This window comes from Setaria italica, chromosome VIII, assembly GCF_000263155.2.
Source record: "Setaria italica strain Yugu1 chromosome VIII, Setaria_italica_v2.0, whole genome shotgun sequence".
NCBI lineage: Eukaryota > Viridiplantae > Streptophyta > Magnoliopsida > Poales > Poaceae > Setaria > Setaria italica.
In genome coordinates, this window is record NC_028457.1 from 27,675,532 (window position 1) to 27,746,665 (window position 71,134).

General features: G+C 44.5%; 5 protein-coding genes across 7 annotated transcripts; 4 read left to right on the forward strand and 1 right to left on the reverse strand.

Moving 5' to 3' along the window:
- Positions 1 to 8,373: 8,373 nt before the first annotated feature.
- On the forward strand, positions 8,374 to 16,517 carry LOC101767016 (probable Xaa-Pro aminopeptidase P). The gene is made up of 16 exons (XM_004979350.4): positions 8,374 to 8,587; positions 8,749 to 8,812; positions 10,384 to 10,523; positions 11,075 to 11,359; positions 11,446 to 11,568; positions 11,692 to 11,937; positions 12,835 to 12,921; positions 13,138 to 13,205; positions 13,424 to 13,487; positions 13,981 to 14,115; positions 14,202 to 14,282; positions 14,761 to 14,815; positions 15,363 to 15,467; positions 15,568 to 15,639; positions 15,783 to 15,907; positions 16,017 to 16,517. Exons 1-16 carry the CDS (start codon positions 8,483 to 8,485, stop codon positions 16,182 to 16,184), a joined length of 1,923 nt encoding a protein of 640 aa, XP_004979407.1. The 5' UTR covers positions 8,374 to 8,482; the 3' UTR covers positions 16,185 to 16,517.
- Positions 16,518 to 18,437: 1,920 nt separating this feature from the next.
- LOC101767684 (UPF0481 protein At3g47200) lies at positions 18,438 to 22,886 on the forward strand. The gene is made up of 2 exons (XM_014805696.2): positions 18,438 to 19,127; positions 21,931 to 22,886. Exons 1-2 carry the CDS (start codon positions 18,513 to 18,515, stop codon positions 22,648 to 22,650), a joined length of 1,335 nt encoding a protein of 444 aa, XP_014661182.1. The 5' UTR covers positions 18,438 to 18,512; the 3' UTR covers positions 22,651 to 22,886.
- A 3,325-nt stretch (positions 22,887 to 26,211) lies between these two features.
- Positions 26,212 to 27,600, forward strand: LOC101768087 (acetylserotonin O-methyltransferase 3). The gene is made up of 2 exons (XM_004979352.2): positions 26,212 to 27,056; positions 27,182 to 27,600. Exons 1-2 carry the CDS (start codon positions 26,256 to 26,258, stop codon positions 27,479 to 27,481), a joined length of 1,101 nt encoding a protein of 366 aa, XP_004979409.1. The 5' UTR covers positions 26,212 to 26,255; the 3' UTR covers positions 27,482 to 27,600.
- Positions 27,601 to 29,103: 1,503 nt separating this feature from the next.
- On the reverse strand, positions 29,104 to 31,346 carry LOC101762549 (UPF0481 protein At3g47200). Its single transcript, XM_004980520.3, has 2 exons — positions 30,662 to 31,346; positions 29,104 to 30,031 (listed from the first exon to the last, which is right to left on the reverse strand). The coding sequence occupies exons 1-2, from the start codon at positions 31,271 to 31,273 to the stop codon at positions 29,270 to 29,272; spliced, it is 1,374 nt and encodes a 457-aa protein (XP_004980577.2). The 5' UTR covers positions 31,274 to 31,346; the 3' UTR covers positions 29,104 to 29,269.
- A 13,236-nt stretch (positions 31,347 to 44,582) lies between these two features.
- Positions 44,583 to 45,627, forward strand: LOC101768492. 3 transcript variants are annotated; one of them, XM_004979353.4, is made up of 2 exons: positions 44,583 to 45,298; positions 45,390 to 45,627. In XM_004979353.4, exon 1 carries the CDS (start codon positions 44,653 to 44,655, stop codon positions 45,256 to 45,258), a length of 606 nt encoding a protein of 201 aa, XP_004979410.1. In that variant the 5' UTR covers positions 44,583 to 44,652; the 3' UTR covers positions 45,259 to 45,298; positions 45,390 to 45,627. The 3 variants fall into 3 exon arrangements, with proteins under 3 accessions (XP_004979410.1, XP_004979411.1, XP_004979412.1); XM_004979354.4 differs by having other exon boundaries at positions 44,583 to 45,260; XM_004979355.4 differs by having other exon boundaries at positions 44,583 to 45,205.
- Positions 45,628 to 71,134: the final 25,507 nt, after the last annotated feature.

Genomic DNA, 71,134 nt, shown 5'->3' on the forward strand with positions numbered 1-71,134 from the left:
CAAGTCGCTCAACATTTGCTCCTGTTCAACAACTTATTATTTTAGTTCTGGAGCTTCTTGCAGCCCTCCCAAAGAAACTTCAGATCTTGAGCTTGTAGCTAAGGCTGGCTACACGACCACATAATAAAGGAAGGGACTTGACTGCAAAAATTTTGAGGACCAGAATTTGGTAGTGCAACCCCAAGGATTGTTTTCAATATTTCAGCCTACAAATGAAAGGAGCAGAAATCAAACTTCATTCTTAAACAAAGCAACTGAATAAACTAAAGAATACATGAGTAGGATAATCACTTATTTAGTTACATACCACGATATGTAATTGAATTTTAGTAATGTAGGAACGTGAAACTAGGCCCTGCACAATAAGTAGTTGTTCAGTTGACTTAGATATAAGGAACAAAATGTACCATGACCATAGAAATGCAAATTCCGGTCTTGTAGAGAGATCTAGAGTGGCCAACATAAGAGAAGGAGCTAAAATCTAACACAATACACCATGAAATTTACTATTCGTTAAAGAAATACTCCAGCGGCATGGGGCCGTGGCCACCTCTAGGTGTAACTAGGTTCCGCTCCAGACAAAAATAAACTTGAGCAAAGTGCTCTCCGATGAAGTAGATGCAGATTTAGATAATTGGAGGGGGACTATAGAGAAAAGAAATGAGATTCTCACTAGTGGAGTTCAAAGATGCAATGGCACATGGTTGGACGGGGTAGCCGGTGCTTGCGCGGCATCCTTGCTTAACTGCTCAGTTGCGCCATCATGGGTGCAGCCACTACAAGGATGCTGCGATGTTCCTCCGAAATTGTCACCGACCATCTCGCACCTTGATGCCCGCCGCCTGTGGAGCGTGCCTCCACCGCTGAGGTACCCTACGGCCGCCTAGGTCGGCCGCCACCGTAGATCTAGTTGGACTTTACAGCCAGCAGAGAGGAGACTGCTGATTTTGGAAATACAAGGCGGGATTTTGGAGAGGCACTGCGATAGCCATATTTTTATTATGTGGGGGGATGCGAGGGGATACAGATTTAATGATCCCGCTTTCAAGTTTCTGGGCGTGAAATGAAAATTTGGTAAGATGCACTTGCTTCGTAGTCATTGACAAGATTGTGCGCTCTTATCAGACCCATTTGTCAGCTAAGCTGGGTGCGTTTCATCATGCATACAACATAGGCAGGAAATGAATATCTGGAAGAGGCCCACGCTTCAAACAACCTAAGTGCATTTCCAATCGCTAACCACAAAAGGGAACAACTGCTTTCTCCAACTATAATGCCTACGTGTCTGTTTTTTCTTTAACTCATGTGGATGTAAGAATTTTCCTTCTTTTTATCCTGACCAAAGTGCACTTGTGTACTAGCCAAACATTTCGCATGCCAACCCGTGAAGGAAATCCTGTAGATTCCGCTCTATACTTGTGGTAGCATTCATGATCAATGTAGGCTTGAATATTTCGAGCATCCCACATATTTTCATGGCTATTGTAATCCTGTGAGGCGTGAGCTACAAGAAGGTGCACTCCGTTGTAGATCGGTCATGGTGCTTCAATATATAGGCATGCCCCAAAGGCCTTTGCTCATCAGCTTTTCATCTTTCAGATTGTTACTAGTTGTGGTAGGCGACCTAGTTGGTTCTGCACCCTGTGAGAGGTGAGCTCATGGCTTCCGCATCTTGTTTGTAGGTTATCATCATTGCTTGTAATTTTTATAGTTCTGTTGGTAAGTGTCTGTAGGAGGATATGACTACTCATGTGAACTGAGCAAGCAACTTCGATGCTGTTCCACCTCTGCAGCAGCCAGGATTTGTTGATCCGTATGATCTGTACGACATAGAAGAAGCAGACGAGGATCAAACGGGAGAGTTGAAGAAATCTATGTTCGCTTGGCTGCAGGACCACGGTCAAACTTGCGTGCATTGCCATGGTCGCTTTGTCTGCCCTTTCTGCCATCTTGCTCACCAGAGGTGGGGTATTCATGACATCCTGCAGCATGCGTTTGGCATTGGTCACTCGGGTCATGTTACCTTGGACTCGAGGGCTAGGCATTGTGCATTTTAGGACTATATGAGCGGCGATGCTTGTTTTGCTGCATTCTGTGCTGCCGCAGGTATGCCAGAATGGGCTTACGCCATATCCATCTCCATGACCGTGTTCGTTGTCTCTTCGTTGCCATGTCTATGTCTGATGCATTGCATCTACATGTTGTGACACTTTCATGTAATAGTGATGACTTTATGACAGTTATGGATACCTGGGTACTCTCATTGAGGGCCCAACTGACCACTAGTGGGCCGGCTCAACTTTATGAAGAAGGCATGATCTAGGACTTCTCATATGCAGTTGTAATCTGCCTAGATCTCATCTACAGTAACTAACTTTATCTGTATTGCCTGGGTCATTGGTTTTAGCCTATTGGTGCCTGGTTGACAGTGCACCAATTTCGTATTTAAAAAAATATGTATGGTTTCGTTGTTGTGTGCGTGTGCACCTGTGCCACTGTATGAGTGCAGACCTGTGGGGATGTATCATTTATGTGTACTTGAGAATGCGATCTAATAAGAACGGTTATGGTTTCTTTATTTCAGAACAGAGAAACTTACATTGTGTATCTTCTTATATAAGCTGATAGTCCTCTATACTCTGCTCTCTATTTAAGGCACAAAAGAAATCCCCTATTGTTTGCTGCCTCTGCTCTCTTCCCCGCATGTTTCAATCTCCACCCCTGCCCGACGAGCTGCTTGTCCTTGATGCCCAAATCCACCAGCATGGCTCAGCGCTAGAGAAGGTTCTCAAAGCGCACCAACACACTCTTCTCAATGGCAAAAGATCTCTCCGAGGAGTTCGGCGTCCACGTTGCCATCGTCGCGTTCTCCTCCACCGGCGAGCCCAAAGCCTATGGCACACACATCGCCGACCCCATCCTCCACACCTACATCCTCGAGTTCCATAGCTCACCATCTCTAGCTTGTTCTAAAACGATGGGGAAGGCTGCCGCCAGGGTTGACAGAATGAAGCAGGAGGCGAAGGAGACCGCTTTCCTAGCCGAGGCGGAAAGGGCGCGTCAGGCTGCCGCATGGTCAAAGATCTTGGAGGCTAAGGCGAGCGTGAGGAAATAGAACTGGTGGGAGTTAGACAAGGAAGCTCTCGGGGCAGACGAGCTGCCGGTGTTCGTTAGGGTGTTGGAGTTGCTAAAGACCGACGATCAACGCCACCTCAACATAATGAAATCTTTCCTTAATCCATCACTCTTAGTGCTCTCACTACAAGATAAATTATGAACATATTATGTGAACTTTTATGCTACCTTAATCTTATCCATGCAAACAAGATTTGTAGCATTAATCTGACGTGAGGATATTCCGTGCTCGTTCTATCTTGCGTAAACGTATAGTCCGTTTGTACTGTATATTTATTGGTTATTATTATTAGTTATTACACATTACTCCAATTAGAATAATGTTAAATAAAACACAAATATTAGTTAATATTTGTCCCATATTTATTTTCATGTTCTCCGAAAACAAATACACCATTCCAACTATAATCACATTAAATGAAACAATAATTTCGATCCATCTTGGCCTCTTGGGAGATGAAACAAAAATAAAACACAACTTTTTGAGGGCGTGTGAGTAGGAGAACCACCCTTGGGAAATAAATTCCAGTAAATAACGGAAGACCAGAAATTGGTTTCAAGTGCGAATAACCATGTCTACACAGAAACCAAGGAAGAGAGAAAGGGTGAGGGAGAGGAAAGGAGAGACATGAGAATCGAATAGTGAAAGAGTTTATGCTCGAGAATCAAGGCTAATCCTAGTGGAAGATTTCATTTTTGATGTTTCCAAGATAGTTTAACATTTAACATTTTGATGTTCATAGGCACCATTTAACATTTAATTTCAAGACACATTCAGAGTTGTTTTCCGTGTCAAGAGAGTTTCAAACTGGTTCCATATCTCTCCTCGTAAAATTTTCTATCACATCACCAGATTAACCTAAAAAAAGTGAAAAAGCCACTCATTTTTACTTTATCTTCCAAATCACATGAAAACTACTTGATGGAAATAGAGCAAGATAGTCTGTTGTTGCTAAATACACAATACAAGATAGTCCATTGTTGCTAAATAAAAAAAATACAAGATAGTCCGTTCATCAACATTCAACGGGCATTGACTTTTTTGCTGCAATGTCGTGCGGTGGGATAAAAATAAAAAAATGTCATGACAAGACATGGCATGGTAGGCTATGGCGTAGCATCATGACCTAGGAAAATCAAAGCACCAAGGAAGATGAATAGATTCATGCCGATGTCCCATCCACAGAGCAGGAAAAGAGGGGATTGATCTTTGTGCAAGAAAACAAGAGATTTCCCTACTAGATTCACGGAGCAGGAAAATAGAGGATTGATCTTTCCATCCAAAAGGAAATAGTCCATGAATCTTTCCATCCAAAAGAACACCTATGTACATGCAAAAGAAAACCCCAAATTGGAGTAATCTACGACGACCCCTCCAAGGAGTACCCCGATGACTCGGGGTTGAGCACATCAATGGCGGGATCGACAATGGCAGGACCATCATTGGAGGGGCTAGCGCCAATGTTGAAGTCCACCCGCCTCCTCTTCTTGGCCATCTCTGAGTCCACCACCACCTCCTCCCTTGCCACCAGAGCCACCTGCCTTCTCTTCTTGGCAGCCTGCTTCTTGGCCCTCTCCTCTGCTACCGCCGCAGGCACCAGCGCCACCGCATCCGCCACTGGCACCACATCCTCCTCCGCGGCCATTACCTCTGCCACAACCTCCACCCATGCTGCTTTCGCCACTATCACCGCCTTTGCTCACCTCCTCTTCTTGGCCTCCTCCTCCTCCAGTGCCGCCACTTCCTCCACCGCCGCTTCCTTGTCCTCCTCCTCCTCCTCCTCCTCCTCCTCCTCCTCGTCATCGCCATCTGAGTTCTGCTCAACGTAGGTCTCGTCATCGTCGTCCTCATCCTCCTTCTCGTACTTAGTCTCCTTATTGTAGGAGTAACTGGGAGACTCAGGTACAATGGAGGGCTCGTACGAGGGATCCGACTCGTAATACAGTGGCTCACCATACTCGACAGAGCCACCATCCTCATCAGAGGAGTAGTTAGAAGGAAGAGAAGAAGCACTCGGAGAAAAAGCCATGGTAGTTTTCTGGAGGAAGAGAGCGTGGAGGCAAGGCAATGGAGCGGTTGGTTAGCACAGGAGGAGGGTACTGGTATATTAATGGCTCTCAGTTGCCAAGGGAAAGCGGAAGCGTCGCATCGGGAGTCGGGGGACAGATAATGGCAAGAGGTGTGTCGATCTCTAATAATGTAATGGTCTTTTGTAAGTGAATAGCATTGAAATCTCAGTGAATTTTGATAGAGAAATAAAGAACTAAATAGAATTTGCAAGTACTAGAACATAGAGAGATAAATGAAATAAAGAACTAAATAGAATTTGCAAGTACTAGAACATAGAGAGATAAACGATTGACAACATTGCGAAGATAAATGATCTACATAATCTCCCTATGGTTGCCACGTAGATTTTAGGGTAAAAATAAGATTCGTTACGATTCTTGGCAAGACTAGACGGAAATTATGTTGTCGGAAAAGTGAATAGATAGGACTAAAACATTCTTCTTTGTCGGGAAAAAGTGAAACCACCTCCTTGTATGTGTGTGGAGTTAGTCGAAAACATTTGAGTAGCGCAGTGGTGGATAGCAACTGTTGCATTGCCCTTAGACTATGTTCGAAAATATGCGGCTTGTCAATTTTTGCTCACTTATTATCTACGGGCTCCACCATTACACATGGCAACGAAAATTTTTTGCTCTTCCCACCTAGCAAGGCTTGCCTTGCCATGTCTTAATAAGCAAGGCTAGGTGGCAAGCTTTGGCAAGACAACCAAGCAGACCTAGAGTTTCATCCATGGTTTCATTTTTATTTATTGACGTGGCACTCTTGGAAACAACAAAATGAAATCATGCAATGAGATTGGCAAAGTGACAATACATCATGGGCACAATGTTCAGAAACATAAGTCAACATAACCAAAGTGACACTTGCAAAATACATTATCGATAAAATGTTCAGAAACATAAGGCAATCCCATGGTACTTTCACTCTAAGTACCGTTAGCTACCAAAATATAAGAGCACCATCCCACCTCTGAACCATTTACTTAATTAGCCTTACCACCAAGCATCAGTCCTGCAACAACAATAAATAAAGCAAGTAGCATGTGCGCAAGTTTGACATTGTGCCTATAATTCCCAATGAACTACAGCTCGGCAGTAGCCTTCTAAAGTTGTTGCCGCACCGTCTTGAGCTCATTCCTAATCTCTCTAAGCTCACTGTTAGCTTTTGCCAATTCTTTCTCCCACTTCTTTGCATCCTCCTCAGCTTGCACCTTCTTTATGAGCTTCACCAGAACACCAAAGGCCCTACCATCCATTCTGGATCAACATAGGTCATGTAACTGCATTGCTTCTTTTCATCCTGCAAATTAAACGCCCCTTTACAAATTGCCATTGACAACAGTAACATGAAACCACAGAACCAAAATATCTGTGAAGCAAGTAGCCATTACCTTTGGACAGTAAGCAAACCAACAACTAGGATTGAGAAAGGTCCAAGAATACTTCACCACATCTCTCAACTCATGATTGCACTTGTTTTCAGGATGCCAACGGGTAGTGTTGCAGGAAGATGTGTCCGAGCAGTAGCTTCCAACAGAAGAAGATGATGGAATACTCGGAATCTTCAAAAAAGTTATTGTAACTTGAAATCAAAGTTTAGTTTTGCACTTCATAAACTATAGCCTATCAACTTCTGACACCAATCGGAATGCAAACCTACGGGTAGGATGAAATCGGAATCTATTGCTTTCAACCCAAATCCCTAATTCCAGAAAATCCCCTTCCCTCTGACGAAAGGGGAAAGTAGCGGTACAAAATAGGGGACTAATTTGACCGTAGCTCCTACTCCTCCCTTCACTACTAGGATGCACCATTCCTACCACCCGTTGCAGATTTGCATACCGACGCCTCTAGGCTCAACTCTTTACCCCAGTTAATAGGAATGTGTCGGCGAGCCCCTTGCAGTGTACGCTGTTGCAGATATACTCATTGCTTTTGCTTGCAACTAGAAAGTGGACCACACTTATTATAACTATATATAAATATGCTGACCTTTTTGCACACCTTATTTTTCTACAAATGCTTACATGTGGGACCTGGTTGGTTTATGATGTTTTCGTGGACCTTACATCGTCAGAAAACCACCATGTAACATCGAGTGATATTTTCTTTTTGCCTTGGCAACTTTTATGACGTTTTGTAACTTTGTTACTAAATTTGCTCAGATGTAAAATTTTATGACGTTTTCAGCTAAAAATGTCATAAATTTATGACGAGAACAAATATGTCATAAAAATTTTGTTATAGATCCGAAGATTTCGTGTAGTCTAATCTTAGCCGTTCCTATCCACCCAAAAGTTCATCTATTTTTTCGTTTAGCTAGTAGCAGTAGCTGCTACGCAAAGTGGATGGAGAGCACTTGTTCTTGCGGAAATCAATTTGACGATCCCAGAATTTGTTTGCAAATTGTTCTCTGTCCAGGAATATTTAAGAAAGCTACTGCAATTGATTGATGATCGACTCAGAAGTGCCATCTCGTTGTTATGCAGGCTGCTGTGTCCTCGTCATGACCGGCGGCCCGCCGCAGGTGCAGTTTCCGGACTCCGGAGTGTGCCCGCGTACGGACGCACCATGGGGGAGGTGCTGTTCCTGGGCTACACGGTGATGAGCGGATACTTCAAGTGTGCCTAGGCGACGGTCGAGGCGATGGCCGGCGGGTGGGCTGACGTGGAAGGCTTATATGGACGTCCAGGGTGGAAGAAGGATGGGAATGAACCGGAAAACTGAAGGCCATAAGAGTTGAGAGGCAACCTAGACCCACGTCCAGAATTTTAGGAATGAAATTGCCTATTCTGCCATTCAGGTTCCAAGGATAGGATTTTTGTATTCGAGGATATTCAAATTCATATTAAATCTACTTTTAAAATTTGAAAACGAAAGTAAAAGCGCGATGTCAGCTGGGGCCACCGGGCCGTTGCGCTAGCTGATCCGCGCACTTGAGCTTCGGTGGAAGCCCACCAAAGCCTATTTACCAACGGTCGGACGGAGTCTGGATTCCGAGCCCATGAAAACCCAATATTTTTCCACAATAAGCGGAACTCTAGCGTTGGCTGGGCCAGCCCGATGCCAATTCGGTGTCGAAACGTGTGCCAAATAAACTCGTGCGCCCACTCCAAAAAAGCAAAACGCAATCCACGCCATCGTAGGGCCTGAGGAGATATTATTTTCCGTTCCACCTTTCCCGTCGGAAAACCCAACAAACTTCTCCACCTCGGCACTTCCCAGCAGAGGAAGCGAGAGATAGAGTGCGGCGGCGCCGGCGGCGGGGGAGGAGATAATGGCGGCGGCGAGGGACCAGCTCCTCGACGCGATCCGCGCGCTCATGACGGCCCACTCGCCGCCACTCCACGCGCTGGTCGTCCCATCCGAGGACGCCCACCAGGTCCGTACCTAACCGTACTACCGCGCCGCCGTCCCGCGCAGATCGGGGGGACCCGATCTCCGGCCGAGGTCGGCTGGGCTGGGCTGCCTTAGGGTTTTGTTCGATTCGATCTGCTTGTCCCGTGGACTGACGGTGGCTGTGGATTGTGTGTGCGCGCGCAGAGCGAGTACGTGTCGGAGCAGGACAAGCGGCGGGAGTTCATCTCCGGGTTCACAGGGAGTGCTGGTGCGTGCTGAACTCATCCCTCCCTCGTCATACTTTATTTTCCGAGGGAATCATGTTCCCCCTGTTTCTACTTAATATTAGGTTTGCGTGATTTTGGTATGGTTCGATTGGTACTTTAGGCGATTGCGTATTTCGCATTACATGCTGCTAGTACTGGATGGATGTTTGTGGAAGCAGTGAGGCGGTCGGACCGGTTAGCACGTCACGACAAGCTATGTCTGCGCTTGCGCTGTGTTCCAGTTCGGTTAGCTGTTTCTTGATGAAACATTACAATTTGCTGGAGCCCTGTCGCCGTGTGGCCACGTTGGGGCTAATAATTTTTGCAGCGTGAGTCCAACCAAAAAGTGCTGCTAACTTTTAGTTCCTGCAATTACTGATTGTACGTTTTCTCGGAATATTAAAGAAGGATTTCCGCTCTAGGGTTGGAAAAGTAACGTACAAATCCAAATACTATAAAACCTTTGGACCAATCTAGGATGGTTTTAGTTTTTTGGTCACTAAATGAGGCCGAATTAATAATAGGACAATTGGTTATTTTTTTGGCATTACATATTAGACAGAAAAGCAAAACCTGAGCATCTATACAGAAAAATGAGGATGCAATGGATAACCAATGCAGTTTTTTTCCCTCATCATGTGATCATGTTATGATAAGTTTGAGGCTCTTGTGTTCACAGTCCACAGACACAAGGGACCATTGTTCAAAGTTTGGAATTTACATGGTAGGACATTGGCGTGCTATGTTTCCACATTGGAGCGGTACCATATTCAGTAATAAATTAATTTTTACAATGAGAAAGCATATTATATGCATTTATGGTTACTGATCTCTGGCCTTTGTCTTACATTGATCAGAAAGGAGATGAGGGTAGTGGTCTGGTGGTCACATTAATGCAAACTGCACAAATGGAATGATTTTATTTATATTCAAATGCCACCTGAAGTGAAACTTGAATTCCTTTTTCTCGAATATGCAGGAGAACTGCATGTCATTGCATTAAGATAGGAGAAAGGTCAAAATAGCCGTACAACACACACACACACACACTTACTTTTGTATTCCTTTATTAATAAATGCCGCCTGAAGTGATACTTGTATTCCTTCAATCTTTCAGCAAAGAAACTACCTCTGGACACAAATTATTGACAGTTTGCACAAGAGTCAAGCTTTTGAAATCTTTAATAAAATATTAAAGTTATATGTTTAGACTTTGCATGAAAAGTACTCCCATAGTCTAACTTTATAGAATATTGTAGATATATTCTTTCTATTATAAAATAGTGGTCAAAGTTTTGCTTTGAATACTCTTATTGTCCCAACTCAACTATCTGTGACTAAGGGGAGTAATAAAGTAAATTAACGATTGATTTCGAGTTTTGAACAAGAATGTAACTGTCTCACATTCTATGGCTATGACAAGTCTCTAGCTCGACCTGAACATGGAACAACCTCCTTTAGTCCTCTATATTATATATTTCATTTGTACTTTCTGTTATGGTTGAGGTCTTAAAACAGTTTGCTGGTTGTTGCATTGGTTTCTCATTTACTGCGCATGTTGAATTCTAAACAGGTTTGGCTCTTATCACCATGAAAGAGGCTTTGTTGTGGACGGACGGACGCTACTTCTTGCAAGCGACGCAGCAACTGAGCAATCGTTGGAGACTTATGCGCATGGGAGAAGACCCACCTGTTGAATCTTGGATAGCTGATGTGAGCACTGGCTTCCTTTCTGAAGCATATTTGTGATTTTGGCCTTCTAAGATTTTTTTTCCTCGAACAGCCTTCTAAGGTTCATAAAAGAACTGGTCAACATAACTTGTACACAGCAATGACTGGGTATATCTTGGTTTTGAATTCATCCACAACTTTACTGTTGAGAAAAAAAATATGGTTTCCTTGTTCACCTTTGCTTTTAATACAATAGTATTGCAGTTTTTGTGAAGATACCACTAGGATATATATATATTTTTTGGTGATGCGCTGTACTTGAATTCCTACTAACTTCTTTGTTATATGTGAATGAAAATGTTCTGACACTTAAACTGCTGCTAGTTACCTCTCCCAGAGTTGTCGAAAAAAATATCAACACTGTGAAAGCCTTAACTTTGATCCCATCTTGTTGAATTTTAACAATTGTTACTCAAGTTTTTTCAGATAACTATCATTTTATACGGGTTTTGGTGATTAAGTAAATTTTTGCTTCTTTATTGAATACTACTTCTCCTGGCTAATTTGTATTATATTTGTTGATGTGGTATCAGAATCTGGCAGATGAAGCTGTCATTGGAATCAATTCATGGTGTATTTCAGTTGACTCTGCTCATAGATATGAGCATGCATTTTCAAAGAAGCACCAGACTTTGTTTCAGCTTTCTTCTGACTTGGTGGATGAAGTATGGAAGGACCGCCCGCCAGTTGAACCTAGGCCTGTAATTGTACACCCTGTAGAATTTGCAGGGCGTAGTGTATCTGAAAAGATCAAGGAGCTAAGAGAAAAGCTAGTACATGAAAAGGCTAGTGCCATTATAATAACTGCTCTTGACGAGGTACAATATATTCTTTTAAGTTGTTTCATTTTTTCTGTGGGAGTTGGGTTGTTTGTAATTTTCACTATTTTTCAATGGTTGTTTAGGTTGCTTGGTTGTACAACATTCGAGGAAGTGATGTGGATTATAGCCCAGTGGTTCATTCTTATGCTATTGTAACCTTGCACAGTGCTTTCTTTTATGTGGATAAGAGAAAAGTAACAGTCGAGGTCAGTTAATTAACTTGGCACATATCCTTTTATTAAATGATCATCCAATTATACTGTTCAAGCTCATGATTTTGTTGGTCATGTGATGTAATATCTCTGTTATGTGATTCTTCTATTGTACAGGTTGAGAAATACATGTCTGAAAATGGTATTGATATAAGAGAGTATGAAACGGTTCAATCAGATGCCAGTCTGCTCTCATCAGGCAAGCTAAAAAGTTCTGTGCATGGGGAAAAGGATATCAATGAGGTGGAAAGCTTAAAAATTTGGATTGATTCTGGCTCATGTTGCCTTGCACTCTACTCAAAGTTGAGTCCGGATCAAGTTTTGACACTGCAATCTCCAATCGCCCTTCCAAAGGCTGTTAAGGTGAATTTACTCTCTTCTCTCTTTGTACTAGCAGTAATCCAAAATTGTATTGAAAATCAACTGTAAAACTGTCAATACTTTATTATGATATGTTAGCACTCCTCGAGATCTAGTTGTGGCAAGAAAGTTTAAAAAAGCATGGGAACAGCCTTAACTTGCTAAATATGGTACTTTGGGCTGGATGTGGAATATGTTTAATTAGCACAAATATGTCATTCCTTGTTACATCAGAGTGATTAGAGCATATGGGGATGGAAATGAACAAGAAAAACATTATGTCAGGGCAATTTAACTATATATCAATTCGGAATATGGTTTAGAAAATGTTTTAATTAAACAGAAACTATGTGCCAATCTGACAGACTAACTACTAGTACTGCCCAGTTGTGGTCGAAGATATTGGCAACAGCCATCTATTTTTTTGTGAAAAAAAGATGCATCACTGGAAAAAATGCTTTTGTGTTTGGATTGTTAGAAATTCCCGGCTAAATCTTGTTAATCAATGGTGGGCCAATAATGATTTTTTAATCATTTATATTGTAACAATTTATCTGTATAATATCCTCACTCATAGTACACCCTCCATTCTCAAATACATGTCATTTTAGAACTTGTGCAGTCTAGCTTTGGAAACCTTTTTCATAATCATGTAGATTCTGTAGTATTAAAGGCGTGTATTGAAGCTTCTTGTTCAAAACAAAAAAATTAGAAAAGAACAATGCTATGTGAACACAGTATTTGCACCTGAAATGAATCACAATGAATTTATTTTTTGTTCTGTACTGTTTTTTCTATTAAATATTTATTATGGTTCCCAATAGCTTATGAAATTGCTATTCTTGGAATTTAGCATGTTTGTTTCCCTAGATTTCTAATTTCTCTGCAAAAATGGTGTAGAATCCCACAGAACTGGATGGATTGAGGAAGGCACATATTCGAGATGGTGCAGCTGTTGTGCAGTACCTTGCTTGGCTGGATAATCAGGTCAGCATAGATTAATTTCTCATACCAATATATGGCTGAACCTAGACTTGAATTTCATATACACCTGAAAAATCATTTCTGGTAATACCAGCTTTATTTGCATTTTCAAAAGCCCTCGTTTGCTTTGCTGATTTTGCAAGCTTACTAATTATTGTCAGTAGTAGTTGGTTGCTGTTCAGTACTTGGTCTTATGTTCTTTCCCCCCTACGTATTCAGATGCAGGAGAACTATGGAGCTTCTGGATACTTCAGTGAAATAAAAGGATCACATCAAAAGGAAAATCTGTAAGTGTTGGAGTCCTGTTAGTTTGTTTTGGGATCATATGATCTATGATATGGAAGTCTTACCTACAAAAACTTGAATAAAACTAGATTTGCTTGTTTTATGCACTATTTAAAAAAACTTGCTTATAAGACTCCAACGTACAATTCCCTTTTTGCATGTCAGTCTCAAATCTAAATTTATTGTTGTTTTAATGTTTTGATCTCTTTTCTGTTCTCAGAGGAACCAAACTTACTGAGGTTTCTGTCAGTGATAAACTTGAAGGCTTCCGTGCAACAAAAGAGGTATAGTACAGCAACATCACCCCTTAAAATCTCAGTTGTAGTAATTGGATAAATTTTTCTTTTAAATCTGCTGTTGCTGCTGTTAGCCTGTTACTGGCCTCAATTTTGGTACTTGGAAGGGAGCCCAGCAAACTTTAGTGGTATTTATTTACAGAATTTGCTAACGCACTGAGTTCCTTGTAGTTATCTTGGTCACAGTTCAAGTGGCTGTTGATATCCCTTTGAACTACTGTAATATACTTTAAGCCAGGTTCCCAGTTACTTTGGCTGTATATCTGTTCAGGGTCAACCATAAATTGCAAAAACTACTATTTATTGGATTTGTTTGTCTTATTGATATTTGCTATTCAATCAAGTGAAATGCAAAGTATGACAATGCCTTTGTGTTTATCATCATTTCTTATGATGTTGTTGGATGGCAATATCTAAAATGCCTTCATAGAGGCTAGAGAGCATTTTACATCCAGTCTGACAAGTTATGATATTTTTTCAGCACTTTAGAGGTTTGAGTTTTCCTACAATTTCATCTGTGGGACCAAATGCAGCAGTTATTCACTATAAACCTGAAGCGAGTACGTGTTCAGAAATGGATGCTGGTAAAATTTATCTTTGCGACTCTGGTGCACAGGTTAGTATAGTTAGAACTGAACTGTAGCTTTATGTTATGAGATCCCTTTGAATCTGCTGACCTCTTCCGTTATGATGTACATGCAGTACCTGGATGGTACAACGGACATTACAAGAACTGTACATTTTGGTAAACCCTCATTGCATGAGAAGTCATGCTACACAGCAGTAAGTTCTTTTTTTTTGGCTGACATTTTCTTGAGAATTCAAAACGATGGATATTGTTGTATCATTTGGCACTTGTTTTTTAGAAGGGTATTTTTCCCCATCTTCAGTCCATATATTTTCACCTTTTGCAATAATTGTATTATTCTCACTTAACTAGCAGTGTCGATAATCCTTCAATTTCTTGCACAGTGGGAGATAACAAATGAATGGTTAACATTACTACTCACTGAAAGCCTCTTTCATTGTTCTAGTGTTTTACAAAAAAGTTAGCAATCTGGCTGAATGACTGAATCAACCAGCTAACATTTTATGTATTTTTTTTGAAAACCTATTTTATGTATTTGTCATTATGATGAACTTTATCATGAAACTTTGAATTTATTAAAACTCATGTTAGAATCATTTCTACTTTGGTTTTTATTTGCACTCAGTGCGGTTGATCAATTTCTAATGCTGAATTTCTTCACGTTCAAAATAGGTCTTGAAAGGTCACATCGCACTAGACATTGCTGTATTTCCTAATGGGACGACAGGTGAGTATTGTTTGGCTCTTTAGTCATATCTATGTACAAACTGTTCAAAGCTATTATGGAGAAACATTGTTGTAATATTGATGAAGTCGCTTATTGATAGCTGTTTTGCAATGGTTTCAGCATTTTGTTCCAAACTTAAAATAACCGTACCTTAGGATTAGCGTTCAAGTGAGACAAGACCTTAAATTGAATTCATTTTTTGCAAATAAATTAATTCTCTTGAAGACAGGTCAGGCTTGATACTTCCTAAATGCTCCTATAATGCAAGTCATGTTTGGGCAAGTCTGAAGTAAAGTCAAAATTTTGGGGAATAATTTCTTGATAATGTTAGCTGTGACAATGTATCAGCTGTAAACAAGATCTTATATTCAGAACACTGCAAAGGACACCACATGAATCTCTTTTATGTCATATACTACTAACACCAATGTATTTGCTATAGTTTGCTTTATATGTTTTTTTAAAGAAAACTCATAATCATCCATTCTGAACTTTGATGGAATTCCTTCACTAATTTTGTTGTACTGAACCTCAATAATACTTGCAGGGCATGCTCTTGATATCCTGTCGCGAGCCCCACTGTGGAGAGAGGGTCTTGACTATCGGCACGGGACAGGCCATGGGATTGGATCTTATTTGAATGTTCATGAAGGTTTGACTGATGGGTTCCCCTTATACTATCTTAGTTCATCTAATTGTATATTTGTATGACTGCCCTGAAATGAGCTGTTCGTTTCTTGCTTTTGAACCAGGTCCTCATCTAATTAGCTTCAGACCTTCTGCTCGAAATGTACCATTGCAAGCATCAATGACTGTAACAGATGGTCAGTGAATATCTTACTTCAAAATTGCTTTGTCAGATTGTTTCAATTATTTACTGTTGATGTCAAATTTATATTGTACCCCAATGTTAATTTTCTTAAAGAGTTTTAGGGAATTCATAATTGCATATGATCTTTCCATGTAGAGCCTGGTTATTATGAAGATGGGAGCTTTGGTATAAGATTGGAGAATGTTCTTATTTGCAAAGAGGCCAATGCTAAATTTAATTTTGGAGATAAGGGTTATTTGGCATTTGAACATATAACATGGGTAAGCATTGCTTGCTTACTTTCTTATTCTTCCGTGTCACAGTGGTATCTGACTTCATGGTAATATCACTTGTCTTATCATCTATTGATGAATCCCTTCTGTTATGCAGGCTCCGTACCAGGCCAAACTGATAGACACCAAGCTGCTGACCCCTGTCGAGATCGAATGGGTAAACACATACCACTCTGACTGCAGGAACATCTTGGAACCCTATCTGAACGAGCAGGAAAAGGAATGGCTGCGAAAGGCCACCGAGCCGATCGCCGTGAGCAGCTAAGCCCGTTCATCTGGGTTGCATATCGCAATAGCAGCCATTCGTTGTAGTTGCGCTATGGCATTTCTTAAGTAGATAGGTTGGCTGCTCCCGCTCCTTGGTCACCTTCAAAATAAGTGAGATGAGCAGCAGGAAAGGAACATGCGTGGACAGATTATTATTCTTCCCGATATTCTTGCTGTGAAAATGGAGTCAGTCTCGAAATAATGTGAAGTGCTTAATGTTCAGATGAAGTGGATTGTACAGGTCTTCAAATTGAATACACCGTTGATTTTTGACTCCGAATAACGGTTGCTTGGCCTCGGATTAAATCTCGATACGAAAAATGTTGCATTATATGTGTGCGTCGACCGTAGGCAGATCGATGAACATATTGACTTATCATCAGTAGCGTTGCTTTCTCTCTAGCGTCCTCCCATGAAGGTATGCATGTTTGTTTCTCTCACATGATGTAGATTATCCACCCGACTTTTAAGTTGACATGAAGTTAAATTTCAATGTGAAAATGTTGCATGTTTGTTTAAGTCTTGCTATATGGTGTGGATGGACCTAGCAGATATATCGTGATATGTATCGATAAATTAGCCTTATGCGAATGGTGGGCTTGCTTATCGATCGGTGGCTGTTTGAATCCAAGTTCTCTCTGGCACTTATGTTAGCACGCTTCACACTGCAGCAGCGTACTTGATGTGGAATTCAATTCATGGAAGTAGTTAGGAGAGCAGTTTCCGTCCGTTGGGAGCACCTCAGATTCACTTGAAATCCGAAATCACCTCCAGAAATCTTTACCTCACTCAAAGATCAATATGCGCGGTCTTTGCTTGCTTCCGTCGTCAGCTTTTTGGCTGGTTCTTTTCTTCTTTCCCTGCTTTGCTTCTCTCTTTGCCAATGGGCGTGCACACACAGTAGGCTGCGTAGACACATTCTGAAACATGGCTATATATTTTTTTTAGAAACAATGCGTAGACACATTCTGAAACATATTTTTTTGAAACATGTCTATATATTGTGCAAGACAATGCGTAAAGCCACTAGCTACACTAAAAAGGTTTACAAAGTTGATAATTTTAGAGTTACTAGTCCTCAAACTCAAGGCCTCTTGCAAACACAAGTGTATGCACAATCTCTGCTTGCTATTTCGAAAAAAAAATGTCTGCTATCTAAAACCAACTCAACCTTACACCATATGTTGATTGTTACATATAGCATGTATTTCTTATGAGTACTTCACTACATGTGTCTCAAACACCTAAATATATTACTTCTTTTTCTTTGTTCACACATGTTATATATAAGTTGACATGCATGAGTAGATATTGGAAAATAAAAATTTAACATGTGTGGATTAAAAAATCATGCTCATCCATCCTTTCACCTCAACAAAAATATTTAAATGCATCAAAAGTTCAAAACCTAATTTGTTCTTCTCTAACTAAGTCTTGAACAAAAAAATAATATGCATGTGTAGATCTAGAAAAAAAATCTTTCTCTCTCCTCCATGGATCTAGGACATTCTTCATTCATGATTGGGGCTAAAAACTCGAAACTGAGGCAAAATGATTAGAGAGTCTTGTTCTCCTACTTAGTTAACCTAATTTCATCCAAAAGTTTGGGCTAAATTGAGCTCCAAATAGCTAAACAACACTATGGATCTAAGATTTAGCTAGAGGTAAAATCAAACCCTAATTGAGCCTTAACCTATGCAACAAGCTTGAAAATAGAGATAAGATTAGTACAAACTTACCTATACCCACCAACTCTAAGAAAATCAAGATGAGAACATTCCTCTCCACCTTTTCCTTTTCTGGAATTTTTCGGCGGTGTCTCCCCCTCTGAACTGTGCTGCAGAGGTCAGGAGAAAGAACCATGCCCCGCTCCTGTAAATGGATTCCAGGGACCGAAACATTTTAGGTGCGGGAAACTTGTCACGATGGAATGTCAGTCATCGAAAGACATACATAACTCTTGCACGCATGCATCTTGAGATTAGTGTGACACTCGATTACTTGACAGCCGCGCCCGCATCGATTATCCTAGACTCCACTCTGCTCTCAGCATCTCTCTCTGCAAATCAAAGCGCGTACGTACTTTTATGATTCTTACCTTGAGTATTATATCTTGGTTTCCGAACGATCAAATTAAAGCATGTTTCTTGGCCTCTGGGTCAAGCATATACTATATCTTGGAGTGTTCTTGGCCTCTAGTACAAAAGCTAGCGTTGCCCATTCTCTCTCTCTATATTCTGATCGAGTTTGTTGCCACCTACGTGAACGAGTGCAACTGCATGCATTATCTAGGAAACCACAATATATCGTGAGGAGATCATCGAGTATGATGGCGTGGAACTTTGTGACTGGTGGTCGTTCCGGCTCAAGCAGCTGGATGGTGCAGATGGAGAGGATGCTCATGAACGCCAACCCGGAGACGGAGATGGCGCGCTGGAACAAGCCCTCCATCTACCGCGTCCCGGAATGGCTCAAGAACATGACCAACCGCGACGCCTACCGGCCGCAGCTGGTGTCGCTCGGCCCCTTCCACCACGGCGAGCCCGACCTGCTCCCCATGGAGGAGCACAAGCGCCGGGCGGTGGCTCACGTGGCCATGCGGTCGCGGAGGCCCCTCCGGGAGTTCGTGGCCGCCGTCGAGGAGGTGGCCGACAAGCTCATGGACGCGTACGACAACCTGGATGAGAAATGGCGTGGGGCGAGGAGAGGCCAGTTCGTGGAGATGATGGTCGTGGACGGGTGCTTCCTGCTGGAGATGGTGAAGGGGGTCTCGCGTGGAGAGGCGCCCCGCGATTACGCGCCCAATGACCCGGTGTTTAGCAAGCATGGCATGATTTATCTGTGGGGAGGTATACAGGCCGACATGCTCGCGATTGAGAACCAGCTGCCTCTGCTTGCGTTGTATACGATTGAGCAAATTTGGCATGACACCACACCTCTGGTATGTCCTTTCTTCTAATAAATACTAGTATATAATACTCAATGAATTGCACCTTTCATATTATTTCCTTCTTAACGCCGCAACATTGAGAAAACAGTGCGCATCTCTCAAGTCCAATGCATGCAGCAGTGTGCATCGTTTGTCCCGTTGCACTCATGCATGCCCTACTCTCTAGATCAACCACAGCATTGATGTTTGTTGTCACTAGCAAAGGTTGTGATTTCATCATTAGCGACGACCTGCAGACTGCATATTGCTCTGTAGTATGGCTATTGCTGCGACCTCAAGCTTTTAGGGGTCCAAGCTTGGTTTATACAGCAGCATATGCGTCCTCTCTTACCAATCATTATCTCCATTCTGTATCACTGCTGAGCCTCTCTTTTTCACAGTATCTGCGTCGGTCATGACAGTACATTACCTTTTTTTTTAACATCTTCTAAGTTTTTTGTTATTGTCAACGCATCTGATCCTGCCCCCCGATTAAACATTACACTATGACTTGACGTTATAGTATCAAAGTCATCTCGCTCGATACCGCACCCATCCCCTTCTTCTGAGAGTAGACAACTGTGCCGGCAAGCCTTTATCAAAAAGAAAAACTGTGTCGGCTAGCCGGTGGCCAAACTACCAGTCATTTACATCGTTGGGGAGGGAGTGAGAAAAAGTTATGTTATTCTTTTATTTAGATAATAGATCAGTCATCCAATTGTTTCAGGCCTTTAATTTCGTTGTTTTGGGAGTTGTTTATTTCTGTTTTTCTTTTGACAACCTCCTGGCAAAGCTCATTTGAGTTTTTGCCGTCTGTTAAAAAATTGTGTCATGCCGTATTTCATTTTTCATTTTTGCACCTAGCTATGTTTCTATTTTATCCTTTTCTTTCTTCATTTGCCACAGGGGTATTGGTCTCATTCCGTGATTCAACACCGCCATGGCGCCATGCTTTGTCCATGTTCCATAGCGCCAATGTCCTCTTACCCAACACTGCACTCATTCCATAGAATATTACAAACCAACGTCATCCCATCTAGGTCATCCAGGAGGGAAAGCGAGTAGGTTAATCTGTTCTTTTCCTTTCAAAGATGCAATTGTTTTTCCATCATATGAACATATCATTAACCTTTCTCTTTTTTCTACATTGAGGTATATTTCTTTTTTCCTTACAACTTAATTCAAAAGATTAGTTGAGTTACAACTTTGTTTTGAATGCCTACAGATGTGCAACCAAATTATGCATTAATTCAACAATGTTAGAATTTTTGTTAGTGGAGAAAAAGTGGTACGGTATTTTTGTTTAAATTTTGCAACAGGAGCAGTAAATGATTTGTAGATAAGTATCAGGGTATCTTGGATTGATATTTCTAGTGGAAGTGGTGGGTAATTTGTAAATAGGTATAGGGATATGTTTGGCCTGATTTTTTCATCAATGGCAGTGCTGTGTAATTTATGGTTTCTTTTTTTTGGATTATCATGCATTTTTAGGCTTTGAAAGCGAACTTGAAGGCTTCTTTATTTATTACCCTTGAAACCGTAAGCGTGCGTGGGCTAGTAATTTTGAAGTGTCTAGATAAATCTAGGAGCCCTAGTCGAATTTAAAACTGCTTGTGGGAATTTTAGGATTTTCCTTTGTTGTCACGTCTTGTAATGATTAACAAGGAGATTCCTATACTTTTATTAATTGGTAGATCAGTTTTTTTTCTTTCACACGTTAGTCCTGGATGAGATGGTAGAAAAGGAGAGCAATCATAGAAATTCTTAAAAAAAAGCAAAACATCTTATGATCGCTTTAGTAAATTATATTATAATCACCATTGACAGCAATGTCCATTGGATCTCACACACGAAGGACATCATGAGTGTCACTGTTACCACGACCAACATGCATACATGCCATTAACTTAATAGGTTTTTGCAACAGGCAAAGTAGGGTGATTGCAGGCAACTTAGATCCACTAATAGCAATTTCTGTCATGATTTAGTCCACCAAATCGAGGGCCATATGTTTTGGGATTTTTGATAATTCCTAGGATTTCTTCTTTTTAGTGCTTAAGTGAGGATTAGCTAGGCGGAGTCTCGAATTAGTAATGTAAGTTAAGATAATGTTCTCTTGAATTTAGTGCACATACGTGATGTAGCAATCGAAAGAAGATAATGTCACAATGCAATAAATAACGTAATGTAAGTAGAGGCTCTCCAATTTTAATTTGATGATATCTTTTGTGTGGCATGCTTTAGGAAAGGGATGATTCACCATTTCCTATATGCGAGTGATGAATTACGTAGGGCCTATCTATATAATTGCATTACAACTAGGAGATCAAATGGTTTTAATCACTTGGGTGGTGGTTCATTATTTGTGAATCAAATGGCTTGGATTCCCTGATTTTATTGCAGTTGAACGAATGAGTTGTGTATATATGCACACACAGTGACACAGACATGGAAGATATAATTTGTGGGCGGACACATAATAACTTATCTTGTGTCCACCTTGATCTACTAGCTAATTTGTTCCTGGACACAAATAAATTGTTTTTGTGATCACCTTTGATTTACTATCATAGTGGCACAGATATAGGATTTCGAGTACGTCGATTTATGACATCATGTTTTACTTAACAAGGTGATCAGATTTATAATAAAATGATACTAGATACTTGGAATAGTATTTCAAATCTCAATGTTCATTGTCGTAATTTTTGAAACATTACTCGACTATCTATATTTAACTCCATAATAGGATCACAGGTGGTAGCTTTGCTAGCTCCTATAACAACACTATACCCCTTGTCAACCATGATCACAGAGCGAGAAAGATGTCAACAAGTTGGTGCTTGATTTCACGTGGCAACCTCTCAACAAAGACAAGCGTGAAGGCGTCGTCCAAGACATCCTGTCCCTCCACGCCCTGGACATTTACCACAAAAATTTGTGCGGTCTCTCTCCAGCCCCCGGAGGGTCAGGCAAGCACATATACGAGGAGAGCATGCGCTGCGCCGTGGAGCTGAAGGAGAAAGGAGTCCATTTCAAGAAGTGCGACAGCACCCACGCCATCGACTTCAAGAACGGCGTGCTCAGCCTGCCGGAGGTCTCGGTCGGCGACGGCAACGAGAAGATCTTCCTGAACCTGATGGCGTTCGAGCAGCTGCACAGTGGCATGAGGAGCGACGCGACGGCGTATCTGATCTTCATGGACAACATTATCGACTCGGAGAGGGACGTGGCGCTGCTGAGATCGAAGGGGATCATCAAGCACTCGCTGAGCAGCGACAGGGAGACGGCGAACCTGTTCAACATCCTGAGCAAGGGAGGAGCGGTCATGAGCCCGCACAGCAGGTTGCACGACGTGCGGCGGAAGGTGAACGATCACTGCAGGAAGCCCTGGAACAAGTGGATGGCCATCTTCCGGCACACCTATGCGAGCAACCCGTGGGTGCTCATCTCCCTCGTGGCGGCCATTATCCTGCTCGTCTCCACCATCCTGCAGACCATCTACTCGGTCGTGCAGTTCTACACCAAGAGCTAGCTACCAAGATCACACCATACATCTATGGTTTACTACCAAAACTAGAGCTCTGTTCTTCTGAAGCATGTCCATCAGTATTAACCTTTGTCAATCTCAAGATCTGTCTGCTCAGTCTCTCGGAATGCTCATGTGAATAGGATTAGGTACGTGTATTCATAAGAGTGAGTGTGCGTGTATTTTAGCATGTATATACTGTATTTGAAAAAAATGAATACCTCATCAATTTTCACTCCTAATAACGATTGCTTGCCCTCGGTTTAAATCTTCTATATATGAAAACGGTAATGCTAGGACTCACGCATCCGACATCGAATAAAATATCGGACGCAGCCCACTACCACCACCAACCTTTAATTAACATACAACTCTCATCCATATCTAGCTAGCTCTCAGCCACTCATATTTTCTCTCATGTGTCCATAGTGACCTCCATCCATGATTCGACGCTCTCCTTCCTTCGTCATCCCATGCCGCTTGCCTTATTGAGTCAGCATCCAACTACTGCAACAGCTTCTTTGTGAAGACGGCTCGTACCTCCATGCACCGCCACCTCCCTGGATGGAGGAAATAGACGAGAAGCAGGTGAGGGTGACACGCATGTGGCCAGGTTGCTCGATTTGCTGCATGACAGTGGCTCCTTCCTTTAATGTCTGCTTTCTCGCTTGCTAATCGAAGACATGGCTATCCTTCTTCACCCCATCTCTGCATCATGTGTGTGTTGAAATGGGTAAATCGATTTGTCGCAGGGATACTATCTTGATGTTGCAGTACCTTTTAGCGAACTGTTGCAATAGATTTTCCTCAATATTTCATAAGTGCATCTGTTTTTTTAAAGAAAAGTGCATTTGATTTCGTTTCCTTATACATGTCAGTTGAATAGGTAGAGATGGAGATGCCATTAAGGTTGCAGTAGAATGTTTAGAATGTTGCGGCAGCTTCTTTTTCCTGTTGCAATATATTTTCCTTGATGTTGCAGTGATGAGCTAGTTCCTTAAAGTATTCTTGAAGCTGCAAAAGTTGATTTTCTGATGTTTTATAGATTGTTTTTCAATGTTGCAGATGTAATTTTTGATGTTCCATAAACTATTCTTTCATCTTCTTATTCCCTCCAACCATCTGTCTCGGGCTGCAGGGGTAGGGCCGTAGGGGCAGAGCGCTCGGTGGCTCTCTAGCAAGACCGACATTAGCGCAGGGGGCTCATGATGCATGAACGACGCAGGACTCACCGTCCGACGGCTAGTGCCCGGATCGGACGTGGCGCTAGCAGCGCCGATATGAAAAATGTTGCACTTTGTGTGTGTCGATAGTGATCCATTGGCAAGTGTGATCATGGTATTTAAAAAATCCATAAAAGAGTGAAATTATAGGAATTGGATCATAACTACCTGCCTTAAGTGGTCAAATTTGAATTTGATTTGAATGTGAAAATTAATTGAATGTGGTAAATAAATGAGGGTATGAAAATCTTTTCACACTACCACTAATCTATCTGAAAAAAATTGCAATCTTTATGGAACAGGGAACATATAAATATTGACTTATTTGTAACATTGCTTTCAAATTTTCAAAAAGAAAAGTAGCATTGCCTTCTCACTAGCGTTCTTTCAAGTTTGGTAGATTATTCAGCAGACTTTTGACTTGTCTTAGTATGGACCAAAGCCCAAATTGGATTGGGCTTAGCCCACAAATGGACTGCTTGTTACATGGGCTTTGTTGGTTTATCGGACATTTCATAGCGTTATTTGAATCCAAGTTCTCTTTGGCTTCTCCGATGAACGGATGATTATTAACTTGCCAGCAGTGTTTATTTTTTTAAAAAAACACTAGCCAGCAGTGTTTAGTTTAAAAAAACACTTGCCAGCAGTGTAAGACTAACACTTGCCGTAATTCGTGACTGAGAATGGGCCTTGGGTCAAGTTATGCACGCCCGGGGCAGGTGTTTCTTGACTTGCTGATGACATGACTCGCAAGCAGCTTTCCTAGTAGGTAGTTTGTTCCACCTGACGCAAGAATTTCCCTTCCAAAAAGGACTAGACTATCGAGTCTCTACTTGATGCAAGTTTTTCCATGCCTGAAGGACTGCCCGAGCAGTTGAGCTACTTGACGACAAAGGTTTTCGACCCCAACGACTAACGAGGCGAAGAGCAACGTTGCCTTAAAACAGATCCATTAGGAGATTCGGCCTATGAGGCCCATTAGATTCGAACATACGGTCCGTGCTCCCGCTCTTTTCTTCAACGTAACCTGTAATAAGCCTGTAAGGCTGCAGATAGTTTTGATTTGTAGCGTTGACAACAAATGAGTAATTGAGTATAATGTGGTAAAATTATAAAATAAAAACTCACACAAAAATTGAAGGTATCCTGGAAAAAAAAATCAGAATTCAGACGTGTGATCATAGCCGGAGGGAAAAGGGATTAGGATGCTATGGTCCTCCTACACACGCAGGGAAACGTACTCTATCTGTGCTTTCAAAGGTGGACGGCGCATGTGCACCATTTTTTTCACCGATCAACCCTGGCGTGCCACAGCGGCGAGACCTTGGCACCAATCGAGCTCAGTCCTCTCTATCGCTCACCTGGGCTCTGGGCTCATGTTTGCGGCGGTCCACTTAGTTCTGGTCCGAAATGGCCACAGGCCCGTAGAAAAGTTCTGACCCACCACATTCTTCCATGGGAAACAGGTGTCCCTCTCATGGAAGGAACATGCATGGCGTGCATGCACACATGGACTACATGAACCGTATCTTGAGTTCGTGACTAGCGGAAAATACGTACCATATGTTTATCAGTACGTCAATTAGTTAAACTAATCGGGCTACAAAATTCATTTGTCATAGTGCCAGGTAATGAATGTTTAATTCCAAAGCAATGCCGTTCATGCGTTGCACCATGTAAAAGAAAACAGAGAGAGAAGAATACCCAACCTCTGGCTCTGGGTCATGTGTTCCGATAGGAAGATGAAGAAAATCATAGGCCAACTTGCAGTAAAGACTGAGTTATAATTTAGTGACTAAAAACTAAAAAATTCACGTGAATATTGAAATAAATGCAAGTGCCAAATTTATTGTGGAAGTTAATGTTCAGCTAATAAATACAACTTTCTTGTGAGCACAAATATTTTTAAGATTCAACTAAAATCTTAAAAAGTGCATTCAACCGTTTAATTTTCAAGTTATTATTCAAACCATGCAAATGTGAAATGAGATAAAATACGGAATAATCGAACACGTAATTTATCCAAAAAAATGTAAGCATATGATTACATTACAAACTTGAAAAGTAAACAAAAACTAAAAATTCGTAAGTAGCAAAAAAACTTCGAAGTTTTTAAACAAAAGAGTCGTGAAGGTCAATATTATGGACCATTGCACAAAAGAGTTCAGACAGTCGACTCGCAGGAAAAAAAAGAGAGGGGAATTCGTACACGTAGTACTATGGCATGCATGTGTCAGACTAAAACAAAAACGAGCCCATCACAAATCCCCTATAAATACCAGCGTATGTGTGCACTGGCTACCAAACCCAAAGCTGCAGCACAACTACACAGTATACACAACCACAGGGCAAAAGGTAGCCTTCGTTCGCATCAATCAAAGGAAAGAAATGGCTCTCGTCCATGACCACGAAGAAGTGAGCTCTCACGAGGAGGACATGGTCGAAGCTTTCGCCCTCCTCTACCACCACGTGTTCAGCTACATCAAGCCGATGGCGCTCAAATGCGCCGTGGAGCTCGGCATCCCCGACGCCATCCACGGCCGCGGCGGCGCCGCCACCCTCGCGGACATCGCCGCCGACACCGGGGTGCACGAGGCCAGGCTCCCCGACCTGCGGTGCCTGATGAAGCTGCTGACCACGTCGGGGCTGTTCGGCGCCACCGCCGCCGCCGTTGCGGACGGCGGTGGCGAGGCGGCGGCCGCGTACACGCTCACCGCGGCGTCCAGCCTTGTCGTCGGCCCGCGCGGCCTGTCCAACATCGTGCGCTTCGGGGACGGCCCCGTTTCCCTCTCCCCGTTCTTCGACATGCCGGCGTGGCTCCGGACCGCGCCGGCGCCGGAGGCGCCCAAGTCGCTCTTCGAGCTTACGCACGGCCGCTCCCGGTGGGACCCGGCGAACGCCGACGACGAGACCATGAACGGCGCGGCCTTCGCCGAGAGCCGGCTCCTGATCGAGGCCGTCCTGGGCGGCCACGGCGACGTCTTCCGCAGGCTGACCTCGCTGGTCGACGTCGGCGGCGGCCACGGCTCGTTCGCCAAGGCCATCGCCGCGGCTTTCCCGAACGTCAGGTGCGCCGTGATGGATCTCCCTCACGTCGTCGCCGACACCCCTGACGCTGGTGGCGACGTGCAGTTCGTCGCCGGCGACATGTTCGAGTCCATTCCGCCAGCGGATGCTGTTTTGCTCAAGGTATGCGTGTGTGTATGTCTTCTAAATAGATCTTCACCATTTTGCTCAAATCTTGACCACTAACATGCGTGCGTATTATAACTTTTCCTCGACAAAAACACTAACATTTTCTCTTTTGGTTTTAGTATGTTTTGCATTGTTGGGACGACAACAATTGCGTCAAGATTCTTAAGCATTGCAAGGACGCCATTCCTGCAAGAGATGCTGGAGGAAAGGTGATAATCACGGAGATGGTGCTGGGGTCCGGACCTCGTGACACAAATGTTGCCGAGACAGAAGAGATGCACAGCTTGTTCCTCACCTGCATCAGCGGCATCGGACGAGAGGAGCACGAGTGGAAGAACATCTTCACCGATGCTGGATTCAGCGACTACAAAATCACTCCAGTGATGGGCCCTATTTCGGTTATCGAGGTTTACCCTTAAAAGTTGAACGGAAAAAAGCTTGCCTACATGATGAACTCCAGTGACATATAATAATGTGATTCCAGCTGCGTTCAGTAATAGCTAAATAAGCGTGCTGCTAGCTGCCTCAATACTTCATTAGCGCGCATGTAGTTGTCTTTTTCTTTGAATGTTTTATTTCGGTGTGAGTTCATCGAGCTTTGTTGTCTTTGGAGTATATAAAGTCAATAAATGCAATTATATGTTGCTGTAACTAATTCTGTCCGGCAGTGATCCTGGTACCAAACGTTTCAACTAGTTATATGGAGGTGGTATTGGTCGTGGAGAGGGAACCACCCATCGAGGGGGCCATGGCAGAGGTGGTGCGCATGGTCGACGACTGGGCGCCATCGGTGGCACTGCTGGGTCAAGGCATCCCCACCGTCTTGGTGGCAGCGGCAGGCTGCGAGGGGGCGCGTAGTGGGCAGCAAGGGGGGCCATGGTGACGCACACCTGTAGGTCAAGCTATTAGCAGCCGGGGAATCCTGGCCCCTGCACTTGCGTTAGCACCAGGTGTCCACAATAGCCTGACGTCGTCCCTTTCATGGCGCTAAGAGACTGTGAGTAAGGCACGGGTTCACCGAATATAGTAATAAAAATCGTTCGTAATTTGTATTTTCTTTGTAAGTTGTTTGTATATATCACCACGAATTACATAGTATGCTAGCCATAGTATAGATTGATTCGATCAGTTCCTAAAGCACAGTTATAGGTGATTGATTCGATCGGATGGCAGCGATATGATAGGCAGTTTAGATCCCATAGTGAATGAGACAAAAGACGATGACTTCAAAAAAGCCACACTATGATTCTAAATTCAAGTAAGGGAAGGTTGGAATATGACTATTGAGGTTAGTGGTAATAGATCGCCATGTCAATATGATACCCGAAATATCTGTTGTGCAACGGGCACTGAAAGTGCTTGAGGATCGGACATTGTGTATTTCATCCGCGACTTTAGCTATTTTCAAATGAAAGCCCTTGAGGAAGGTGAAGAGGATGTGGCTTTGATCACCAAGAGAATGTCACAACTAGTATAATAACATCGATAATATTGTTATGACTTTAGACTTTAGTTGTGGATTTTCAATTCTTGTTGTTAATGATGTTTTGTATGCATGTAGGGCCATTTTGATCTAAGCTCGATATCAGCCAGCTTGAATCCTCTCTTATCACAAGCATGTAAGAATATTGGTCCATATCACTTCTGATACGTTGTACTGGACATGATTCGGAGGGCACGTACTAGGGTCGTTACAATGACAACAATGGAAAGGTTGTCGACGTTCGTTATCGACTATATTCCGGCCTCCAATTCCTAGAAAATATGAAGCATATGAAAAAAATGAAATAATGGGGTTCAACGAGTTTTGCTGTCTATTTACTATTAATAAGAGGTGGACCAAGTCTGGGCCAAATTGAGCCCAAAGCCGGTAGGCATAATCCATTATTCATGTCAATGCAATTTTCTACTGGTAGGCATAATCGAAAGAGGTTTTTGCACCGGCACGGATGAGATGCTTTGCAATAGTGGATATAGCTCAAGGTAATGTTTCAACTAAATGGAGGTGTGATGCAAATGGAAAAAAACATGAACATACATGAAAAGGCATATATACAGAGTAATGGGTACCAAAATTTGTCATAACTGAATAAAAATTACAGTGTACCTTTAGACAATGACTATGCTCGATAAATAATGGAATGAAAAAACAATACTAGTCCACGGGTGCAATATAGATACAGTCACGCATAGCCACATGCTTACTGCTAACTCTTGTAAAAGGGGAGGACAGTGTAGACAGTTTGCAGCAAGGTGGCCATGAGTAGGATGACGGCGGCAACGAGCGAGATGAACACCCATGGGTTGCTCATGTAGCTATGCACGAAGTTGGCTCCCCACTTGTTCAAGTGTTTGGCGTAGTGGGCGTTCCAGTGTTTGGCGCAGTGGGTGTTCACATTCTTTTGCACGACGATCAGCTTGGTGGACGGGTGCATCAGTGATGCCTTGCCCACGGTGTTTAACATCTCTGCCAACTCCTTGTCGTCGCTGCCCCAAAAGTTCTTGATGAGCTCTTTGGACCTGAGCAGCGCGACATCTCTTTCCGATTTAATCAGATTGACCACGAAGGCTACGTAGGACAGCACTTGGTACCCTATGTCTGGGTGAACCTGCTCGAAGGCGAGCAGATTCAGATAGAGTTTCTCCGTGTCCCCGTAGGCCTCGATTACTGGCATGCTCAGCACGCCATTTTTGAAGTCAATGTCATTGATGAAGTGAGTGCATTTCTTGAAATGGATCCCTGCCTCGCTGAGCTCCACGGCAGATGGCATGCATATGGGATCCACGTACACGGACGAGTCTGAATCCGGACGGTCTTCGTGGTGTGCACGGGGGCCACATAGGGTTCTATGTAAAATTTCGAACGGATGGAGGCCTAGCTTGCCAAGATATTCATCATTGGCAGGACCTTCATCGCACGAGAAATAGTGCAGATAACGCACTACCATTTCGTTGATGTCCGCAGCACTCTGTGGTAATGATTGAGATGGAGTAGATAGTAAGAACAACGTATAGATGTTGCCTTGTTGCACTTCGTACGTTATTCCTAAGGTTTGGAGAATATACTCCCTCCGTATCAGATTACTATTCGTTTTGACTTTTCTAAACATATAACTTTTGATATGCAACTACATATATACTGTATGTCTAGATATATCTAGAAAAATGAAAATAAATACATTTTGGGATGGAGGAAGTATAATGCAACGATAAGAAATGATTCGATTCAGTTATTATGGTAGGATTTGGATCGGTATCCATCTCTACGTCTAAACATTTCATGAGTTGTGCAAGAAAATTCATTTCAGGCCAGAAATAAATACCCACTGCAAACTTGAAAAGATTTTTTTTTTCTAACAACATACTCCCTCTGTCCCAAATTATAGGTAGTTTTATTAGATTTATAGACTTTATTATACACTCGGATATACCATATGTGTAGATGCATAATAATATTATGCGTCTAGAAAAGTTAAAATAACCTATAAATTGGAACGGAGGGAGTACTCGAATTTCAATCTCTAGATCAACCACAAATAAACAACTAATAAAATAGCGATAATAATGAAATAACAGTACAAAGACTACTAAATACTCACCGGAGTAGTTCCAAGCTGCACGGCTAAAAGCCTTTGTAGAACGATCAGAGGCAACTGGTTTTCCATCACGATCATGTCGGACCGGAAGCCCGGCCACAAAACATGGTTACCGTGGTCGCTGAAGATGGGATCATTGGGCGCATAGTCCCCCTGCCTTCCATTCTCCGACATGAGCTCTAGCAAGAAGCACCCATCCATGACCATCATCTCGACGAAGCGACCTCTGCTCGCCCCACGCCATTTCTCATCGAGGCCATGGTAGGCTTCCAGCAGCTGATCCGCCATCTCCTCGACCGCATCGACGAAGTCGCGGAGCGACTTGCCGGCGGAGCGCTTGACCAGGTGCAGCACCGCCCGGCGTTTGTGCTCCTCCATGGGAAGCAGCTCAGGCTTACCGTGGTGGAAGGGGCCCAGGGAAACCAGGCACGGCATGTAGGCACTTTTGTTGGTAAAGCTCTTGAGATGCTCCGGCACCCGGTAGATGGACGGCTTGCCCCATCGTGCCGCCTCCTCTGACGGGCCGGTGCCTGGTAGCAGTTTCTCCATATCCACCACCCAGCTGCTACAGAGCTCGTTATTATCCACTCTTACCGTAGTCTTCTTCATCATCATCAGCTTCTTCTCTGCTCGCACAGGCCGGCATTCCCTCCGTTTGATCTCTTGCGCGCCCACTTATAGGACTGCTCGAACATATTTTTTTCGTGCGGAAAAAGCTTCCCGCGGTCGTTGTTCCTGTTGTTCCCTGCATTTTGGGAACTGTTATCCGGCCTAGAAACGAACAAATTGACTGACCCGGGGATACCGGGGCTCGAAAACATAGAAGGTGTGTGGGCTCCCGCGCAACAAGTGGTCTGTCGTCTGTTTGTCCATATATTGCTTTCAGAGAGTCAGAGACGAAGTTTCTCTTGGCATGTACAACGCGTACCATTATTTGTTCAGCTAGCAACAGCAGCTGCACATGGAACACTGTTTATGGTTCCAACATTTTCCTCTTTCTTTCCCAACTACGGGCAAACCCGAAATTTCATTACGTAGGAGCAACGAACAAATTGACTGACCAGCGATGCCTGGGCTCGAAAACGTTATACGGTGTGGGCTCCCGCGCAACAAGTGGTCTGTCGTCTGTTTGCGCCATGCCATATGGCTGCTGCGTCTTGCTTTCGGAGAGCCAGAGATGAAGTTTCGCTTCGGCGGCTTCGCATGTCCAACACGTTCACAGACTACACGAAGGGTACTATGTTCAGTTAGCAACAACAGCTGAACGTGGATCCTACATTTTTCCTTTTCATTTGGTCCCACTGTGGGCGAACCGAAAATTTCATTACGTAGGAGCAACGAAATTTCATTATATGTTCCTACGTTTTTTCCACCTAACATCTCCTGCCGCATGCTCTGGATCTGTGGACTCTGGTAATCTAGAATGCTAGACCGCTGGCGGTGTCACCAACCATGGGCCTACTGGTCACTCCGATCCAAAGGCTGAAGCCACTATTGGGGAAAGCCATTTATACCGGTTCCTAACCTCACTTTAGTAACGGTTGTGCAACCGATATTGCTACTTCGATACTAAAACCGCGTCAAATAACCAGTACTAAAGAACTATTAAAAATTAAAAAAAAGAATCCCGCCGCCAGCCCCCGCCCCACCCTCCCGCTGCCCCCGCCCTCCTACCCGGCCCTCCTGCTGCCCTCCCACACTGCCACCGCTGCTGCCCTCCTGTAGCCCTCACGCCACACCCTCCCGCAGCCCTACGCCGCCTACAGATCCGTGCTACAGCATGTGCCCGCCATCGCCCGCCGATCCGCCCCGCCGCTGCTCCTCATTGCTGGTGAGTTGCGAGCGGAGGGGGGAGGGGAGGGGAGGCAGAGGGGGGAAGGGAGCATAGTGGGTGGTGGTGAGAGGAGAGGCCAGAGAGAGAGGAAGGGAGAGGATTGTGTGCAGGCGAAGGGGAAGAGATAAGGCAGAGGGGGCCGGGCAGAAGATAATTAAGATGGGCCGGTGAGGCCACCAGGCGGAGGAGATAAGGCCCCTTTAGTACCGGTTAGGGGTTCAAACCGGTACTAAAGGTAGTACCAGGTGGAGGCTGGGTGACCTTTAGTATCGATTGGAGCCCCCAACTGGCATTAAAAGGGTCACAGGGGGCTTCTAAGGAGCTATCCGATAGACCCAGTAGTAGTGCTCACATTAGTACCGAATCAAAAACAAACCGGTACTAAGGGCTAAGATCAATGCTCAGTTTTCCAGTAGTGAGCATCCTTCTGCCCACCTTGTGCTATCGAACACTAGTGTGACATCACAAAATCTTCTAATTTTGAAATATCAATAGAACATTTAATTGCACGAATAGTAATTTTCTAAGAAAATCTAAGATATAATGGGTTATGCTTTGATTTGTTGCATTCTTGCTCGCTACTCCCTCCGTCCCAAATTACTATTTGTTTTAGTTTTTCGAAGTACATGACCTTTGTTACGTGTCTAGATATAGAATATATCTAGATGCATAGCAAAATGTACGAATCTAGAAAATCCAAAATGAATAGTAATTTGGGGCGGAGGGAGTACATCTCAAATGTTTTAGGTTTTTATCTGATTAGATTTTAGTAAAAACACATTCCATCTTTGGGCCTGTCGTATTTTTCTTTTTCTAATTTGTTTTATTTTTTATAGTGTTTCTAATTTGTGTTCTAGGGTCTTACGAATCATGATGAAGGTGTAGGACCCCTTTACGGAATCATCGTGCTGACCTGTATCACCAGCTGATACAAGCACAAACACCGAAATAGCATCCAAACAATGTACAAGCTTTATGAATGAAGCAAAATAAGGTGCATACGGCCTTCTGACTTCTGTAGCTGATTGCAGCGTAATTTGTGCTCGCTCCACATGGCAAATGGACTATAAGTTTACCTTCTCTACCCGAGCACTCCAAGGAACTATACCTGAACAATGAATGTTCTTCAGCAAGATGAATATACTTATAGTTCGTCCTCAGCTAGTCTCAACAATTACAAAATAATTAGATACATTTGGTTATATAACAAGGAATAAGGATTTAAAGTCATAATCATAGGCGTAAAACATCTCACCATGCAAATAGTGATTAAAGTGGTTAGCATTTTGAAAAAAGGACTATTTTGAAAAGAACAAGATAAGCAATTACATCCCCTAATTTTATTACCGGTCTCTAGATTCTAAATATTGCTGCCCAGTCCGAGCCTCTGAGGACTATGTTCCATAATATCCCAAAAGTGCTATCGCATCCAAAGTGTTTACAAGGACTTATCAAAGGGGCTTTGTCTTACTGGAATCATGATCACATGACCATGATCCTTGGCTATTTGGACAGATTTAAGTATTGATTGACGTAGAGTTATGCAATTTTACCCACACTGTCGACTAGCCAACCTCCTAGAAAGGAGCTACTGGCCTAGTAGATCCATACTCTTGAGCAGCATTCCATAAGTTCACCCATAGAACAGCCAGGGGCATGAATGACCAGGTGCACCGAACACCCATTAAAATATCACAAGAAGAAATAGGGGATATAACCTTGTTTGTAAACTACAGAGAGGCAGAATTTACGAATGCCGGCCAGACACAGACGGTATGGTATGCTCTTAGTGATCTATTCTTGTCTTAGACCCTTAGGCAAGATTACTGGGTTTAGTGAGTGGGGTTGCCTCACATAATAGGTACCTCCGAAGGGTCATATCTTTTTGGCTCGTGTGGTTGTATGAGAACATAATAAGAAAAGCATCGCCCAATGAGCCGATCCCTCTATGACCAAGACAAGATCCATGGATATGAATATATGATCCCCTATCGAAAGACTGTCCATTGCCCCATCTTCGTTCTAAAACTACTCTGTGGTTTCCATTACTATCTTTTCCTATACTATACTGAACCATTTCGTGCAGCCAGGCTGCAAAGCTCCATCCATGCAGTCCGACACCTGATGGTTGTCGCGTGGACAAGCATGGGACGCCCTGCTGCTCGCAAGCTTCCTCCCGTAGAGATCAATCACGCTTGGCTCACACGATTCCTGGAAATCGTAGCTCAGCTCGCAGCTAGCGCTCAACTCGCATGTGCAAGATGCGGTTCGCAGCGCTGGACTCACAGGCAGAAGAGTAATTTCCTTTTTGCTTCGAGCAAAACCCGCAACCTGGCAAGGTCCTCTGCAGGAGCCGATCAAGAAGTCCCACCAAGTCATCCGTCGCAATCCGCACACCCCCCGTCATCCGCCGTCGCCGCTGTGGTCCGCCACAATCCGCACACCCCACCTACCCCCGTTCTCATCGGCAGACACCTCTAACTCCCGTCGTCCTCCGCTACCATGGCCTCCGTCATCTTCTGTCGTCCTCCGCCGCCAAAGCAGTTGCCTCACCCACCGATGGTTCTCTTGTCCGACCTCTTGAAGTGGCACCTCCACTCCCTGGTTCACCGTTCGCCGCCACAATCGCCTCGCCCACTAGCTCCCCCCTCACAACTACACCAGCAGGCACCTCAACCTACAACTGGGTCATAGAAGGTTATATGCTTCAATTTGAACTAATTTTAGTGCCCTTTTGATTTGTTCTATGTGGTACATTAGGACATTGATGTTGTTCAGTTGATGCAGACCACACAGGTGGATGGACCAATTGTGCCCACATAGGTACTTTTTTTCCCGGTCAGTTATTCATGAATTTTACTTTCCGCATATGTCTTTGTCCATTGTAGATGCTAAGAATAATAGGTTTCACAGTCATGGTATTTTAGTCCCTATGTATGTCCTATTGTCTTACAGTTGTGGTATTTCTGTGCCCCGGTAAATATTTGATTCCATCATACAAGCTTTCTGTACAAACTTGTGCATCCAAATAAATGCCAGTCCTGTTCATATCTCCTAGATTGTTGCTATCTTGAATCTTCATATGGCTATTGTCTGTACCATGAGCAATCTTTCACATACATGAGTCTTTTTTGTTTGTGTTTCATCTCACAAGAAAATGAAAGTACAAAATTCAGATGCAGATGAAAGGAGTGATGAATTATTTCAGAGGTGAAGATGGTGTGCAGTGAAGCAATATGCTGCAGTTCTGGAAGGAACATGACAAGGGCATCATACTGTTCTATTCGGATGCATAGTGTAGTTAAAACGTACAATGTATGGATGTGCTAAACATAAAGAGTTTGTACAGGTAGTTATCAAATTCTTCAATGTATGGATGTGTTAAGAAAAGAGATTGTTATGAAATAAATATGGATGTTATGAAGAATTGAGTTTGTATCTCTCATTTGGAGGAGGATCTGAAATACAGTATAGATGCATATTGTGAAATTTATTCTGTATATCTCATTTGGTGGTTTTAAACTACAAAGGCTAAACATCGGAACATATAAATATAATTGGAAGGTTCTGAAAAAAAAGTTTGGATGTGCTCTAAAAATGAGACTGTAATATAAGCCTGGATGTCCTCAATAGGAATTTATCTGCAATCTAACAAAAATACAAATATGGAATGATTACATATTTTCACACAAAGGTTACATGTTTTCTATATTTGGCACTCCATCATCTTTTAGCACTCCATCAAAATTTAATTTCATAATAGTTGGCTGTAATGTGGCAGATCAATCAACTCCTAGTAAGAGATTTGTATATCCTCCTTCGATATAAGGAGCACCCATGGTAGAAGAACTGCCATGCATGTTAAAGTGTGGCATCGTAGTATTAGCATATTCTTCTTGGTTCAAAAGAGCGACCATGGATGAAGATGGCCCATACACATCATTTGCAAAGTTGCATTGTGCTGCTAGCATCAATGCTACCATCGTTAAGATCCTGTATCATAGAATATGAAACTGTTCATAAAAAGTTGCATGTAAGCAAATCAAATATGAAAAGTGAATATAGTCAAGTCATATGACTTACGATAAATTGCTCTAGGTTAGCACCTTCATATCCTTCATATCTATTATTTGCTGCATTTATTGAATCTTGCCCTATATTCAAACATACGAAGTTAACTATACAAGCATCAAAAAGGGAAAAACATCATAGAATGGGCATGATCAATACCTTTCTCTTTACCACTTTTTTCCTTTCCTTTATTCTTTTCAAGGGAGATGGTCCCTCATTTACTCTTTGGGCCTTTTACCACCCGAGGAATTCTAAATGATATTTTACCTCTGAATGTGTTTGTAGTACAATCAATAGAAATTGGTGGAACCTCATTGGCTTTTTCTTGCATCTTGCTTAGAGAATTATCTGCTTCCAAATCCAAATTAGCTATTGCATTCTCCAAATAATCAAGAAGTTCTTTTGACCATGAACACTTCAAGGCAACGGATGTTGCTAAAGGTGGATTTACCAGTGAGATTACTGGGAAAAAAAAGAAAACAAACAGCTTGCAAGCATACAGTGTTATATATTATAATTACACGAGGGCCGGGGCTGGGATGATGCATGGATCGGATAGTTTGTTCAGGTGAGGATCGGAGCGCTAGCAGCAGCAACAGTCTCAGATGTGCATCTGCTTTATTTGGCACCAGCACTGCAAAAAGCCACAGGAGCCGAACATATTGTCGCTGCTTTCGTCTAAGCATACACGGTCGCATTCGTTGTTGTTGATCATTGCAAGGCACAGCCCTTTATAATTGGCACTCAGGTGATCCTTGCAAGGACGATGGTCCACCGACGCCGACTCTGCTGCATGGATCCGACCTGTGCAGGCATGAACGTCCATTTATGCAACAGAACAACTTTTAGCTAGCTTAAAGAAAGATTGATCAAACGACATCGATCGCGGCTTTGCAACATGTACGTAGTTGATGCATGTGCACGCGTGTACGTACCCGCAACGGCGGCTATGGCGACGAGTAAGAGGACGGCAGAGAGATTCTTTCCAGCTGAATGTGCCATTAGTACACTGCTTGTTTTCTGGTGGAAGTTGGTACGTTGATCGAACAAGATTGAGCGAGTAGATTTGTTGACGATCGAGTTTGGAGCGAGGAGTCTCTTCTGAACAAAAGAAAACATCACTACCCGACGGGCGGATCCATCGGACTTGCCAAGAATGTTGATCCTCGTCAAGGGCACCAGGCATCTATTTCTATTAGGGAATAATAATTAAACAAGAGCGATGGGAAGAGGAGGGTGATGACGACTAATGGGAGCTCTTTGAGGTCACGGCCATAGGTGAGGCCGTCCCTCCTGCCTATTGAAGGTAGTAAGCCTCTATAGTCCTTGTAGTGTTCAGCAAATACTGCGTCCGCCGGCTCTGCTACGTGTTTCATCTCTGTGCAAGGGTTATAGATTGAATTTGCACATTTTGTATATTCTATAACACGGATATTTCATAACTTATTTTTTCCACTAAAATGTTTGAGATAGGAAAAAGGGAATAATTTATGTGGATAGTACGTGTGTGAGCATATTTACCATTTCCTGAAGGACAAGGTGTTATAGGATGATATGAAAGTATGTAAAATAAAACTATTAATAATAACTAATCATTTTTTTTGTATTTAATTGTTGAAGTTACGTTGCTATACTACCATGAAACTTGAGAGTTATGTGTGCCTGATAAAGCGTGATTTCATCAAGAATTCTACATCTAGAGGGTACTATACCACGAGATGCAGCTGAGGTCATCATCATTAGTCACTACTCACTACGTCAGCTGTCGGCAGTATGATATATGAAAGACTTGGTAGTTCATTTGACTTTCTTTCTTTGCGTCTTGCTAAACTTCATAATGATGAAATGCAGACATTGCATGCGATTTGATCCAGATTGTACCACGAAATTACGCGCCGCGCCGATCCCAAGAGAAGACTTGGATGATGTCAGTAAGTATACAGGGAACGAAGACTTGCTGAAGTCTGAATTAATATAAGAAATGAGAGCCACCAGTTGATGCCTTTGAAGATCGAATCTCAGAAAAAAGAAATGGCACGTGCAGATCCAGTTTGGTTTGACATATATTTTCTGTGCTTGTTCATTGGATCCCTGCGATGCAGAGAGGGCAGAAACTTCTATTTAAGCCAGCAGCAGATGCCCAGCAGCGGCTTCATATGATCGGTGAGTACATGACCAAACGGCCGGTGAAATAAGTGGCCGACGCGACCGACGCGGCGGTGTTCCTGGCGTCGGACTATATATGGCAAGAGCGTCAATGGGCACAACCTCGTGCTGAGCGGCATGTTCACTGTTTAGTCTGTGTGGACGGGCCGGGAAGCTTCCGAGCTCATCGATCAGCTGCATGCAACTTGATCAGACTAGCTAGTTGCAGGCATCGTTACGCGCCTTGTTATTTTCTGAATAAATAGCGTGGCCGTGCGTGAACCACAGGCCAACAGCTAGACACTTAAGTTTCCATTTCAAACTTTTCATATTTTTCAATATTTGCCAATGGGATGGTCACCCATTATTGTGCAACTTCATTTGATGTAATTTCCTAACATCAATCCATCTGTACTCCCATTTGATTCTCCTAATGATTACTGAAATCAGGTCTTTATTGTCTCTTCCAAATACACCACTTGATCAACTTGCTTTAGGTTTTAAAAAGTACCACTACACTATTCAGTTGACCATGAAATATCATATACCTTCTACGAATTAAGACAATTTTGCCCTTATGCTATAAAGTTTTACAACTTTTTTCAGGATATAAAGTACTACTATATTTTTGTGTTTTTGAATAATGGTCAGCAAGCAATAAGAGTAAAGTGCGGCAAAAGTAAAATTTGCAATGAAAGTAAAAAATGAAAAACAAACTAATTAAGTGAGATTATCGAGTCTGAACACACTTGCCTCCCTAGCAACAGCACCATAAACAAGTTTGATCGTGCGCACTTTTCTCTTTACAATGGAGTTGATTATGTGCTTCTAATGTCAAAGTGCCAGAAATTGTCTCTGGTGGAGAACTCACTTTTAGTCCCGGTTGATTGTCACACCCGGTTTTAAAACAAAACCAAGTGTTACCTATATGTGTGCCAGGATCAAGTTTTATACATATAGTGACGTCATAAGTGAATAACAACAACAATATCATGTAAAAAGATGCAAAAAGGTACTTACAAGACTATCAGAGAAATACAACTTTAATCTTGGAAACGGAGGCTCCAAACTTCACAGGCACTCGACTGGGGGTTGCGTACTCCTAGAACTCAGCACCATCTTCAGAAGACTTCACATACCTTCTTCTTCCGAGCAGCACTAAGCAAGGGTGAGTACACTTATGGTTGGTAGTCAACAAGGCCACAGGAGCTAACCAGAATAATGATTTAATCCATCTTCAAGTTTAATTAATCATGTGAGGGTTCAGGACGCTCTTAACCATGAGCACGCCTGATATATCAATTTTACACTCCGCAGAGGTTGTACATTTTTACCCACAAGTCACGTAAAAGTTCAGAGAACTTTGAACCCAACCACGCGGTGCTAGGTAGGCACCATACTACACTTCCGAGGTGTGATTGCATAGGGACGCTACGAGACCTTTACAAAGATTCCCTAGTAATTGGTAACCCATTAAGGTTTTCGGAGCCGTAGGAGAGCATAACAGCCCCCTAGTACTACAGTGTCTTAGCAAAGCCCACGTCTCAAGAGAGTGGGTGCTATACCCCATCAACTGCCGCCCTTCTTGCCCTTTCGGTAAGATTACCCCAGGCTAGAGTCTCTAATTAATTAGCTCCTATACTATAGCTCACGCACCTCGCCTCCGCCCCCATGCACACATGCACCCCTCCCTCCTGTCGGGCATGCATCCCAGGCCCGCGAGTAGGCCCTGTGCGGCCCACTAAGGGGCGTACTCGGACGAAATCAAGACTTGGGGGCTACGCAGCAAAGCGTATCCCACTCGGATTCCCGAAGCCTAGTTAGGTATACGTATGGAAACTACTATGTCTACACCGAGTAGAACTCTGTAACTGTACCCGACTAGGATTCTAGCTTGTAACCCTACTCCCCCGACTATATAAGGGCGGGCAGGGACCCCCCTCAAAGACAACTCCCTCAACTCACCCAAGTTCAATACAATCAACACACAGGACGTAGGGTATTACACGATCTAGCAGCCCGAACCTATCTAAATTGTGTTCCTTGCGTCACCATTGACTCCTTGATTCTCGATGGCACTTACCACACAAAAGACCACCTAGGGTACCCCCTAGGCGGGTTGCCAGTCTAAAACACCGACAGCTGGCGCGCCAGGTAGGGGTAGTCGCCGAGTTTCTCTACGCGAGCTCAATGGCACATGTCATTATCAAGCCTGCTTTCACCTTCAAGGCAGGCGCAACCTTTGTTTTTGGATCTTAGCTCTACATCGCCGATGGCACTGGATCGTTTCAGCATCAAATCATCAGCATCCAGGAGAAAAAACCTCTCGATGAAAGCTTCCCGCAGACAGAAATAGGAGATTTTGTCGAGAAAAGCCAAATTTTCAAAGTCAGCTACACAGAGTTCGATTACGCTTCGGACTCGACTTCGGTTCGGATTAGTCGACACAAGCCACAACCCTAGTCACTTCACAAGTTGACTTCAAAATGATTCCCATACGGATTCCGCAATATAGCCGAAGTCTAGCAAAGTCTCCTTACTCGAACTCAACTCGAACACGGGGAGGACAAGGACGACGACTCCGACTCAGACTACGTTCAAGAAATTCCATTACTAGGGCCAGCCCAAGGTTTGGTAGTCACTTCAATGCCTTAGGGCAGGTTCGTTCACTGGACAGGGATAAGGCCATCTCTCCTTAACCACAACTATGAGTCACGCCTTGTCGCTCACATAGACAACTTACCGTACCAAGAAGGTGTCCCGCTCACTTCAAGCTGCGAGGAGAGCTCTACAGAAATCGCAACGTCAAGCTCTGGAAGCTACTATCCAGACAGAGAAGTCTTTGTCATCACTCAAAATAACAATGTGGGTACTAGTCAACAGAGAACCCCTCGACGGATAGCGCAGCTTGACAACATTTCAGAGGATAAGTCATCAGCTAATGCTCCACAAGATGAAACTTCCGATCAAAGAAACCAAAGAAGGATACGAAATACTACTCGGGCTGAACGCCAACAAATGCTGGCTACAAACATTCCCATCACAAACCTTGAAAGAGCATTTGATGCAGTACAAGCTCAAGAGCACAACACTCCACTCGCAGCAATTGCCTCAATCAACCTTATATCAACTCTCATACCTCGAGATAGAGACAACGAAATAACATCTCAACTTGCACAGCGAGGCAATGGGCTAATTGTACAACTCGTAGAATAAGCTTACAAGCTACTCGATAAAGAATCACCAATCCCATCTATTCCTCGCAATTCAGCTCATCAAGAGGGTAGTAGGGGTGCCGCAGTCAACAATGGTTTCCACGAAGCACAAAGAAATAACAACAAGGTAGTCAACCAACCAAGGCAACATAGCCAAGGACTGAGCAAACGCGAAGCCCTAGTACGACATAAGGACGTTGGAGAGGCTAGCTGCACTAATTCCATAAAAAGTCCTCGCCATATCAAGAAAAATAATGAAGTATCAAATTTTAGTGATCTACGAGAAATAATCAATAGTCGCCGCGAGCGTGAAGCCGACAACTACAACCATTTCCCCGCCTTCACAACATGGGTAATGAGAACAAGACTACTCGAAAAATTTAAGCCAACAGGAATCACCAAGTATGATGGCAAGCAAGACCCAATTCAATGGCTCCGATGCTACTTGTTGGCAGTTGAAGCAGCAAGAGGCAATAATGACACAAAAGTCATCCATTTCCCCATATGCATGGAACCCGCGCCCCTAACATGGCTTGAGTCACTTAAGCCTAGAACAATTGACTCTTGGGAGGATTTGACAAAGGCTTTCACCAACAACTACGCGGGCTCCATGACTAGACCAGGTGTGGCGGAACACCTCGAATTAACTTAGCTAAAGCACGGTCAAGTTGCCTAACACGCAAATCCCATGCTTTAATCAAGTTAACTCGACGATCCGTTAGATTTCATCCGATGAAACCACTTAGACATGACCGAGTTAGCATAGCTCACGCGAAGGTGAGTGGTTCCAGAGAATACAATAGATCAACCAATTTAAACAAGTTCAACAATTCATTACACACTGGTTCAAAAATCAGAGTTTTACAAGATTCAAAACCAGCGGAAAGATGAAATAGCGGAAGCTAGCGCCGGGGTCGGATGTCCCTGATGAGGCCGATCAGGAGATCAGTGATTCCTCTCCTCGCCATCCAAGGAAGGATCCCACTCGACCGTCCACCCAGGAGGAAGCTGGGGCGGCCAAGTGCCAACAGTAGCACACTCAGAAGCTTCAACTTCACCTGAAAAGAGATGCCACAACAAGGCTGAGCTTCTAAGCTCAACAAGACTTAACCGACCGGTGGGGAAAACTACTCCACCACTTCTAGACATGCAAGGCTCTTTGGCTGAGGGGTTTGTTTTGCCAAAAGCAACTATAGTAGGTCCTCACTTTCAATATTTTACCTTGGATGGTGTCGGGATTGGCTGCCTTTAGATCTCGGGCGCTAGCCGCTGCCGTAGGAGCGGAGCGAGGAAAGGGAGGCAGCAGCCGTCGCCGAATCCACGATCCCCGAGGCACCCCTTGCCGAGCCCGCCCCCTTCGCGGGCATCCGGCTTCCCAATCCGACGCCGCTCCCTACCCACGCGTGGCTACGATGGGGGGATGCGATGGGGAGGGGATGGGTGCCCGGAGCTGGCGAGGCATGTTGGCAGACGGGGGAGGCGTGACCGTGGGGAGGAGGCGAGGCACGGACGGAGGGAGGAGTAGAGGCGGCGGCGACACAGGGAGGAGTCGTCGGGAGGTGGCGCGGTGCTGATGCAGGGAGGGGAGCGGTGGCAGCGCGGCGGGGACGCAGGGAGGGGGAGCGGACGGTGGGATGGAGCGAGCGGACGGGAGGGAGCGGAGGGGGCGATTTTTTCGTGCGGACGGGAGGGGGTGATGGATCCGACGCTTCCGCGCGCGAAGACGTGAAACGGATTGCCGATGTCGCACGGAGCGAGGGACATGGAGCGCGTGGCCTATTGACGGACCGCTTGCCTCTAGTGCCTGCAGCCGTGCTCCCCCGACGGCGCCTTCCCAGACGCCGACGAGCTCTGGCTGAGGCCGCACGCAGGGGCAGCGCGGGGGAGCATCGGGGCGCCCCGCTCCGGCCGTCGCCCGCCTGTCCACTGCCGGGCGGCGCCGGGCCCGGAGCCGGACGGCCAGACGGAGTGCGGCGGATCTCGATCCCCCGAGGGAGGGGGACGAGGGAGCTAATCTCTTTTCCCTTTAATCCCTCGCTTTCCTCTTTTTTCCACCCGAGCTGCCCTATATTCACAATTGGACTGCGGGTTGATTTCACAAAAGTCTGAGGGGTTTTTTGCGAAACGAGCGCGACGGCCAAAAATTGTTGTCAGAGACGTTGCTCGCTGCAATAATAGGTATAGATTATAGATTATTTTAATTTTTTTTATTCATAAATTTTGCTATGCATCTAGAGATATTCTGTCTAGATTCATAGCAAAATTTATGAACTTAGAAAAAGTCATAATAACTTATAATTTGAAACGGAGGGAATAAAAATGAGGATGTAGATCTGTGCGTTTATAGTGTTTATTAGTGTACGCTCCACCTGCAGCGTATCTCGAGGAAAAAATGTTTAGTTAGTATACTATAAAATAGGGGATAAGCATCCCCGGTCGAAAGAAGAGGCCGGCACAACGCGAATAGGATCTTTTCTTTTCTTTCACATATGCGCCACACAATAAGATACTGATCACGATATATTCTATGACCCCTCAAAGAAAGATATATTCTGTAACCGAAAGAAATTAGAGATATATACGACGTCCCAGTCTTGTTCGATCAGTCTCGAACAATTACGACATGGTCGACCCACGGGATGGTTATAAAGCAAGAGCACTGAGGAGACGTCCTGACGAGCAACCGGCCGTCCCAGCAGCTCGTAGAGAACCCAGAGCAAACTGTTACCATGTCGTCGAGGGACAAAAAATATGACCCTAACACAGACTTCGCCGGGGCCTCCATCGTGTCCCACTGTTACCCTTACCATGGGCAGCGGCAGACGATATTCAGGGACGCTGCCAGAAACGCCTACTTCCGGAACCAGCTGCTGTATGGCCAAACCGCCGCCGCAGATTCCCCTCGCCACCAGGGTGGTGTGAGGGGTGCCGGTGCTTCCAGCAACAAGGGTGAGACCAAGCCGAAGGCGAGGACGCGCCATGGCGAAACTGCCGTAGAGTACCCTAGTAACTACAAGGGTGGTGGTGCGAGGGGTGGCGGCGGGTACTATAGTGATGAGGATGATGACAGCGAGAGTGAGGACGACGACGATGACGAGAGCGACGAGAAGGAAATTTCCCGCGGCCAGGGCGGCGTGCGCCGCTACGACCACGAGGCGAACAAGCCGGAGAAGAAGGGCGCTGGCAGCTACCACGACGTCGCGCACCAATACGAGGCGTACAGGAGGGGTGCACGCGAGCGGTGGCAGGGTGAATACCTTGGCTATGGCGTGCGCGCTTACGGTAACAAACAAAAACCCCGTGACTCCGTGGTTCATGGTACAGTTGCGCCATGAAGGTATACACATACCGTCATGAGGAACAGGAATAATGCATGTACGTATGACGTATATGGATGGCTCAACCACAAGCAGAGGTCTGAGTAGTTTTTTTTTTCAAAACATGACGTGCGTGTCTTTGAACTCAGGGACCAGGGAGCATACCTTTTAACTCAGAGTGGCGTGAAGGCAAACGAGAGTAAGGACGAGCAAAGCGACTCCGAGGAGCTGTTACCAATCAACATAACAGGATGTGCAAGCAGGGTGTCCATGGGAAATATATATAGCATTTGTATCTATGAGGAAATGAACATCTATTCGTGAGTGGATATGTGGAAGTTAAATGTAACCCTTCATCAAGTTTAAATAGACAAAAAGTTTATCACACTTGAAGGAGGAAGCAAATGTTCCAAGATCAAACCAACCATATAAACCACGATCATTAACATATAGAGCGTCACACAAAGTATTTCCTCAACATAAATAGCATCCACTAGGTAATTATTTCATCTATGATATATATAACCCAGCTCCCAACAACAAGAACTCCTTTTAAAAAACATAAAGGGTTCAAAGATCTTCGTGTGTATTACTAAAGTAGGAAGCATATAATTCATGTTTGCAACATACTATCAACCACGAACTGGACTTCTAAAATCATCAAATGGAAATAAAATATCATATAAACGCATCATATCCGCATTAACTTCATTGTAATTATCATTCCACTTAATTAATTAAAGTAGTAGGTTAAATCTTCCAAATAATTAGATGTGTTTTTTGGCTAAGGTTTTGTGCAAAAAAAACCTCTACTGGACCAAAATTATCAAAGGACGATGATGAACAAAATACCGGCCATATATATTTCTTCTAAGGGTGATAACATCCTATCAGCCATAATACTTGATTTGCTCAAGTTGATGCTGCGTTTACTTGCTTTGTCCTCCACTCCTTCCAGATCCGTGTTGACCTAGCTGGCTTCTTTTTTAGTTTGTTGCTCCATTAACTTTTGCTTGCACATTCGCTGCAGCCTTCTCTTTTGGCTGTAAGACAAGCCTAAGGGATGCCACCTTAGTTGTACATGCTTAGAATCTTGCCTTTTGTATTTCATAAGTTTACACCAATGTTCATGATGCCAAAAGAATTCTCGTGAAGAATACATAGGTGTTTCTTTCCTCTACAGTCTCTGCGATCGAGTCGGGAGGTCATGATGCTAGAAGAATCCTCGTGACGAAGGAGCATCGTGTGCTCCAGACTTTATCCAGGACACCGCTGAGGCAGGCCTCGAGCGCAGCTTTCTCATATTGCACTTTTCCATCTTCTGCATTGTAGCTTCTTGTCTTGGGCTGTTCATACACGCTTTGTGTCATGTAGTACCGGGCATTTGATTTTAGCTCGCGCCAAGTAGAATTAGGCGCCCAGCCCCCGAGGGGGGAGTAGCAAGGGCCGTGGAGGCGCGCTGAGTAGAATTAAGCGCCTAGCCCCCTAGGGGGGACTGGCAAGGGCCGCGGAGGCGTGCCGAGTAGAACTAGGGGCCCAGCCCGTACGAGATTTTCAAACTAATTTCTTGCAAGTTTTATTTAGAAAAGGTGTTTAAGGTCTGTTGTTTTCTCTGTCATGCTTTCAAGCTCTGGTACCAGCTGTGGCGGAACCGCCTAAATTAACTTGGCTAAAGTGCACTTAAGTCGCCTAACACGCGATCTTGCGCCTTAACAAGTCAACTTAGTCGTCCATCGGATTTCATCCGATAAACCACATACTCAGGATCGAGAAGCATTGCTCACACGAAGGTGAGTGGTTACAGAAATTACAACATTCCCATCACATTAACATAGACAACAACTTATTACATCAGAGTTTTCGAAATTCAAACAGAATTTGCAAGGTTTCAAATAACGAAGAAGTAAAACATACGGAAGCTAAACGTCGATACACGATATCATGACGAAGCAGATCATGACATTAATGACCCCTGTCCTCGCCGTTCGAGGAGGAATCCCACTTGGCCATCCAACCCGGAGGAAGCTAGGTAGGCTAAGTAAGACTAGCACCCAAAACAACAGCAAACCTGAAAAAGATAGCCACAAGCAACCCTGAGTATACTAATACTCAACATGGCTTACCCGTCAGGTGGTAACTACTCCACCAACTCCTAGACATGTAGGCTTTTTGGTTTTGGGGTTTGTTTTTGCCAAAAGTGACTAGAGTAGGTCCTTACTTTCAATATTTTAGCCACAAGTTCTACCGTTGTTTACCATTCTCAGTTAGCAACTATACTAAGCAAGCATAGTTTTTCAAGCAATTAATAATGAGTAACAATATTAAGTCATCATCATATTCCATTCTTACTCAGTGTAGCATAGCGATCAAGTAGTCCCAAACTGTGCGAGGCAAACGAATTGATTCGAATTCATTAACCATGCATGGCAGACTAGTCCCACGACATCCGTGCACCATGAGTGGTCGCTTCATTTGTTAGTCATCCCCATCAATTCCCAAACCCATGTCGGGCCCACTTCCCTTGGTACAAGGCTCCATAGACCCGAACTACGCCGTACTATGACCTCACTTGTCACCACATGATGCACCAGGGGAAAACTAAGTTTCCAGAGACAATGGGGCGATCCGCTCACATCCCGGTTCAATCAGGTACTAGGCTTCCCAATCCCATACTAGGTATGAGATTATTACTTTCAAACACTTGATCTTGAACACTATCACATCTCAACCTTAGTCCAATTTCATGTACACAGACGGGGGAAACCACTGAGTATCGAACATAAGCCAGGCCCCTTCCATCATCCTTATAGTTGCAACATAAGTAAAGCAATCAACTCCTATAACTCGCTAGTGATAGGAAATCACTCGACTTTTACCGAGCCCTATTAAAAATTGCAACTACTTGCCTTAATATACTAGTGTTCATATCAAGGGTACTAAGTTCATGCATCTACGGTTTCAATCAACTCCTGGAACGTAAATGCGCAATCAAAGCAACCAATTGCATTGTAAGTATTTAAAGATAGGAAATCATGCTCCAGGGCTTGCCTTCACACCGGGAGTTAGCGAACTGGTCCTCGGCTGGCTCCGGTACGGGCTCAGCTCTGGCGTGATGTAGATTCGCTACGGCTTCTTCTTCTGGCGCTGGGTGCAGCTCGTACGTGCCGTCAACAAGGTTTACTTATACACGAAATGGAAATACAACAAGTTCAATCTTTCATGCTTTCACAAGCAGGAATTATTGCTGAAGTGTAAATTACATTACGACCACATTTACCTAAACAAGGTTCTAAACTTTCATTATCGTCGTGAGGTAAGGTGTGTTGGGGCATAAAACCCGGGGTTGATTTTGATGGTGATTGTGTACACATATATGTGAAACGAGTTGATTAACTTCAAATTAGAAAGTTTGTTAAGTTTCTGAATGTTTTTTGTACCTCTTCCGAAAATTACCATTATCATTACTCAAAGTTTCTTTCTTCCGTTTAATTAGGTCCATCTTCAAAATTTTATTTCATTAACCATACAGCAAACTATAAAGCTACAATTGGAACAGCGACTTAACTTTGTCATAGATAAGCTACTGCATAAATTTGAGATCCATTGGAGGTGCATAAAAAGAATTAGAATTACTTTATTACCCGAAGGTAGCATATACATAAACATTTTTAAAATAGAAACCATAATGAAACTGGTCATGAAATTTTAACAGTGAGTGAGTTATATGGTTAATACAGAGCCTTTGGTGAATTTTTCATGATTTTTAATGAAGGACATCTATTTCACATATATTTTCCCCATTTATCTTTCTCTAAAAAGGAAAGTGATTTTCTTTCTACTTCTGGCCAGGTTCTTTATTTTTCCTACAGACTACACTACACCACTGACCTATTCCAATTTGTTTCACATTTTTATCATCTCTAGTTTAAATATTGTGTAAAAGATAATTTAAACCTTAGATTGTAGTTGTAAAACTAAAACAGAGAGTTAAACATCTGAGCTAGGCTCCAAATCTTTTTTTTCCAAGCTTCTATTCTCTGACACAAGCACTTGAGAGTTTGATTTACCTTTTTAGCATTTTTCTGTGATTTGCTATGATTTAAAATAGCTTAAACAAGGATTAAATCATATAACATTAATTCTAACAGAGACATGTGCAAACGTATTTTCATATAAATCAACACAGAATACTGACTCTAACAAAATTCATCTTGCATTTTTAGCATTTTTCTACCATTTTCTATGCCTTTTCCAAGTTTCAGCCTTTTTAGATCTACGGAAAAAAGAAAACCGAGGAAAACTTGCAATCTAGCCCTCAAGTCTACGGTTTAATCGGGCAAAGGTCCCTGGTTTTTGTGCCTACACCCCTGGACAGATTCCCACCTTAAACATAACTCCCAAACTATATCCCATAAACCCCCTAGACTTCAATTCTTCTCACAACTCACTCCTATCTTCTTCTTCCTTGGAACAGATCGCACAGGCACAGGACTGTCACACATGGGACACACGGCAGGCCGGGGAGAGGGTAAAGAAGGTGCGGCGGCACTAGGGGAGGGGGTGGCGCCATGCCCAGGCCAAGGGGTCTCCCTGGCGCGACGCAGGTAAGGGAACAGGGGCGCACAGGAGCTCCGCGGGCGGTGGCGCCCGGCCGGTGACACGCTAGGGAATGAGGTTGGAAGCTCAATGAAAACGGAAAACGGACGCGAGCAACACGGTCAGGACCTCACCGAGGTTCTGTTAGACGCGTTAGTTGGTGGCGAGGGGTGCCGGGAGTAGAGGCACCACGTTGGGGTTGAACCGGTGGTTGAAAAGTTCCTAGAACTTGGGGAAACTTTGATTCTGGGCCAAGGGATGGACGTCAGGTGGTGAGGAGGGGCTGAGGGTGGAGCCAAGGGAGTGTAGAAGCTTAGGGCTTGAGGGATTTGGCGAAGGCAGAGGGAGCTAGCCGGATTTCACCGAGGAACAGGAACCTCTCGAGCTGGCTGTTTGGGGCAATAATGGAGGAAGGCTTGGTTTGGGGAGGCTCTAGCTTGGAGGATAAAGCTGACTCAAGGCCTGGGGGTGGTGCGAGGATTAGAGCAACATGGCAAGGCATCGGGGGCATGCTGGACGGGCATTGGCGGAGCTGCTGTGATGCGGCAGGCGAGGCGGAGCGTCGACAAGTCAGCGCGCGAGCGCGGGTTGGGCGACGGGGGCGGCACGGGCGAGCTTGCACCACAGGGCGGGCGACATGCAGCATGCTCTAGCGCAGGGCGAGAACGCGGGATAGTTGCAGGGCTGGACTTTGGGGCCATATTGCGCGCGATTTTTGAACTAAACCACGTTGGCTCCCTTTACAAAAATTGTTGTCCTAACAACCGAGTTCAAACTTTACTAAAGGTTTTTGCCCAGATTTCAAATGGATTCAGAGATAAATCGTGTCAAAGTTCTTCAAAAACTGAAGTTTTCAGACTTAAAAACATTTCAGCCGAGCTGCTCGTGTTAACCAAACTAGCTATGTTTGACCTCGTTTTTAAAAACCTTTTGTGCAGATTTTGGCCTAGCCCTAATAATTTAAATGGTTAAGGACTTGTAGCACTAAAAATTTTATAAAAGGTCTGTTTTGAGTTTACATTAAAAAATTGTGAGATAAAGGGCTTCAAAGTTTGGGTTTTTCATGTTTTTCTTAATTTGGCACAGATTTGAATTTTGAGTTCTTGAAAGCCTTTTGCTCAGATTCAAACAAAACGCCAAAAACAAAAGTTGTTTGGGAAGATAAGTTCTACAACTCTTAGTTGGATAAATTTTTAAGTTCTTATATAAAAATTTGAATTACTGCCTAAACACTCTTTAAGCTCTTGAGGGCAAAAGCAACCTTTTACTTGTCCAAAAATCTGTTAATTGCTCTCTTAGGCTCTAATGGCTTCACTTAGGGTTAAACCCGATTTAATTAGGCTAGGTTGTTACAGCCTACCCCCTTAAACGGAATCTCGCCCCGAGATTCGAGTAAATGAAAAGAACTAGTGCGACTATGCTTGCAATGCTCATCGACTAGCAAAATTGTGGAAAAAAATGCCGGAATTAAACAACATGAAGGCAGGGTGATGATGAATAGAAAAAGTACCCGTCATCACTGGAGCGCCTTTTGGGAGTTCTGCCAGATTGGTGAAGTTCAATCGGCCCTGACGAACTTGCACCTTTGGCCTCTTCCCTTTGTTGATCATGGCATTGTTCTGACCAGGCCTCTGATGTTTGTTCTGAGGCCAATCCTTCGCGAAATGCCCAGTGGTTCCGCAGATGAAACAGCGGTTTCCATTTCCAGGGCGCAATAGCGGTGGAAGGTTTGGCCGTGGCCCCTGTGGTTGAAATCCTAGGAAACAAGGTGCTGCCTGCAGTGGAGGACGAGCGACCCATCTCCTAGATTGTGTAGGCCTGCAAGGCACTGGTGGGGAAACCAACTGGAATCTCTGAGCTAGAGCACTGGATGATGACATTGGAGCCTTCCTCTTTTTCTCGTCCGTAATAGCCATCATGCAGTCTTCCTGCGATATTGCTAGATTTACCAGCTCATTATATGTGTCGACCTTGATAGGGTTCAACCTTTCCTTAAGCTTCAGATTCAGGCCCCTACGAAAATAGTCTCACTTCTTTTGGTCCGAATCCGCATGATAATCTGCATACCTGCACAAGTCATTGAAGGCCTGTGCTACTGCAATACATTGCGGGAGCCCTAGGTGAGAGCAAGGAAATCATTCAACTTGCGCTGTAACAGACCCTCAGGGATGTGATGGTCCCTGAAAGCCGTCTTAAACTCTTCCCAGCTGACAACATGATCTGCCGGTAGCATTGCGTGGTAGTGGTCCCACCAGAGATGGGCAGAACCACGCAGTTGCTGTGCTATGAATCGGGCCTTGTTTTCATCTGGGCAGTGTGTGGTGAGGAGCGAGAACTTGGGCTCGATAGTACGAATCCACGCATCCGCATCGAGAGGATCGTTCGACTTGTGGAAGAGCGGGGGCTGCGTTCCCAAGAAGTCTTCATAGCGAGCAACATGAGGTTGCTGAGGAACTCGTCCTCCCTGAGGCTGCTGTGGTTGCCCCTGGGCTATGTGCCTTAACAGCTTAGTTTGAGCAGCCAAGATCGCCTCTAGCGAAGGCGGTGGATGCGGTGGTGGCGGAGGTGCTTACCCATCCTCGCTACCACTTGGGAATGATCTTGAGCGAGTGTCGCGCACCATCTGCAAGAGTGTATCTTCCCATTAGTCACATAATTCGAAAGCTTGCTTACCACAAGGAAAAATTATATGCCGAAACATGAGTGTTCATCTTGCCAATAGTGAGAAAAACAACAATAAGATCTTTTATTGAGTAGGTGCATATCTCTTCTTCCCAATGCACATTGTTTCTCATCTTTTGTCAGTGGCCAGGAGGTTTCATACATAACAACTTTTGTATTACGCTTGCTGGCCGAAACTGAGAGCAATGGGTCGAAAAGTGAGTTTAGCGAGTTGCTGTCCAGCTGTTTTTCAGCAAGCTGTGCGGTAGAATTTGGTTCTAACACGAGTTTGACATATCCAAAGGAGCTGAATTTTACAAGCGGTTAGAACACAAGTTTTCACACAACTTTGGTATTCGAGTCACAGCTTGAAAGTGATCGGAAACAAGGGAAACGTTAAGTGAGAATGGAACCCATATTTTAGAATTCCAAACAGATTTTTGGTAAGTTAGAGAAAAACTCACAACTCAGCGAGTATTCATCCAGAACTTCTCACATTTCACCAGCTTGTTCTTCAGAAAGTTGATAACAAGTTTGGTATTCAACGGTGGAGCTAAAACTACTCCTATCAATGTGAGATGCTCACGTTTTTAACAGGTGGTACATGCGGGAATTTCAGAGACAGCGCAGAAGTAAACTGAGCATAACTCTCAAAGAAGTGACCCAAAAATTTGGATATTTTACCATAAGTCTCTTGAGATGATTTCCAACAAGCTTGGTATTCAAGGTTTTGGCTGAAACAAGGGCTAAGAAGATGATAAACCATAATTCTCACAGTGGGGTTCGTTCTGGAAATTTTCAGGGATACCGCAGGAATGAACAGATCATATCTCTTAAACCGTTGATCCATTTGAACTGAATTTTTACCACAATGTTATCTGCTCAGTGATTAACAAGTTTTGTTTAAGGGTGATTAACATAAAAAGTCCTTAAGGTGGTCGAAAAAGTGAAACTTTTACTTGTGCTCAAACAGTGTTTTTCAGCGGAGGCGGTTACAATTTTAATCATATTTCTTTACTTACATGGGCAAAGCTTACCAAATTTCACCAGAAACTTATTTAAAAGTTTTGAGACAACTTTATTATATAAAGTTTTAGGAGATAACATATAGAAACAACCTGAATATTTTTTTTACAAGACTAACCATTTGTTGAAAAGGATAGCTAGAAAATCCTTAACGCGGTGTAACTTTTTAAACTCATTTGCGAATCAATTTTTTTATTCTTTTAGTTCCACTAAATTTTATCTCATGATGCATACACGTCCTAAATCATCCTCTCAACTGAAACAATTGCCAAAAAGTTTTGGACTTACGTGGTTAGTGCTAGTGGCAAGGCAACAATACGGCTCTCACTATAATAACTAGTCGAGTTGCTACACGTCAACTTACGCAAACGTGGTTAGGTATCTGCTGAAGATAACAAAATAGCTTGAACCTTTCGTGCCAGCACTCACGAAAGCCTCCTCATTCATTACCATTCGCTATAGAAATGACACCCATGCGTTTAACATTGCATGGACAGCGCAACAACCGTGGAAATAGGTCCTTTTGAATAGCACCATATAACCCTTTGCATACTTGTGAGTTTAAAAACTATTTGCACGTATAATAGACGTGGACGAATAACCATGATGATAGGCTCGTTGGAATCGAACCATACCACCCTTCGCATGATTTAACATATGGAAACTTTTGCACATGTAATAAACGTGGGCGAAAACAACCATGATGATAGGTTCGTTTGAATAGAATTCCTATCACCCCTCGCATACTCGCGATGCGGAACTCTGCGCACATATGATAAACGTGGGCGAAAAGTGCTGGAAGTCAGTATAAATAACCAATAGTTAATAACCACCTGAAATTAACCAATATCCCCTAGGGCTTATCGTACTAAGTTCATCCTTAACGACCGTACGAGATTTTCAAACTAATTTCTTGCAAGTTTTATTTAGAAAAGGTGTTTAAGGTCTGTTGTTTTCTCTATCATGCTTTCAAGCTCTGGTACCAGTTGTGGCAGAACTGCCTAAATAAACCTGGCTAAAGTGCACTTAAGTCGCCTAACACGCGATCTTGCACCTTAACAAGTCAACTTAGTCGTCCGTCGGATTTCATCCGATAAACCACATAGTCAGGATCGAGAAGCATTGCTCACACGAAGGTGAGTGGTTATAGAGATTACAACATTCCCATCACATTAACATAGTTCAACAACTTATTACATCAGAGTTTTCGAAATTCAAATAGAATTTGCAAGGTTTCAAATAATGAAGAAGTAAAACATGCGGAAGCTAAACGTCGATACACGATATCATGACGAAGCAGATCATGACATCAATGACCTCTATCCTCGCCGTCCGAGGAGGAATCCCACTTGGTCGTTCAACCCGGAGGAAGCTAGGTAGGCCAAGTAAGACTAGCACCCAAAACAACAGCAAACCTGAAAAACATAGCCACAAGCAACGCTAAGTATAGTAATACTCAACAAGGCTTACCCATCAGGTGGTAACTACTCCACCAACTCCTAGACACGCAGGCTTTTTAGCTCTGGGGTTTGTTTTTGCCAAAAGCGACTAGAGTAGGTCCTTACTTTCAATATTTTAGCCACAAGTTCTACTGTTGTTTACCATTCTAAGTTAACAACTATACTAAGAAAGCATAGTTTTTCAAGCAATTAATAACAAGTAACAACATTAAGTCATCATCATATTCCATTCTTACTCAAGTAGTCCCAAACTATAAGAGGCAGACGAATCGATTCAAATTTCTTAACCATGCATGGCGACCTAATCCCACGATATCCGCGCACCATGAGTGGTCGCTTCATTTGTTAGCCGTCCCCATCAATTCCAAGACCCGTGTCGGGCCTACTTCCCTTGGTACAAGGCTCCATAGACCCGAACTACATTGTACTATGACCGCACTTGTCACCAAATGATGCACCAGGGGAAAACTAAGTTTCCAGAGATAGTGGGGCGATCCGCTCACGTCCCGGTTCAATCAGGTACTAGGCTTCCCAATCCCATACTAGGTATGAGATTAGTACTTTCAAACACTTGATCACGAACACTATCACATCTCGAACTTAGTCCAATTTCATGTAGACAGACGAGGCAAACCACCGAGTACCGAACATAAGCCCGGCCCCGTACATCGTCCTTATAGTTGCAACATAAGTAAAGCAATCAACTCGTATAACTCACGAGTGACAGGAAATCACTCGACTTTTACCAAGTCCTATTAAGCATTGCAACTACTTGACTTAATATACTAGTCTTCATATCAAGGGTACTAAGTTCATGCATCTAAAGTTTCAATCAACTTCTGGAACGTAAATGCGCAATCAAAGCAACCAACTGCATTGCAAGTATGTCAAGATAGGAATCATGCTCCGGGGCTTGCCTTCACAAAGGGAGTTAGTGAACTGGTCCTCGGCTGGTGCCGGTATGGGCTCAGCTCTGGCGTGGTGTAGATCCGCTACGGTTTCTTCTTCTAGCGCCGGGTGCAGCTCGTACGTGCCGTCAGCAAGGTTTACTTCTACACGAAATGCAAATGCAACAAGTTCAATCTTTCATGCTTTCACATGCAGGAATTATTACTGAAGTATAAATTACATTACAACCACATTTACCTAAACAAGGTTCTAACCTTTCATTTTCGTCATGAGGTAAGGTGTGTTGGAGCATAAAATCCGGGGTTTATTTTGATGGTGATTGTGTACACATATACGTAAAACGAGTTGATTAACTTCAGATCAGAAAGTTTGTTAAGTTTCTAAATGTTTTTCGTACCTCTTCCGAAAATTACCATTATCATTACCTAAAGTTTCTTTCTTCCATGTAATTAGGTCCATCTTCCAAAATTTATTTTGTCAACCAAACAGCAAGCTATGAAGCTACAAATTTAACAGCGACTTAACTTTGTCATAGATAAGCTACTACATAAATTTGAGATCCATTGGAGGTGCATAAAAAGAATTAGAATTACTTTATTACCCTAAGGTGGCATATACATAAACATTTTTTAAAATAGAAACCATAATGAAACTGGTCATGAAATTTTAACAGTGAGTTATATGGGTAATACAGAGCCTTTGGTGAAATTTTCATGATTTTTAATGAAGGATATCTATTTCATATATACCCCATTTATCTTTCTCTAAATTGGAAAGTGATTTTGTTTCTGCTTCTGGCCAGGTTCTTTATTTTTCCTACAAACTACACTACACCGACTAACCTATTCCAATTTGTTTCACATTTTTATCATCTCTGGTTTAAATGTTGTGCAAAAGATAATTTAAACCTTAGATTGTAGTTATAAAACTAAAACAGAGAGTTAAACATCTGAGCTAGGCTCAAAATCATTTTTTCCAAGCTTCTATTCTCTGGCACAAGCACTTGAGAGTTAGATTTACCTTTTTAGCATTTTTTTGTGATTTGCTATGATTTAAAATAGCTTAAACAAGGATTAAATCATATAACATTAATTCTAATAGATACATGCGCAAACTTATATTTATATGAAACTACACATTGTACTGAGTCTAACAAAATTCATCTTGCATTTTTACCATTTTTCTACACTTTTCTATGCCTTTTCTAATTTTTAGCCTTTTTAGATCTAGGAAAAAAAGAAAACCGAGGCAAACTTGCATTCTAGCCCTCAAGTCTACAGTTTAATCGTGCAAAGGTCCCTGATTTTTGTGCCTACACCCCTGGACAAATTCCCACCTTAAACATAACTCCTGAACTTTATCCTATAACCCCCTAGACTTCTATTCTTCTCACAACTCACTCCTATCTTTTTCTTGGAATAGATCGCACAGGCACAGGACCGTCCCGCATGGGGGCACACGGCCGGCCGAGTGTGGCGGAACACCTTGGATTAACTTAGCTAAAGCACATTTAAGTCGCCTATCATGCGATCATATGCTTTAATCAAGTTAACTCGACGATTCGTCGGATTTCATCCGATAAAACCACTTGTACAGGATCAAGTTAGCATAGCTCACACGAAGGTGAGTGGTTCCAGAGAATACAACAGATCATCCAGATTAAACAAGTTCAACAATTTATTTCAATACTGGTTCGAAAATCAGAGTTTTACAAGTTCAAGAGCAGCGGAAAAGGTAAAACAGAACGGCGGGAGCTAGCGTCGGGTCGGATGTCCCTGATGAGGCCGATCAGGACATCAGTGATCCCCTTCCTCGCCGTCCAAGGAGGGATCCCACTCGACCGTCCACCCAGGAGGAAACTGGGGTGGCCAAGTACCAACAGCAGCACACTCAGGAGCTTCAACTTCACCTGAAAGAGATGCCACAAACAAGGCTGAGCTAGTAAGCTCAACAAGACTTAACTGACCGGTGGGAAAACTACTCCACCAACTTCTACACATGCAAGGCTCTTTGGCTGAGACGTTTGTTTGGCCAAAAGCAACTATAGTAGGTTCTTACTTTCAATATTTTAGCTCCGGTTCTAAGTTCATTAACCAGTCTATTTTTGCAACCTATGCTAAGCAACACAATGTCCAAACAAAATGTGTATATATATATATATATCAAGCATCAAGTTCATATCGTCATCAAGTTCCATCTTTACTCAGTGTAGCATAGCGATCAAGCAGTCTCAAACTGTCAGAGGCAGACGAATCGATTCGAGTTTCTTAACCATGCATGGAGAACCTAATCTCACGACATCTGCGCACCACCGAGGGTCGCTTCCTGTGTCGGCCGTCCCCATCAATCCCTTGGCCCGTGTCGGGCCCACTTCTCTTGGTGCAATGTTCCACAGACCTGGCCTCTGTCGTTCTGTGACCACACTTGCCACCACATGTGGCCGCAGGGGAAAACTCTGTTCCAGAGATAGGCTGCGTCGAGCCTATCTCTTGCCACACTTGCCACCATCTGAGCCTATCGAGAAGAAGAAGAAGTTGGGCGACCGAAAGAAGGCTGCGTCAACTAGTATCGTCACTTTCGGGTTGGGTGGCGAGGCAAAGACCGACACACCAAGTCCGGCTATGCATGAGAACTGAGCCGGAGCTGGGGAGAAGTACCGCAACTGACACAGCGTGCCTCAAAGAGGCACTGAAGGAGAAGATTCTAGGTAGTTCTGGTGGCGATGCTCTTGCTCTGCCACAAGAATTGCGCCAGAAGTTGCGCTTCAGAAAAAAGAGCACTCTGTAAGTTGTCTATCTTCTATGATTTCTGAACTTGCTATAGTGGTCTGACTATTGCTTGGGTTTTATGCTGTGATGATGATGTAGGTCTGGGTTGCGGTCGGATGACAGCAGCACCCAGCTTAAAAGGTGCTCTGGCCAGATAGAGGCCACCAGTGATCACGCAGCTGAGGAGTTGCCAACCATAGAGGTCGGGATTAGTGGGGGTGATCAGAATGAAGAAGCTGCACCAAGTCTTGTTCCACAACAAGGTGAGGTCGGCACTAAAGCTGCCAATGATAGCACGACCGGCCCAAGGATTATGAGGAAGTCAGAGAAGGAGGTCAGAGGTCGGGACACAGCTGGTGGTGAAGGCGTTGAGGTCCAGGTCCCAGCCCGAGGCGACGTCGAGGTTGAAGAGACACTCCATGGTTGTGGGGGGGACGCTAAGGCTGACAATCCAGCTGAGGAGGGGGACACCGTGACCAACGATGAGGTCCGGGGGACGCTAATAGAGAACGTGCCTCACAAAGTCATCGAGGTTGAGGGCCATGTCGAGGTTGAGGGCATGGCCCAAGATGAAGATGCTGCGGCTGATCCTTAGCATGATGGCACAGATGATCCCCAGACCTGCTTCTACTCTGATGAAGAGGTTACTGTGGACATCAAGCAGGATAGGGTGGCTATTCGTAAGTTGCGAGGCATGGCTCAAAAATTTTTGAGCTGTTGACAGTAATTGTGCTTTTTGATTCTGTGAGTCTTCATATTTGGAATCCATCATATTTGTAGGGATTTGATAGTGCGATATCTAAACAGGGTCCAGAGGATCACACTAACAAGAGGATGGACAAGATCCTCCATGTCGAGTGCTGGTGCACGAAGGCAACATGTTCTAAGGCCAAGAAAGATATCCCGAATCTGCAAGCTCATCAGGACATTGAGAGGGTAGCAAATGATGCAACCATGAAAGGTGTAGTGTGCTGACCTATCATAACAGGCTTTGAAGTTGCAATTGGAGTGCTAACTCTATATTTTGTTCTATAGACTTCGTGGCACAGATTGCTAGGCTGAAATGAAGCGTGAAGCAGAGTGAGGATGCCAAGGTGCACCTGGAGGCTAGCTTAAGTGCAGAGAAGGAGGTCACCAGCTTGGAGCTGAAAGGTGAGCTTTGCTAACTTGTGAGGTTAAGTAGTTGTGCAATGTCAATGTGCTGATGTAGACTTGGTTGGCCGAGTAGATTCGAAGAGTAGAGCGGCAAGGCTGTAGCGGGATCTCAAGGAGTGTAAGCACTCCAACGCACACCTCCAAGAGTAGCACGATGCAGCAGTGAATCGTGAGTATGTGGTATCCCAGAAGTTGATCTATGAAGCCAATGCACGCAGAGACCTCGAGCGCTGCTTAGAGGACATTGTAAGTAACCTGCAATGACCAAAATGTGAATGCAGGGTTGGAGTTGGAGCTGGGGAAGTCGACTGGGTATGTAATGGACATGATCAAAGCTGACCCCAACCCAGCTAAGCCAACACCCCTTCGGGATTGCCTCAAAGCTGCGCCGGGTATCCTGAAGGAGCTCCTGAAAGATACCACCATTGAGTATGTTAAGAACACTTTTGCACTGATCATCTTGCACTTCCCAACCACTCCCTTTCAGTGTGTCACCACTGGAATTGCCACCAACTTTGAAGAAGATAAGATTCCAAAGGTGGCCGAGTAGTACCATGATATTGCCGAATCAATTGTGAATGATCTTGACTTGAGCTGTTCGCCTTTGGGAGATATGAATAGCACTCCTGCGCTGGCTTCTTCGAGGTTAAGAGCATCGTCGAAGTACATGACCCAATGTTCCAACCTCTCTAGAGAAGGCGGCTTTTGGATTTCCGTCCACTCTGCCATGAAGTCGGCCAAAATCTGAGACTTGATCGCATGATGTGAGCAGAACTTGAGGTCAAATTCGCCGAGTTCTATGGACCATTTAACAACTCGGCTGTTGACATCCTAGTTGTGCAGGATTTCATCAATGGGGAACAAGGAGACCACACAGATTTTGGTTGCCAAGAAGTAGTGGCGCAGCTTTCTTGAAGATATTAATACTGTGTAGAGCAGTTTCTGCACTTGGGTGTAACGAGTCTAGGAGTCACTGAGGATTTCACTAACGTAGTATACTAGCTGCTACACTGCGTAGGCATGGCCTGGTTCTTGTCATTCGACAACTAGCACTGGGCTGACCACATGTGTTGTGGCAAAAATGTAAAGGTAGAGTGTTTCTTGGTCGGCCGGGGCCGTCATGACAGGGTGTGTGGTGAGGAAGGCCTTGAGCCTTGCGAGTGCTTTGCTAGCCTCATCATCCCATACGAGTTTATCCACTTTTTTGAGGAGCTTGAAGAAGGGCAGGCCTTTTTCTCCAAGTTTGCTGATGAAGCGGCTTAAGGTTGCCACCATTTCGGTGAGCTTCATGACATATTTCTTATTAGATGGCTTTGCCATGTTTCTGATTGCATCTATTTTGATGGGGTTGGCCTCGATGCCACATTAGCTGACCATGAAGCCTAAGAGCTTGGCAGACAAGACACCGAAGACGCACTTGCCGAGGTTAAGTTTCTAGCGGTAAGCCCAGAGGCTGTTGAAGGTATCTTTGAGGTCAGCTATGAAACTTTCCTCTTCTTTGGTCTTGATGACCACATCGTCAACGTAGGCCTTGACATTTCTGTAGAGCTAAGTTGCTAGGCAAACCTAAATAGCCTTCTGATAGGTGGCACCAGCATTTTTCAACCCAAAGGTCATGGTGTTGTAGCAGTATATACCAAAGGGCGTTAAGAATGTCGTCTTGTCTTGGTCGGCCGGGTTGAGGGCAATCAGATGATAGAATGAATAGCAGTCGAGCAAGCGAAGTAGGATGCTCCCCACAGTGAGTCTATTACTTGGTCCATGTGCGGAAGAGGGAAGAGGTCCTTATGGCAGTGCTTGTTCAGGTCGGTATAATCAATGCACATTCTCCATTCACTGGTTTTCTTTCTTACAAGGACTAGGTTTGCTAATCAGTTAGGATGCTTGCATTCACGGATGAATCCGGCACCTAGGATCTTATTTAATTCTACCCTAATGGCCCTCTTGCAATTTTTGTTGAAGCGACGCAGTTTTTTATTTGACCGGCCGTGCAGTTTTGCTCAATTCCAAGGAGTGCTCAGCCAGTTCCTTGGGGACACCGGGCAGATCTGATGGCTTCCATGCAAATATGTCCGAGTTGTTCCATAGAAAACTGGTGAGCGCGAGTTCCTATTTCTCTGAAAGGTCAACCCCAATCAAAGCCATCTTGGTCGGGTCTTCAAGGTCGAGGTAAATCCTCTTGACCCTAGGGTCGAGCTGTAGAGCTATTAGGTTGGTTCCTTTTCAAGAATTGTTAGTTGATCCGTGCTTATCTTTTGGGACTCGACAACCATGGTGCTAGTCATGCTGATAGCTCAAGGGCTTCTACGAGTTGGACTGCCTCAGTACCGCATTTGTATGAAGTCTCCATGTCGCCATAGACAGAAAGGATTCCATTTGGGGCTGACATCTTGAGAACAAGGTAGATGTAATTGGGAATTACCATGAACCTTGCCAGCATTGGCCTACCGAAGATAGCATGATAGGAGGTCTTGAACTTAGCCACCTCGAATGTGAGGTACTCAGTGCGATAATTGGCATGTGTGCCAAAAGTAACCGGTAACAACTCAGCCGATGGGGTAGGATCCTTTTCCAGGATCAATGCCATGGAAAGGTTTTTTGCAAGGCTAGAGCTGCTTGAAATCAAAATCCATGTGCTTCAATGTCTCAGCGAAACTGATGTTTAGGCCACTGCCGCCGTCAATCAACACCTTTGGAAGTAGCGCCCGATCTATGGTCGGGAAAACCACCAATGGGTAAAACCTGGGGTCTAGGATGTGGACCCAATGATCTTGCTTGGAGAAAGTTATGGTCTGCTCGGACCAGCGCAGATACTGGACTAGCTGAACTGCGATGAAGTGGACCTCTTGCTAACGGAGCTTCTGCTAGTGATTGCTGCAAAAGGCGCTGCGGCGGCCTACAATGATGTTGACTTGGCATTCAGGCCATTGGAAATCTCTGTTTCGGTTGACATTGGGCCACTGGACGTCTGGTTGCAGCTGGTCGCGGGGCTCTCCTTTGCTGTCGCGGTCATCGTGTTCATCATCGTGGCAGTTGTCACGATTGTCTTGACGACGGTCCGCATCATGACCATGGTAGTCACTCTTGTTGTTGTCCTGACGACAGTCATTGCAGTGAGGTCGTTTATACTCCACCGAAGCGCCGAGTTCTTTTTTCAAAGCCATGCAGTCTCGTAGACTATGATGGGAATCCTTGTGGAAAGGACACGGGCCATTGGTGGTTTCATCGAATTCTTCCCGATTGAGAGTGCTCTGTTTGGTCAGAACGCCTTCAGTAGCGTAGACCTTCGGGGCCCTTTTTCGAAATTGATGTTCTGAATGTGCTCGGGGTTCATCATGGATTGGCTGGTTTAATTATCGGCCTGGTGGTGTCACTGAAATTGGAACTTTGATGCTTCCTTGAGGTCGTCTTGGGCATTGAGAACATCCATCATTTGTCCGACCGTGTTTGGTTTTGCCTCATACAGTTTTTCAAACATCTTCTGGTTCGTCAAGATAGCACAAAAATACCAGGTAATATACCAATCATCACTGCCAGCTAGCTTGTTGCGGTTCTCAAAGAAGCGATTAGTGTATTCTCGAAGTGGCTCACCTTCTATCTCATGAACTTGTCCGAGTTTTTCCTTGTTGCCAGGTCGGTTGTAGGTGGCCTGATAATTCTGAGTGAAAGCTCTAGACACAAGAGTGGAGCTGGTCCCATCACTACTAGGAAATAGGTAGCCATCTGGTCGTAGGTGCCATTGGTGGCCCTTACGATGGTGCTATATGTCTTGAGCTATATGGTGGGGTCAGAACGGCCATCGTACTTTTTGTTGATGGCCGGCTTGAACGTGGGTGGCCAAACAACAGCCATGAGGTGGGGTGTAAATTTAGCAAATTCATCTATTGCCATGTCATCATCATAACCATCATCATGGTAGTACTGGTCAGGAGGAAATCATCCACCATTGTTATGTCTAGGCGGGTAGTAGGCATCTTCATAACCATACTCGCGCCTGGGCAGGTTGTACACATCTTCATAATTGTAATCGGCCTAGGCGGGTTGTATGCTTCCTCGTAATTGTAATCATGCCTGGGTGGATCATGGGTGCCTCCAAGGGCACTGTATGCGTGGTCGTAGTCGGCATGATGGCGTATCTCATCTTCCGGTCCACGTCTGTCATCACGCGTTGCATCACGGTTGGGTATAGGAGTGTTGTAGTCGCGATCGTACTCGGCGCATTGACGGACTTCATACTCGTCACGCTCGTTGTGGCATTTGTTTAGGTCGGCACATATGTCATGGTTCAGATGGAGTTCATGCAGCTCATCACGAAGCACACGCTCTGGTTGGCCTCGATCTCTATCATTGCCTCTGTCACGTGGTTTGTTGTCATGCTGGCAGGCATTGTTAACATTGTTGCCAACATGAGGGTTGGCGTTGTTCTGGGTGAGTTGGGGTGCCGGTTGGTTAACAGGTTGAGCAGCTGGTTGAGCAACCGTGGGTTTGCATGTTGGACGGCATTTTTCTCCACCTCCTCTTCATTGATTAGGTCCAGCCGACCAACTGCACGTTCACCTCAGCGACGGTTGGATCTGCTATGCCCGATCCAGCTCTGGGAATGTCTAGAAGACGTGGACCAAGAATGTGTACGTCGATCATTGAACTGTGCTTCGATTAGAGTGTTGCCGGCTTGGAGTCGTGCTTTAGCCCACCTGATTTGTTCTAAATCTAGAAAATTTTCCAGCTCCATGATGGCAGCCCCCAGGTTGGCCTGGGTCTAGTGAAGACATTGTGGCCAGCCTGCTCGAGGTCGGCTAGTAGATTTTGGCCTCATAAGAGATGCCTGCATCTTTCCCACACCCTACCTTGGTCGGTGTTATCTCGACCAATGCGCGGCTGTGGGCACTAATCGCCTGCTGCATCCGGGTCAGCAGTAGGCTGCTGTTGGGCGTCAATTTGCTCCTATTGGCATCGAGATGCGCGGTTTTGGTTCCTGGCATTACGTCCTTCTTCTTAAGATTCCATTTCACCATCATAAGGCTGCTCGTCAATGGAGACAACAAACGCTTCACGATCTAGTGTAAAGGAGTTGCTCTCATCGTCACTTCCATAAGGACTTGGTGTCAGGACGATGCGAGGAGCCTGAAATTCACCATAGTCTAGAGACTGGGTGGGTTCGGGTAGGTTTCCAGATTGGATCTAGAAAGCTTGGTCAATCCTGGCAGAGTATTTGGAGGCTAACTTCCACAAACCGAAGCAGACGCGGGACGGACCCGACGTCGACTTGGGATCACGCAGTGCTGCCTCGGACAAGTTAATGCATTTGGCAATGGTGCAGCTGATACAATCTAGCCCTGCGATCAAGTCAAAGGGCATGGGTGGGCAGGCGCTGATGACCAAATCTGGGACCCTCTTGGAGAGGGAGAGCTCGCTGACTTACTGGACGAGTGGCATGATGATCCTTGGGTGAAGAATCTGCTCCGCCGGGGTGGACCCGAAGGTAGCCGAGTTGGAGCTGAACGGCGAGTTGGATGAAGTCACTGAGTCAATGGAGAAAGTGGTCGGAACAGAATCCACCAGCATGGTTTCGAATTGAATCTGGACCAAATTGTTGAGGAAATCCTTCATGCTCTCGAAGAAAACGACGCCAAGGTGGGATGCCTTCGAGGTCACCAAAAGGGTCTCGCAACATCCCCTACCTAGTGCACCAACTGTCGGATTTATAAGCCAAGAAGTCGACTAGGGGGTTACCCAAGCGGTTGATTTGTAGGTGAGGCAATTGTGAAACAAGAACTCGAAGGTGATCGCGAGAACACAAAGGGAACACGAGGGTTTTAACAGGTTTGGGCCTCTAGAGAGTAATACCCTACATCCTGTATGCTGGATTGTATTGCTCGAGATTGAATTGATGCCCTAAGAGGGCGCCTTGGCCGCTTATATAGTCCAATGACCAAGAATTACAAGTCGGTTTAGGTCTAATCTACTCGGTTTTACATGGAAGGTATTTTAAGTCAGATTACAATACGTATTCCATAATATCTGGTAGATTTGGATAGTCCTGATGCCTTGTCGTGTGCTCCAAGTAACTTCATGTCCTTGGCCTGTACGCCTTGGTCAGGCGGGCCCACTTATCAAGTCTTGCCAGCATCCTGGTCAGTGGGAACCTATAGGGTGCTCATATCCCTCACTCCTGTACTCAACTGGGATTCAAGCGCTAAGCTCCTCCAACTCCATCATCCGCCTATAGTTAGAGCACTCCCAAGCATGCTGGAGCCTCTCAGCCAAGTCCCTGTCACGGTAACAACGTGATCCAAGGTGAACCATGTTGTAGTAGTGATCCAAGGTGAACCATGTTGTAGGCAGTGGTGTAGCTGGTCGATGACACTGCTCTTGGACCCTAGTACGGCGTCTAGGGTCTCAACCAGCTCCTCCTTCTCCTCGAGCTTCGCATTCTCCTCATCGATCAGCTTGTCCCTGGACCTTAGTGCCTCCTCCATGTGAGCAACCCTCCTCCATGCGAGCATCCTGCCCATTGTGGGGGTCTAGTGCGGTGTTGGTCTCATGGCGTAGGCGGCGGTTCATCTGGTCCAGCCTCTCCAAGCTACGAGTGAGCCTCTCGATCTTACCCTCAAGCATGGCATTGGTCCCGATACAGTTGTCTCAGCCCTTGCGTAGAACCTCCATCTCATGGTTGTACCAAAATAGCGTGAGGTCCTGGGTGTGGATGTAAAGGGTAGCCACCCTGTACCTCTCATCGGGCTCCTTGTACGTGTCCTTATGGTACTCCCGAGCTGCTCTCTTGAAGTCTCTAGGACCGCGATACACCCTAAGCAGGCAGCATAGGGGGTGTGTGCTAGCCGGTCATGAAGCTGCGTGTGCACCTCATGCACGGCCCTCCTTGCTGCAGTCATGTGGCCTCTGACATCAAGAGCTCGAAAGCAAAAACCACAACCTTCTCCAGCTCAGGCACTCTAGGGTCTGCAGGCATGATCAACCTCACCTCCATGGGCACGGAGTCCACGCTACCTCTCATGTGGCCTTCATAGAGCACGCCGTCAGTGCGGACTCCAGCCCTCTCCAAGCACTCATTGAGGAGAGTGTAGAAGCCTCCGTAGTGTACTCTGTCTCACGAGAACGTACGCCACTCCTCCATAGTCATCTGATAATAGTTAGTAAGTCGTACAAGTTAGAGTAAAACAAGGTGATAATAGTATCAATTCAAGGAGTTATATAGCAATCAAGGGGTATACAGTCAAACAAGGATAGTTTAGGCTTCCTATAATAACATCCATTGCTAGGGCTCGTCCTACAGTCAAGTATGGCTCTGATACCAGCTGAAATGGACCCGAATTTCCATTTCTGAGAATTCAAGCCTACGCACCTCGGTGATAGTCCCAGGAAGGCTATCACGTGCGAATCACTATCTCAGATAGTACAAATCCATACAACATAGAAATAGAGAGAGAAATAAAGTACAATACCATCATAGGTAACATGAGTACGAGTACATCTAAGCAGCACATGCCGGTACAAGTCCATCAGGACTGAATCAAGAAAGGTAAAATATTCACGCAACGGAAACAAAAGCTATGGCGAACTCCATCTTCACAGGCAACTCGAGCGAAGCATGATCCTTAGTTCTCGTAGCCATCATTGTCGAAGTCATAGTTGGGCTCCAACTCTGAAAAGCCAGCATCTACCCGAGAAGAGGGTAGGCCATGTCAACTTCCAAAAGCAGCAAAGCTAAGGAAATGGGGGAATTATACTATATGCATAGGTAACACCTATATATGGCTATAGTGGTTTAAGCAGCAGCAGCAATTCAAGGAAGCAGCAAATCACATTATCCCGAGGTCAAAACCTCAACAAGAAAGTCTGCACAAATCACCAGATCCTTCATCCAAAGGTCCAGCACCCAAACACGCTAGGCGATGTGAGAGCTATCTTCCCTCACATCTCAATGGCAAACACCGACCTATCTCAAACAGAGGGAAGGTAGAAGCACAAGATAAGTCTACACAGAAGTAGCGGTAGTCAACAGCACTGTCCATACATGTGAACACGGACTATAGCTATAGATTTATACACTCTGTAGAGGTTGTACAACTGTACCCGCATGGATGGAGCCTGAACGATAGCTAGTCGTCCGAACCCCACCTAACAGCTGGAGCCTTAGTAAGTGCATAGATCTCTTCTGTTTCCTTGAGTTTGGAACCATCCTCAGCTGTAGGGCACGCTGTCACCAGAGAGGACCTCAAAGCTGTGAAACCTACCCATGCCGGGGTGCAGTCTGGTCAGAGCAAGGCCAACACCTTGAACTCCTTACACGATCCTCCAATTCACCTACAGGCAGAGCACTATCCACTACTAGTCTCGAATCGAACCCCACCCAAACATAAGCGAGCGGTAAGTACAAAAAGTAGCTGCTGTGATTGGTGGTAAACTGACTCGGTCCTTAAGCGGCTGAGAGCGAGCGCTCTACCAACAAGTATGTGCCGAAGCACCTGCAATGTACAAGTACGCCACCTGCTCCTCGGTAACAAACAAGGTACCCACCACAAGTATGGGGTATAGAGAGAGTCCAGAAAGCTCTCTCCTAGCAAGGTACTCCTCAGTACCAACCATGGCTTGCTCCCGCCAAGAACATTTCAAGGAGTCACACTCACCCAAAACACACGTGAGAGTGTTCAAGGAATCCCATCACCAAGTCCATGGCAAATTCCCATCCATAACTCAAAAAACATGTATATGGATATATGAGCGGTGGACCAGCTAGGGTTCTGTAGCTAGTACACAAAAATAGGTAATCAAGGAAAACAGGGTAAACAATTATCAAGGCATGGCTTACACACTGGCTATGCAATCCATCATCATCAAGCAAGCTATATAAGAAAGCTCTAGCAACTAAGCATGCATAGGATCTATATAATTGGATGTGACATGACACCTTGTTCGTAGTTGATCGGGTCCTCCTCGGTGTAGTTGGGGTCTTGAAGGTCTTCTGAGTCGTAGCTCGGGTCTGACAGAACAAGATACAACAAAACATAAGTTAAACGGCATTACATATAGGCAAAAACTCTAAGAAACTCAAATTTAGAAGATCCAAACAACACCAAACTAGCTACAAACTGCACTAGCTCAATTTTACGAATTTAATGCATTTAGTTTCATATTTTTCCGAGCTAAAAAGAATTAGTTATGAATTTTTAATGATTAAAGAATTTCATTAATTATTTAATTAATTTCAGAAAGCATTTATTATAGGGTGACACATGTTAGCACGGGATTGGTCCATGTGGCAGCCCAAGAGGGTGCCATGTGTCACGCTAACATCATCATTGACTTGGTCAACGGTCAATGTTGACCCGGTCAACGGTGGGCCCACAAGGTTAGTGGGCCCCATGGCTAGGTCAGTGCCATGGGGCGCCCACGTGGCCAGCGGTCTCAGCGATGTGGCACGGCGTGTCGCAGCGCGCGCGGGCGGCGGTGATGGCGCATGGCGCGCGAGCGAGGCAGGCATGGAGTGCGCGCACACAGGCGACCGCAAGCGTGGCAGCACGGAGCAAAGGCTTGTGCAGCTGCGGGGTGCGGCATTGTGCGTGCGGGGGCACGAGGCAGCCCCTGGCCGCGGCAAGGCGAACAAAGGTGAGAGGGCGCAGTCTACGGTGGCGTTAGCACCCTACCTCTTCTACTAGCTAAGCTACGGTGAAAAAGGAAAGGGGATGGGGAGACAGCTCACAGCGGTGGCTTGGTGGAGATGGCGGCGCGGTGCGGCGAGCGGCAGTGGTGAGGGAGGGAACTTCAGTGGCTGCTCCAATCCTCCTTTCCCGTGGACGGCGCTCTCCTTCTCTTCCCTTCTTCTCCTTCTCCTCTCCTCCTTCCTTCTCCTTCCTTTCTCCCCACAGCCCTCCTCTCTGTTTCCGGTGGCAAGCGACGACGAGCAGAGCCCAAGGAGGGATGGCGAACCGGGTGCTAGGGAGGCTCTATTTAAGGGCGTGGCAAGACGGTCCGAGGGCAAAAAAGCGGCCAGCCATCCATCCCTGGCGTCTGTGCTGCGGGGTAGCGTGGCAACCATCGAGCAGCTTAGCCCCTAGGGTTAGGGCACGGGGCGGCGGCGTGCGCGGGGGCACGAAGGGCATTTCCCACCTATGGAAGCCTCTAGAAGGGGGACACGGGAGCACCCTCAGCTGATGGTGCATGCCAGCGCAACGTAGCACCCACCTGTGAGCCCGCACGTGCGGCGCGCATGCTGGTATGGCGGCTGGTTGAAGATGGCGGCACAGTGCGCACCGACAGGTGGGACTGGGTCATCAGCGGTGGAAGAAGAAGGCGGGGTGAGCGCGCGCTGAGCCGGGCAAGTGGCCTGGCGGCCTGCTGGGCCGGAGCACGGTGCGAGCGACTGCTAGGCCGGCTTGTGTGGGCTGAGTGAAGGGAGCGGGCGAGCGTGGGCTGAGTTAGCGGGCCAGGTTAGATTTAAGTTAGATTTAGGTTTCGGTTTTTAAATTTAGTTTGAATTTTGAATTGAAGTCAAAATTCAAACCTCACACAAATAAGAACTCCAAATAATATTTGAGAAAAACCAAATCAAGCCACACTTATTTTTGAAATGGAATTTAGGGTGAGAGAGAGATCTATAGCTTTTCAAATGAGCACACCAATCAAACAAAAAGTTTTAAATTTTTGCAAAATTTCACTCATTCAAATGTTACAAATTTTTGGGAATATTACACAACGGTAATCACACCGACATCCTGCGCACTACTATGATCTATCCACAAGACATGGACTAATCACCACAATTACATCTATTCCTACTAAAGGCATATGGTAGCTACGCATATGAATAAGGTTGAATCATAGTAGATCAAAGTAGAGACAAGGATAGATTGATTTCACCATCGAATGTACATATGCCTTGATGAATTCAAGGCTTGGCTATAGAACTCTACCATGGCTTCGCCACGTAGGGACAACAACCATGGTGGCTGGGGTCTAGCCTAAGGTAACTCCTAGGCTACCTCGAGGACTTGCAACGGCCCTCAGCTCCCTATGGTGTGTGTCCCTCTATTCATTGACTTCTAGTGAATTGATACGCATGCCAATTGAGAACGGGCATATTTATAGTTTGAGGAAGCCGTGGTTCAAATGGGAAGCAAGGGGGGCCAGGAATGGCCCACGCCGATAAGCCTAGCCGTTTCCTTTTGGCCTCTCGCGTCTCCATCTCCCTTCATTCCCAAGTATTCTCTAATGTTTAGGAGTCATCTTTTTTCACTTGCATGTGATCCTAGCTCAACGATAACCTCGGGATAAGAATGGTTCTTGATAACCTTCCAAATC

What these genes read in the sequence shown, in the direction of transcription:
- LOC101767016 (XM_004979350.4), top strand. Translation starts at nt 8,483, where the DNA reads ATGGCGGCGGCGAGGGACCAGCTCCTCGACGCGATCCGCGCGCTCATG. An exon ending in CATCCGAGGACGCCCACCAG is followed by an intron (nt 8,588 to 8,748) that starts GTCCGTACCTAA and finishes GTGCGCGCGCAG; the next exon opens with AGCGAGTACGTGTCGGAGCA. An exon ending in TTGCTTGGCTGGATAATCAG is followed by an intron (nt 12,922 to 13,137) that starts GTCAGCATAGAT and finishes CTACGTATTCAG; the next exon opens with ATGCAGGAGAACTATGGAGC.
- LOC101767684 (XM_014805696.2), top strand. Translation starts at nt 18,513, where the DNA reads ATGATGGCGTGGAACTTTGTGACTGGTGGTCGTTCCGGCTCAAGCAGC. An exon ending in GGCATGACACCACACCTCTG is followed by an intron (nt 19,128 to 21,930) that starts GTATGTCCTTTC and finishes CCATGATCACAG; the next exon opens with AGCGAGAAAGATGTCAACAA.
- LOC101768087 (XM_004979352.2), top strand. Translation starts at nt 26,256, where the DNA reads ATGGCTCTCGTCCATGACCACGAAGAAGTGAGCTCTCACGAGGAGGAC. An exon ending in CGGATGCTGTTTTGCTCAAG is followed by an intron (nt 27,057 to 27,181) that starts GTATGCGTGTGT and finishes TTTTGGTTTTAG; the next exon opens with TATGTTTTGCATTGTTGGGA.
- LOC101762549 (XM_004980520.3), bottom strand. Translation starts at nt 31,273, where the DNA reads ATGATGATGAAGAAGACTACGGTAAGAGTGGATAATAACGAGCTCTGT. An exon ending in TGCAGCTTGGAACTACTCCG is followed by an intron (nt 30,032 to 30,661) that starts GTGAGTATTTAG and finishes TCATTACCACAG; the next exon opens with AGTGCTGCGGACATCAACGA.
- LOC101768492 (XM_004979353.4), top strand. Translation starts at nt 44,653, where the DNA reads ATGTCGTCGAGGGACAAAAAATATGACCCTAACACAGACTTCGCCGGG.